Source organism: Heptranchias perlo, chromosome 29 (genome assembly GCF_035084215.1).
Source record: "Heptranchias perlo isolate sHepPer1 chromosome 29, sHepPer1.hap1, whole genome shotgun sequence".
In the NCBI taxonomy this organism is placed as follows: Eukaryota; Metazoa; Chordata; class Chondrichthyes; order Hexanchiformes; family Hexanchidae; genus Heptranchias; species Heptranchias perlo.
Window position 1 is genome coordinate 27729025 of NC_090353.1, and position 60948 is coordinate 27789972.

The 60948-nt window shown below is 43.1% G+C and overlaps 1 protein-coding gene across 1 annotated transcript; it reads left to right on the plus strand.

Moving 5' to 3' along the window:
• The first annotated feature begins 2347 nt into the window (after positions 1-2347).
• On the plus strand, positions 2348-60161 carry rnf126 (ring finger protein 126). The gene is made up of 9 exons (XM_067968356.1): positions 2348-2455; positions 20855-20916; positions 24254-24317; positions 30517-30767; positions 31218-31286; positions 37924-37993; positions 39775-39868; positions 47380-47495; positions 56081-60161. The coding sequence occupies exons 1-9, from the start codon at positions 2384-2386 to the stop codon at positions 56228-56230; spliced, it is 948 nt and encodes a 315-aa protein (XP_067824457.1). The 5' UTR covers positions 2348-2383; the 3' UTR covers positions 56231-60161.
• Positions 60162-60948: the final 787 nt, after the last annotated feature.

Below are 60948 nucleotides of genomic sequence, written 5' to 3' on the forward strand. Positions count from 1 at the left end.
AGAAATAAGCCGTTTTGACGTTCAACCTGATCAAGCAGAATACTGGAGCTCTGCATGGTTGGGTTCAGTCTGCATGAGAAACTAGGAAGGGAGATGGAATCGGATGTTAAGGTACAAGCTTTCTGGCATGTGCTGCACAAAGTGGCTCAGTCTTGCCCGTGAGCTAGAGATAATTCTAGCTCATTCGTGACTTGACGTCAAGCAGGTAGATGGACAGCACAACAGCAGTCATGGAGTTGAGCAAGGCTGGTGGTGAAGGGGTAAATAAAGCTGGGTGTTGTCTTTATCCATATAGAAGCTAACTCCATGCTTTAAGATAATGTTGCTTGGAGACAGTATGTAGATGGTGAATAGGAAAGGGTTGAGAATGCAACCTTGGGGTACAGCAGAGATGATTGAAGAAGTTATTGCAGGAGATGTGCTGGTCATCATCAAGCCACTGAGAAATGAAACCATGAAAGAGTAGTACTATGAACACAGACTATGAGAAAAGGCAGTGGAGAAGGAGGGAGTGGTTGACTCCAAACGTCACAGGAAGGTTGAGAAGGATAGGGAAGGATAACATGTTGTTGATGACTTTGACTGGGTTTTGTGCTGTGGATGGATGGAAACAAGATTGAATAGATTTAAACAGGGTGTTGCAAGAGAAGTGGGTGCCAAATTGGGTGACGATGATGTGTTCAAGTATCTTAAAGAGAAAGTAAATGTTGGAGATGGGGCAGTAGTTGGAGATGACGGATGATGGGTTGAGAATAGACATTTTAAGTAGGGAGTAGATGACAGCAATTTTGAAGGGGAGGGAAGCATTGTCTGAGGAAAATTGATTACATCACTGACCACTGGGTCAAGGAGAGTAGTTGAGGCCAAAGCCATTGTCTATAGACCCCGCCACAAACCCTGTACCCTCGCCGATTCCATCTCCCAACATGGCCACTGTCTCAGGCTGAACCAGACTGTTTGCAACCTCGGCATCCCTGAGCTCAATTTCTGACCCCATATCCTCTCCATCACAGAGACCATCTACTTCCACCTCCATAACATTGCACATCTCCACCTCTAATTCAGCCCAACTGCTGCTGAAACCCTCACCCATGCCTTTGTCACCTTCAGTCTTGACTATTCCAATTCTCTTCTGGTCGGCCTCCAACCTGCAGCAAAACTCAGCTGCCCATATCCTACCCTGCACCAAGTTCCACTCACCCATCACCCCAGTCATCGCTGACTTACACTGGCTCTAGGCTCCCCAATGTCTCAAATTTTAAAATCTCATCCTCATTTTTAAATCTCCTTTATCTCTGTAACCTCCTCCAGCCTTATAACCCCACTCCCGCTGAACTCTGACTCTGGCCTCTTGTGCATTCCTCCCCTCGCCCCACCGCTGGCATCTACGCTTTCAACTGCCTGGACCCTGCGATCTGGATTTCCCTCCCTTAAACCCTCCGCCTCGCTTTCTTTCTTTAAGACCCTCCTTAAAACCTACCTCTTTGATGAAGTTTGTTGGTCATCCTTCGTGATACCTCCTTCTTTGGCTCGATGTCCATTTTTCTTTTGGAACATGTCTCGGTGAAGCGCCTTGGAACTTTTTTTCTACATTAAAAAGATGCTGGTGTGTGAATGAAAATTTGAGGTAGTTACTGGAAAAAAAAAGTTTTTAAAAAAAAAATCAGTGCCATTAAAACTGGAAGCTTTCGGAGGCTTCCTCCTTCCTCAGGTAAATGTCATTTACCTGAGGAAGGAGGAAGCCTCCGAAAGCTTGTAGATTTCAAATAAAAATCGTTGGACTAGAGTCATAGAGTCATAGATAGAGTCATAGAGTTATACAGCACGGATAGAGGCCCTTCGGCCCATCGTGTCCGCGCCGGCCATCAAGCCCTGTCTACTCTAATCCCATATTCCAGCATTTGGTCCGTAGCCTTGTATGCTATGGCATTCCAAGTGCTCATCCAAATGCTTCTTGAATGTTGTGAGGGTTCCTGCCTCCACAACCCTTTCAGGCAGTGAGTTCCAGACTATAACTTGGTGCTGTAAAATTGTTTACAATTGTCAACCCCAGTCCATCACCGGCATCTCCACATCATTAAAACCGGAGTGAGACTTATAATCAAAAACAATGAAAGAGGAGCTCACAATAATCCATCTCTGTAACACAATGCGCCATATTTTTTTAAAAAAAACTATGAGTGACACTTTCCCTAATAATAATAAAAAAAAAAGTTAAATTATAGTGGTAGCAAAAACACACCCACCCACACAGCAGAGATGGAGAGACTCCACTATCCGGTGATTGACAGATTCAAGGCACGTCACAATTGGCGTATGAAGTAATATTTTTGACACGCCAGGGCACCCGTATTGTACGTCACTGTGGCGGATTTACGTGAATATGGCGGAGGCTCTCTCACAGTCTCGCTATTTCTGCCACCGCTGTTCGGCCGAGATTCTCCCCAGGCTGCCCGTGAGTAAACCTTTCCCGAAGCTCCGTTGAATGTCGATCGGCGTGGGAGTGACGGGCGGTGCTGGCAGAGGTGGGGTGAGGGGAGACCGAGGGTTGGGGAGGTGGGAGGGCCCGGGGACGCCGAGCCGGCGAGACTGCCTTTTTTTTTTGCCTGTGGAGCGCGGGCGCCTTCGTTCCTGGGTAACACGAGCCGGGCCCGAGTCGCTGCCCAATAGCGTCCTTCTGCCACATAGAGCGCCCTCGCCGCACTGCGCAGGCGCGGACTTCCAACCGAAGGAAGAGCATTGAGACAGAAAACTTTTTTTTTTCTGCTTCTGAAGTTTCTGAAAACTTTGTTCTTCTGCTCGGGCAGCCCTACTGCGACCAAATTAATTTTAAACCTTTTGCAGCTTTTACTTCCCCCCCCCCCCCCCCCCTCCTCCTCCTCCTCCTCCTCCCTAAATCTAGATTATTAACTTTTAAATGAGCTAGTGTTAAAGTTCATCTGGCATAATTTGGAGTGATTTGTTCAGGCACTCCAGATAAGGACACGGTTGTATTTGAATCACTACCTTATTGACAAACGTCTGTACCTAATCAACTATTTTTGTAAGATTGTGTAAGTTACGGTGGTTAAACGTGTTCAATTGTACCAAGAGCAAAATACTGCGAATGCTCATGGAAAATCTGAAACCAAAGCAGAAAATGTTGGAAACACTCAGCAGGTGAACTAGCATCGGTGGAGAGAGAAAAACAGCTAACCTGAAACGTTAACTGTTACTTTCTCCACATGTGCTGCCTGACTTAAGTGTTTCCAACATTTTCTGTTTTTATTTTTTAATTATAACTGCAGTTCAATTTAAACTGAATGCAGGTTGCCAGTCATATTTGTAACCAGGCTATATCTGTGTGCTGTTACAAGTAGAATTAAAACGGATAATTTTAGTCTAACATTTGGATTTATTTCACTGTAAATTTGTTGTATTTTATTTCCATATAACTACAATGAATTGAAATATGTAAAGAGCAGAAACAAACAGGTAAGTTAGTGTCATTTTCTGTTTCACAAAGTGGGAATCCCCAGTCGCATGATCTACTGATCTATCTTTCTAGTTGTAAAGTCATGGGTTTAATATGGAAAGATCTACGGCTTTCTCCTTTCTTGGAAACGAGTGACGCCATGTGCCAGTATTTAGTAGGAGCAGAATCTGGCAACAGTCTATACACAGCTTTTCTCGGAGCGCCACCTAGTGATCACTGGAAATAAATCAAGGAAGTAGTGACAACACTCCAGTACTTGCAGAAATAAATTCCTTTCCTATTTTGTATCTTTTTACTGTGGAGAAGCACTCGGGCTTTCGTCATTTTCGGGATTTGTGTATTAGCTTGCGGGAGGGGGTAGATTTTCACCATCGTGAAAATCAATCTAGTGAAACATAAAAATAATGAAAAGTACATCCCACAAAGTATAGCTCAGATCTTTTCTTAAGATTTCCTGTGAATGATTTGTCTCCTGTTGCTGAAGTTGACACTTTTAAAAATTGTGACCATTAACCGAGGGATTGACCATTGACCTAGAGAGTGAACAGTCGTTGCCATAAAGTTATTTTAACTTTCTGTTTCAATTTGTAGTTGCAGTTTTGTGTTTTTTTTGTATTCTAGAACATTCTGTCTTGGTGACTGACATGGGTGACGATTCCACCCGCTTCAAACAATCACATAAGAATAGGTGTGTGTCAGCCTTGCTTCATTGGTAGCATTTTTGCCCCTCACATCAACGCCCATCTTTCCCGGAACTCCATGTTTGAATCCCACCAATCAGGTTTCCGCCCCGCCACAGTACTGAAATGGCCCTTATCAAAGTCACAAATGACATCCTATGTGACTGTGATCGTGGTAAACGATCCTTCTCCTGCCTGCAACTTTTGACATGGTTGACCACACCATCCTCCTCCATCACCTTTCCTCCGTCGTCCAGCTGGGTGGGACCGTGCTCGCCCGGTTCCATTATCTATCAAGTCGTAGCCAGAGAATCACCTGTAATGGCTTCTCTTCCCGCTCCCACACCTCTGGAGTCCCCCAAGGATCTATCCTTGGCCCCCTCCTATTTCTCATCTACATGCTGCCCCTCAGCGACATCATCCAGAAACACGAAGTCGGTTTCCACTTGTACGCTGACGAGACCCAGCTCTACCTCACAACCACCTCCTTCGACCCCTCCACTGTCTCTGATTTGCCACACTGCTTGTCCGATATCCAGTACTGGATGAACAAAAATTTCCTCCAACTAAATATTGGGAATGCCAAAGCCATTGTATTTGGTCCCCACCACAAACTCTGTTCCCTAGCCACCGACTCCATCCCTCTCCCTGGCCACTGTCTGAGGCTGAACCAGACTGTTTACAACTTTGGCGTCCTACTTGACCCTGAGATGAGCTTCCAACCACATATCTGCTTCATCACCAAGACCGGCTACTTCCACCTCCGTAACATCGCCCGTCTCCGCCCCTGCCTCAGTTCATCTGCTGCTGAAATCCTCATCCATGCCGCTGTCACCGCTAGACCTGACTGTTCCAATGCTCTCCTGGCCGGCCTCCGTTCTTCCACCCTCCATAAACTTGAGCTCATCCAAAACTCTGCTGCCCGTATACTGACTCGAACCAAGTCCCGTTCACCCATCACCCCTGTGTTCGCTTTCTACAGTGGCCCCTGCTCCCGGTTAACCTCGATTTTAAAATTCTCATCCTTGTTTTCAAATCACTCGGTGGCCTCGCCCCTCCCTATCTCTGTAACCTCCTCCAGCCCTACAACCCTCCAAAATCTCTGCGCTCCTCCAATTCTTGCCTCTTGCGCATCCCCGATTTTAATCGCTCCACCATTGGAGGCAGTGCCTTCAGCTATTTAGGCCCTGAGCTCTGAAATGCCCTTCCTAAATCTTTTTGTCTCTCTTTCCTCCTTTAAGACGCTCTTTAAAACCTACCTCTTTGACCACCTGTCCTAATACCTCCTTATGTGGCTCGGTGTCAAATTTTGTTTGATAATTGCTCCTGTGAAGTGCCTTGAGATGTTTTACTACTTTAAAGGCGCTATATAAATGCAAGTTGGTGTTGTTCTGAGTCGGAAGGTAGTGGGTTGAAGTCACACTTTAGAGACTTGGGCACATCATCTAGGCTGATACTCCAGTGCTGTACTGCACTGTCAGAGACGCCGCCTATTGGAAGAGATGTTAAACTGAGGCCCTGTCTGCCCTCTCAGGTGGACATAAAAGACTTCATGGCACTATTTGAAGGGTGGTGGTGGGGGGGCTCCTGGTGTGCTGGCCAACATCTCTAAAACAGATTATCTCATTACTGTTTGTGGGACCTTGCTGTGTTTTCCCTACATTGGATTACACTTCAAAAGTACTTAATTGGCTGTAAAGTGCTTTGGAACGTCCTGAGGTTATGAAAGGCGCTATATAAATGCAAGTTCTTTCTTTATTTGTATTGTAGGTAGCACTTGTGAAAGGTTCATGGCAAGTCTCGGGAGAACTCAAATGCTATTCTCTAGAAAGTGCCAACATGTGACCAGTTACCCAGTTTTGCTTTTAGTTAATTGTGTTTTGTTCCTGGCCGTATTGTACTACATTTCATTGCATGCCCACTAATTCTGGACCATCTTGCCCTTGCCAATATGGACTGCTTCCTGTCATTTCTCTTGCTCTTGAAAATAACTTGCATTACAATCAAGGAATGTTAGTGTTCCTTTCCATTTGTCTTTAGTTTCTGCTGTAATAGTCTAATAGTGATAACTTTAAGGGGAAGCTAGATAAGTACATGATAGAGAAAGGAATAGAAGGCTATGCAGTTGGGTTAGATGAAGAAGGGTGGGAGGAGGCTCGTGTGGAGCATAAACACCGGCACAGACTAGTTGGGCCCAATGGCCTGTTTCTGTGCTGTAAATTCTGTGTAATTCTATGTAACTCCAGGATGACTTGAGACTGAGACAGAACTTGGTAGTCAACTATTTTTTTGTCACTTCACCCAAAACCAATATTGCCATACTTTTCTCTTCCCCAGGGAAGAACTAATTACTGATATGGAATCATAAGTTCATTTAATTTGTGTTTAAAATATGTTTTGAGTTTTTGAATTCATCACCATGTATAAACAGAGTATATAGAAAGTATTGTAGTAGTAGTGATATCATGAATGTGAAAGACCTCTAATTGGTAAGGGCTGCAGGTGCGCGACTGGATTGAGGTCCTTCTCTCAAGTGATTTAATCTAATAATACACTGTTGTAATATTCATGTGTTATACTTGTCAGTGTTTAGTGAAAAAAGGTCTGAAGTCATTTTTAAAAATTGCAAAATGTGGTTGTTTTTCTATACATAACCCATACACTAGTTTCCATGGCGATGAGGCTTCATGATCCATTCTGTTATTGATGTGGAGATGCCGGTGATGGACTGGGGTTGACAATTGTAAACAATTTTACAACACCAAGTTATAGTCCTCTCTCTGTGTTTTTTTTTTCTCTGTTTTTTTTTCCCTGTTTGTTTTTTTATTGAATGTGTATTCGGAGGTTCTGCAGGTAACACCTCTCTGTCTGAACACGGTGATTGCCTTGGCAACGGGCAGTTGCAGAGGCAGTCTGTAAACACCATTTATTATTGTTCAATATGTATAAATGCGTAGGCTTCAAGGAGATCTTGAAACATTTGCCTGAGGAAGGAGAAAATCTCCGAAAGCTTGTGAATTTAAAATAAAATTGCTGGACTATAACTTGGTGTTGTAAAATTGTTTACATTCTGTTATTGGTATTCCTTTGTTCTAGCGATGTCTGTTTGTGGAGGGTTACTCTGCTTTTGTGAAGTGAATAATTGCACAGTGCTTTTAACAGTGCAGCTCGTGACTGGAACAGTGAGCATTGTTTTCGCTTGTGGAATAACATTGACAGTGTGAATATAGCATTAATATGTATAATAGCAATCACATAAGGTGTGACTAAATACATTTGTGTGCCTTGGCTGCAAGTTATATGAATCCGATTAGGATTACACTTGCATTGCATTTTGATTCAGATAAACTATAAATTTGAGCTGTTGAAATTTATTTCCATTGCTAAGAAGGCAGTGAATTAGAACCTATTCACTTTGGAACCTTGATTTGAATCCAGCCCAGACTGAGGAGTCTTCTCTCCCGCTCCTCCCTGTCAGCTATCAGTATCCCACATGAAACGAGTTTGGTCTGAACCCAGCTCCTAGCGAGCCCGAGTCCATTGTACAGTCTTGTCAGAAGCAATGAGGATGGTCGTAGGGGGACACAGTACAGGTGCTCCTTTGAGATAGGAGTTAACGGCCATTGCTACGGCAGCGTAGAGGGAGCTTTACTCTGCACCCGGCCTATACAACACTTGAATTAATATTACTCTGCGCAGGACACTGTGTGCCAAAAAGTTGAAAATATATTCTTCACGCTAACGAGCATAATAAAGGCAAAAGTAAGAAATTACTATAATTTTGAAAAAGCTAGAGTACTGCAGATTTTTTTGCAGTAAAATGGTTAAAGTAATTTTATACTTCAAGCACATTTTCTGTTTTTCACTATAATTTAAAGTATTTACTGAGACTGCAACACAGGATGTTAGTCGTTTTAGATATTAGGTAGGGAATTTAACCCAAAGTCCTTGGGTTGAGGGGAAAAGCTGAATTAGTTAAGATTGCTGTATATGGGAGTTTACCCTAGTCAATTAATGAGCCCTGTGCAATGGATGCTTTGTCGCATATCCTTCTCCCTTTTGATTTTATTAAGAAGCATAATAAGGCCTTTAGTGACCTTAAGTCTTGTATCAATAGCCTTGTGTATTTACTACATAAATCCTTTTAGACTGATGTGATTAAATTAAAACCATTTACTTTATCTGGTGTTTAGGGCTATAATGGAAAACTGCTTGGTTCCCCGAGCTAATTGCATGATTTAGGTATTTTTGGTTTATTAGCTGGAGACTTCCATAACTTGTGCAAAGGATGACTCCAATGTAGCAAAACAATTTTCTTAATAATGGAAGTTCATGACCTATCTGACGCTAGCTGAAATAGCCTGTCACATCTTCCTTTGCACCTTTCATCCCTCCAGTTTGTGCCCATTTACCTAAAAAAACTGATGTAAGGGACCATAATTTTGGGTGGCACAATGATTTAGTCAAGGCCTGACAGATGGGATGAAAGTTTCCTCTCTGGCTGTGAGGGTCCAATGTGAAATGAGATAAGGCAGTCTCAACCCAGTTTTTAGTGGGTGTAGGTCCACAGTGCAAAACTGTCCATAGTTTGGCAATCTCCTCAGAACATCAGATTGATGGGTAATATGAGAGGTGAAGATGATTTCACACTGATGCAATGGAGATTAAAACGCAATAGTCGGAGTTTTCTGCTTCTGCACTCACCAGTAATGTTTCCTCCCATTTGCTTTAGTGGGTGGAAAATCCAGTGCTGGCAAGAGCAGTAGGCATTATTGCATCTGGTTGTGCTGTACCTGACCTATGAGTCCTTGATGCAGGCAATTTGATAATCACTTCAATTCATCCTGGAGAAAAAAGGATACAGCTACTATTGCAGAGCAACTAATTTTTGACAGATATGAACAAATAATTACAGTATGTAATTCTTTTGTTACAATTTTTTTTATTAATCTTTGTCAGACATTTTCTCCTTTTGAATTCTTAATTGTCCTTGCCAACGGTTATGCAAGCATATAAAGATAAATTATGAGGAAGTGTTGAAATTATTAGCAAAGTTATCAGTTGGAACTAGGCACCATTCAAATATTGAATCATGTCAAAAGGCAATGAAACCAGAGTTGTGATTAGGATTTCAGTAAAGCATAATCGAGACCATGTAAATTTTTGTGTTGTGTCCACTTCAACTGGAAAAGAAAAAAACACCTAGCAACACAGGCGTAGATTTTGTCCATTCAAATTTGGGTTATGTCTGTAGAGTATTTTCAGCTGTGTAATAATATAAGGCCAAATACTGATGGTGCTTGTAATGAGAGCAGTTTTGATAGATTAAAAGTAGCACAGATCAAAATTAAGCCGAGTGACAACACTTAACGCTATGGTCAGTATTCGTCCAGCTGAATAATATGGTTAATGTTTGATAGTTTTTTAAAATTTGACTTATTTCATTGTTAGCTGGTTCATTGGTGGATTTAGTGTACTTATTGCCCTAAAAAGGCAGTCTCTTGTTAGATTGTTTCAAAGGGCATCAAGAGTCAACCATATAGTGTGGACTGGAGTCACGTAGGTCAGAGCAGGCAGGGGTGGCATGCGCCTTTCCCTGAAAAACAGTTGGTTTCTTATTTTTTAAATTTATTTACGGGATATGGGCATCATTGGCAAGGCTGGCATTTATTCCCCATCCCTAGTTGCCCTTGAGAAATGGTGGTGGGTCGCCTTCTTGAACTGCTGCAGTTCATGTGGTAAAGGTACTCCAACAATGCTTTTTGGTAGGGAGTTTCAGGATCCAGTGACGATGAAGGAACAGTGATAAATGTTCAAATAGGAATGGTGTGGAACCTGGAGGTGATGGTGTACTTGTGCATCTGTTGCCCTGGTCCTCTCGGTCGCGGGTTTGTGAAGTGCTGCCAAAGAAGCCTTGATGAATTGCTGCATCCTGTAGATAGTGTATACTGCAGTCACTGTATGCCGGTGGTGGAGGGAGTGAATGTTTTAAGCTGATGGATGCGGTGTCGATCAAGTGGACTGCTTTGTCCTGGATGATTGTCAAGTTTCTTGAGTGTTGTTGGAGCTGCAATCATCCAGACAAGTGTAGGGTATCCCATCACACTCCTGACTTGTGCCTTTTAGGTGGTGGAGAGGCTTTCGGGAGTCTGGAGGTGAGTCACTCACTCATTGCAGAATACCCAGCCTCTGATCTGCTCCAGTAACAATAGCATTTATGTGGCTGGTCCAGTTGAATTTCTGGTCAGTGGTGACCCCCAGGATGTTGTTGGTGGGGGATTCGGCAATGGTAATGGCATTGAATGTCAAGGGCAGGTGTTTAAATTCTCTTTTGTTGGAGATGGTCATTTCCTGGCACTTGTGTGGCGTGGATCCACCCACGCCTGGATGTTGTCCAGATCTTGCTGCATGCAGGTATGGACTGTTTCATTATCTGAGAAATTGTGAATGGAACTGAACACTCTGCAATCATCAGCGAACAGCCCTAATCTGACCTTATGATGGAGGGAAGGTCATTGATGAGATAGTTGGGCCGAGGATGCTGCTCTGAGGAACTACTGCAGCGATGTCCTGGGAATGAGATGATTGGCCTCCAACAACCACAACCATCTTCCTTTGTGCCAGGAATGACTCCAGACGCTGGAGAGTTTCCCCCTGATCCACGTTGACCAGTTTTATTGGGCCTCCTTGTGATGCTCTGTTGAATGTGACCATCCAGGACAAAGCAGCCTACTTGATTGGCACCCCATCCACCACCTTAAACATTCACTCCTCCACCACCGGCGCACCATGGCTGCAGTGTGTACCATCTACAAGATGCACTGCAGCAACTCGACAAGGCTTCTTCGACAGCACCTCTCAAACCAGCGACCTCTATCACCTGGAAGGACAAGGGCAGCAGGCGCATGGGAACACCATCACCTGCATGTTCCCCTCCAAGCCACACACCATCCTGGCTTGGGAATATATCACCGTTCCTTCATCATCGCTGGGTCAAAATCCTGGAACTCCTTACCTAACAGCACTGTGGGAGAACCTTCACCACACGGAATGCAGCTCACCACCACCTTCTCGAGGGCAATTCGGGATGGGGAATAAATGCTGGCGTTGCCAGCGACGCTCACATCCCATGAAGAAATTTTTAAAAAATGTCAAGGGTAGTCACTCAACTCACCTGGAATTCGGCTCATGTCCATGTTTGGACAAAAGCTGTAATGAGGTCTGGAGCCGAGTGGTCCTGGTGAAACCCAAACTGGGCATCAGTGAGCAGGTTATTGGCGAGTAAGTGCCGCTTGATAGCACTGTTGATGACTTCTTCCATCACTTTGCTGATTTGAGGGTAGGCTGATAGGACGGTAATTGGCCGGGTTGGATTTGTCCTGCATTTTTGTGGACTGGACATACCTATTGTTGGGATTCGTAGCCTTTGCTGCGTCCAGTGCACTTAGCTGTTTCATGATATCACATGGAGTAAATCGAATTGGCTAAAAACTGGCATCTCTGATGGGGGGGACCTCAGGAGGAGGCTGAGAAGGATCATCCACTTGGCACTTCTGGCTGAAGATGGTTGCAAACTTTTAAAAAAAATATTTGTTCATGGGATGTGGGCGTCGCTGGCAAGGTGATTTATTGCCCATCCCTAATTGCCCTTGAGAACTCTTAAGCCTTGTCATTTGTGCACTCATGCTGGACTCCGTCATCATTTGAGGATGGGGATGTTCTGTTAGTTGCTTAATTGTTCACCACCATTTGCGACTGGGTGGCAGGATTGCAGAGCTTTGACCTGATCCATTGGTTGCGGGATTGCTTAGCTCTGTCTATAGCATACTGCTTCCACTGTTTAGCATGCATGTAGTTCTGTTGTAGCTTCACCAGGTTGGCACCTCATTTTCAGATACGGCTGGTGCTGCTTCTGCATGCTCGTCTGCACTCCATATTGCACCAGGGTTGGTCATCTAGCTTGATGGTGATGGAGGAGTGAGGGATATGTTGGACCATAAGGTTACAGCTTTCTTGTTTTTTTTTCCGGTACTAGCCCACAGGTACTAGATTTATTAAATTCAATTTTGCAACTTGAGCTCCTGACCTGTGGGTTGCTAGTCTATCACCATAACCACTACACTAACACATCTGTAAATGATGTTGAATTAAGATGTTTGGACACAGATTGTGACTGACATTTGAGTTACTTGGTACAATTTGGGATGTGATGACATGCATAATGTGCATGGGAATGGATAAACTTGCTCTATGGGGAATCATAGGCTCAAAGTAACATCCAATTGTTCACCTTGTAGTGCATTGGGCTTTAAGTAACTAACAGTAGTTATCATTTTTAATTTTCGTTATAATTATTCTTCTGAGTTACCAGTCATAAAATAATTGTATCTTGGTTGGTTTGTAATACAATCAAACTTACCCTCTGTATGCTGTGTTTCAGAAAAAGAGACCTTTTAAATTAGTGTTTGGGAGGAAACAGCAAACAAATTTATTGTTCATATTTGACTAAGAACACCAGTCGAAAAGATTTCACACAGTGTTGTATTAGTACATTGCCTTTTTATCCTTTTGGACCAGCAAATAGCACCGTTTAATGCTCACCATATTTTTTTGGAATTTTTTATTCGTTCATGGGATGTGGGCATTGCTGGTGAGGCCAGCATTTATTGCCCATCCCTAATTGCCCTTGAGAAGGTGGTGGTGAGCTGCCGCCTTGAACCGCTGCAGTCCGTGTAGCCACAGTATTTATGTGGCTGGTCCAGTTAAGTTTCTGGTCAATGGTAACCCCCAGGATGTTGATGGTGGGGGATTCGGCGATGGTAATGCCATTGAATGTCAAGGGGATGGTGGTTAGAATCTCTCTTGTTGGCGATGGTCATTGCCTGGCACTTATCTGGCGCGAATGTTACTTGCCACTTATCAGCCCAAGCCTGGATGTTGTCCAGGTCTTGCTGCATGTGGGCACGGACTGCTTCGTTATCTGAGGGGTTGCGAATGGAACTGAACACTGTGCAATCATCAGCAAACATCCCCACTTCTGACCTTATGATGGAGGGAAGGTCATTGATGAAACAGCTGAAGATGGTTGGGCCTAAGACACTGCCCTGAGGAACTCCTGCAGCAATGTCCTGGGGCTGAAATGATTGGTCTCCATCAACCACTACCGTCTTCCTTTGTGCTAGGTATGACTCCAGCCACTGGAGAGTTTTCCCTCTGATTCCCATTGACTTCAATTTTACTAGGGCTCCTTGATGCCACACTCGGTCAAATGCTGCCTTGATGTCAAGGGCAGTCACTCTCGGCTCACCTCTGGAATTCAGCTCTTTTGTCCATGTTTGGACCAAGGCTGTAATGAGGTCTGGAGCCGAGTGGTCCTGGCGGAACCCAAACTGAGAGTTGGTGAGTAAGTGCCACTTGATAGCACTGATGACACCTTCCATCGCTTTACTGATGATTGAGAGTAGACTGATGGGGCGGTAATTGGCTGGATTGGATTTGTCCTGCTTTTTGTGGACAGGACATACCTGGGCAATTTTCCACATTGTTGGGTAGATGCCAGTGTTGTAGTTGTACTGGAACAGCTTGGCTAGAGGTGCAGCTAGTTCTGGAGCACAAGTCTTCAGCACTACAGCCGGGATGCTGTCGGGGCCCATAGCCTTTGCTGTATCCAGTGCACTCAGCCGTTTCTTGATATCACGTGGAGTAAATTGAATTGGCTGAAGACTGGCTTCAGTGATGGTGGGGATATCAGGAGGAGGCCAAGATGGATCATCCACTCGGCACTTCTGGCTGAAGATGGTTGCAAACACTTCAGCCTTGTCTTTTGCACTCACATGCTGGACTCTGCCATCATTGAGGATGGGGATGTTTACAGAGCCGCCTCCTCCCGTTAGTTGTTTAATTGTCCACCACCATTCATGACTGGATGTGGCAGGTCTGCAGAGCTTTGATCTGATCCGTTGGTTGTGGAATCGCTTAGCTCTGTCTATAGCATGTTGCTTCCGCTGTTTAGCATGCATGTTGTAGCTTCACCAGGTCGGCACCTCATTTTTAGGTACGCCTGGTGCTGCTCCTGGCATGCTGTTCTACACTCCTCATTGAACCAGGGTTGATCCCCTGCCTTGTTGGTAATGGTGGAGTGAGGAATATGTCTGGCCATGAGGTTACAGATTGTGCTGGAATACAATTCTGCTGCTGATGGCCCACAGCGCCTCATGGATGCCCAGTTTTGGGTGCTAGATCTGTTCTGAATCTATCCCATTTAGCACGGTGATAGTGCCACACAACAGGTTGAATGGTGTCCTCAGTGCGAAGACGGGACTTCATCTCCATGAGGACAGTGCGGTGGTCACTCCTATCAATACTATCATGGACAGATGTATCTGTGAAAGGTAGATTGGTGAGGACGAGGTCAAGTAGGTTTTTCCCTCGTGTTGATTTGCTCACCACTTGCCGCAGGCCCAGTCTGGCAGCTATGTCCTTCAGGACTCAGCCAGCCCGGTCAGTAGTGGTGCGACCGAGCCACTCTTGGTGATGAACATTGAAGTCCCCCACCCAGAGTACATTCTGTGCCCGTGCTACCCTCAGTGCTTCCTCCAAGTGGTGCTCAACATGGCGGAGGACTGATTCATCAGCTGAGGGAGGACGGTAGGTGGTAATCAGCAGGAGGTTTCCTTGCCCATGTTTGACCTGATGCCATGAGATGTCATGGGGTCCGGAGTCAATGTTGAGGACTCCCAGGGCCACTCCCTCCTGACTGTCTATCACTGTACCGCCACCTCTGGTGGGTCTGTTCTGCCGGTGGGACAGGACATACCTAGGGATGGTGATGGAAGAGTCTGGGACATTGGCTGAAAGGTATGATTCTGAGAGTATGGCTACATGCAATGAAATGCAGCACAGCTGATACATATATTGCACTTTCCACAGATGTAAAATACACAAGACAGGTACTTAATGCAGGAATAGAATTGCATTGTGTTTCTACCTCAAAATAATCCAAAAAGGGTCATTTGGTTGTAAAATAATTAACTTTTTAAATGGATGGAAATAACTGTATTTGATGCTGTAAGTACAGGGCAGGAGTGTAGTGACTAGCTGTGGTGGTGAATCTACAGGGGAGCAGTGCAGTAACTGATTTGTGCTGCTATATGAACTGAGGATTGCAGTGACTAAATACAGCAGCACAAATACAGAGAAGTCCAGTGACTACTTGTTCTGCCTGCACAGGGGAGGAATGCAATGACTGTATTTGTGCTGCTGTACGTACAAGGGAGTGTAGCAATTCTTTTGCCGCATATATAGCGGAGCAGTGCAGTGACTATTTGTTCTGCCATATGTACAGGGAAGGAGTGTAGTGACTGTTCTGCATGTGCATGGGAAGGGAATGGTGGGTTTGTTCTGCCATATGTATAGGAGAGGAGTATGTCAGAGTTGGACACGGGAATAACATGTTTTCTGACTTAAGTCTGTCCATTTTGAAATGTTTCCTCGTTGCCAGATTTTAAAATGGAATGTGAAGCATTATAATTGCAACCTTCTACACAGATTAAATATTTAGAACAAATTGTATTTTTTAGTACCATTTAACAAAGTATCGTTGCACTTTCATTTCTTGGCGATTCTACCTTGTGGGTGTACAAATGACATTCTTTGTGACTGTGACTGTGGTGAACTATTCCTCCTCATCCCTGCTTGACCTGTCTGCAGCCTTTGACATGGTTGACCATACCATCCTCCTCCAATGCCTCTCCTCCGTCGTCCAGCTGGGTGGGACTGTGCTCGCCTGGTCCCATTCTTATCTATGCAGTCGTAGCCAGAGAATCACCTGTAATGGCCTCTCTTCCCGCTCCCACACTGTTACCTCCTGAAGTCCTATCCTTGGCCCCCTTCTACTTCTCATCTACATGCTGCCCCTCGGTGACATGATCCGAGAAAACAACGTCAGGTTGCACGTGTATGCTGACGACACCTAGCTCTACCTCACCACCAACTCCCTCGACCCCTCCACTGTCTCTAATTTGTCACACTGCTTGTCCTACATCCAGTACTGGATGAGCAACAATTTCCTCCAACTAAATATTGGGAAGACCGAAGCCATTTTTTTTGGTCCCCACCACAAACTCCGTTCCCTAGCCACTGACTCCATCCCTCTCCCTGGCCACTGTGAGGCCGAACCAGACCGTTCGCAACCGTGGCATCCTAATTGACCCTGAGATAAGCTTCCAACCACATTTCTGCCCCATCACCAAAACCGCTTACTTCCACCTCCGCAACATTGTGCGCCTCTGCCCCTGCCTCATCTCACCTGTTGCTGACCCCCCTCATTGATGCCTTTGTTACCTCTAGACTTGACTATTCCAGTGCTCTCCTGGCTGACCTCCCATCTTCCACCCTCCATAAACTTGAGCTCATCCAAAACTCTGTTGCCCATATCCTAACTCACACCAAGTCCCGTTCACCCATCACCCCTGTACACACTTACCTACATTGGCTCCCGGTCCGGGGACGCCTCGACTTTAAAGTTCTCATCTGTGTTTTCAAATGCTTCCATGGCCTCGTCCTTCCCTATCTCTGTAACCTCCTCCAGCCCTACAACCCTCTGAGATCTCTGCACTCCTCCAATTCTTGCCTCTTGTGCAGCCCAGATTTTAATCGCTCCACCATTGGTAGCCGTGCCTTCAGCTGCCTAGGCTCTAAGCTCTGGAATTCCCTCCCTAAACCTCTCTGCCTCGCTACCTCTTTAGACACTCCTTAAAACCTCCCTCTTTGACCAAGCTGTCCTAATATCTCCTTATGTGGCATGGTGTCACATTTTGTTTGCGCCTCTGAAGTGCCTTGGGATGTTTGACTACGTTAAAGGCGCTATATAAATGCAAGTTATATTGAAAGCACACAGGAAAGTGATCACAGGAAAACTATGTATAAGCTGCAAACCTATGTTGTTTTGATACCCTTCAGGTATTTATCCAATTCCCTTTTGAAAGTTGCTATTGAATCTGCTTCCATCACCCTTTCAGACAATGCATCCCAGATCACCATAACTCGCTGCATAAAAAAATTCTCCTCACCTTACTTCTGGCTCTTTTGCCAATTACCTTCAATCTGTGTCCTCTGGTTACTGACCCTTCTGCTGCTGGAAACAGGTTCTCCTTATTTACTCTATCAAAACCTCTCATGATTTTGAACGCCACCATTGAATCTTCCCTTAACCTTCTCTGCTCTATTGAGAACAATCCCAGGTTCTCTAGTCTCTCCACATAACTGAAGCCTCTCATCCCTGGTACCAGTAAATCTCCTATGCACCCTTTCCAAAGCCTTGACATTTTAAAGTGCGGTGTCCAAAATTGGACTCAGTACTCCAGCTGAGACCTAACCAGTTATTTATAAAGGTTTAGCATATCTTCCTTGCTTTTGTACTCTCTACCTCTATTAATAAAGCCAGGACCCCACATGCTTTTTTAACAGCTTTATCAACTTGTCCTGCCACCTTCAAAGATTTCTGTATGTAAACCCCAAGGTGTCTCTGTTCCTGCACCTCCTTCAAAATTGTACCATTTAGTTTATATTGCCTCTCCTCAGTCTAAAATGCGTCACTTCACACTTCTCTGTTAAATTTCATCTGCCACGTGTCCTCCAATTTCCTCAATGTTATCTTGAGAATAAAGTGTGACTTGTACTGAGAAGAATTTGTTTCATATGTAGTACTGAATATACATGAATTTTTCAATGAATTTGTAATGTCTATTTCATGGAATTGGGTGCAATTATGTACTTCATGCCATGATTGATGTATTATATAAATTACATTTACTATAGCTTGATTGATTAAAGAAGTGATTGAAAATTTACTACCTATTAAATCAGATATACAACTATGCTGATAAAAGGGATTATGGGCATTCTCACAATGGGGCTAGAATTTGCTGTAGCAGGACACCTAACATTAGTTAGATTTGCCTCTGCACCCTTTGGATCAAAAGATTTACAGTGCAGCGAGGGAATCAGGATATCTGGGACCTAAGTGAACAGGGCAACCAACAGGGTATCTCCTTAACTATTTAGATTTAAGGATTGGGAAATAAACATAGGAAGAACTGAGAAGGAGGGTGAATTCAATGTCAAATCAGGTACAGAAAGAGAAATTAAAAGGGAAAGAAAGATTGGATTAAGAGAGAGAGAAAAGAAGAGACAGAAAGGAAAAATAAGTAAATCAAATTTAAAATTTAAAGTTTGACATTTTTAAAATCTCCCTGAAAAATTTAAACCTGAAGGAATAGTTAATTTTCGGTGCAGAGAGGTAGTCATTAAAACTTATCATGTCGCTTAAAGGGTATTTATGCTTGTCACGACAAGACTTAACTTTCCGTGGCAGGTTTACTGGGCAAATGCAGCAAGTTCCTTTAAAAATAAACTGGGAGGCTAAGGGCGAGATGCCGTTTTCGCGAAGTTAACGGCTGAGCAGCACAACTCGAACAGCAACTTTTGGATATTCACATTTAACTGAAGTTGCTGTACCATTTACCTATAAATAATGGCGAGCACCATTAGTCTTGCTGTTATTTTCTCAGCAAATTCTAGCCCAATATGTTTTAAGATAGGCATTGCAATTGTTGCTGTGATTGGCAGTCACAACATTGTAAAATCAAATTATAGCCACACAGTGGTTTTGCAATTTTATTTTGTCTTCTGCGCATCTTTTTTAAAGCTGCCTATTTTTTTATGTCATTTGAAATAAGTAAATTCTAACTTAGCAAAACATAACTTTTTTTGTTTACTTCCACCTTTGTTAAATCTATGGAATCTAATGACTAATAAAGCGACATGTAACATGGGGATTTTACCATGCTTTTGTGTTATTTCTCAGCTTTGCCTTCTGCCAGAAAAAGAATATTTGTGTGGTTAAACCCCCCCCGCTATATGTATATTTTGCCTAATCACATACTACAAGTGTGCTGGTTATTCCCACAGTTCAGCCGTAATTGTGTGTCTGGTCATTTTTGTGTTACTAAGCTATGGAGTTACTGGAATTCATTCAACCTATAAACAGTCAGCATGCAATTGCTCATCAGCTGACTCTGAATAATCACAGTTTGTAGTGTGATTGTGGATTTTTCTTTATAGTGACATTGGCAAATAAAAGGGTCAGTGGGCTGAATGAAGATGGCTTACTCCAGGTCAGAGTCTGACAACCAGTTTTTATTGACTATAATAATAACTAAAATTGTTAATGAAACATTTTGACGAGAAATTATTTCGTAACTGAAACTAAATTACAAAAAACTAAAATTACTTTGTGTAGCTAATAATTGGATAAATACTTGAAGGGGACAAATTTGCAGAGCTAGCGGGAAAGGGCAGGGGAATGGGACTAATTGGATAGCTCTTTCAAAGAGCTGGCACAGGCACGATGGGTCGAATGGTCTCCTCCTGTGCTGTATCATTCTATGAATACCATACTGGCTACTGCACTTGAAATACTGCTGGACTGTCAAAGATCATGAGTTGAACGGAGCCAATAAAGCTGCTGGTACTGACACCAGAACGTCATGCTAATGTTGGGAATATTCAAGCTGCAGCTGCAACTCGCCATTCTATTTTAATCCAACGGTCCGAATGGAAAACCAGCAACAAAGCTTGTTCGGTCTGTGAACACTCTCCCAGACAGACATTGCCTGGAAGTTCAAATGAAGAACTAAACAATATATGAAATTGACAGGCAGGAAAAAACCAGCTGGCCCATCAAGCCTGCCCCATGACGGCTGGAGCATCATGACTAGACACTTCACACACTTTCCGCTTCCCCAGCCAGGGAGAAGCAAAAAAACCCCAGGGCCAATAAGGGAAAAAATACGCTGCCTGAGGGGGTCGGAGAGGAGTTTTCCCATCAACTAGTCCAGGAGATCACATGGACCAACCTTTTGTCTATAAAGACACTTACCTTCAATATGCTGCAATCTCTGCCCCAGTCCAGAGTCAGCCCAGCTCCCTTTTGAAGGCATACAGTGGGTCAGCACTCACCACACCTGCTGGCAACGCATTCCAGACCCATCACTTGTTGAACCTAGATTGTTGGACAATGCAAGTTTTGGGTTGCCTATTAGCATCTGAGAATAAATCTCCAGCACTGCCTGTACTCTGACAGTAAACACCACAGCCAGCTTTGTAATCTTTCTTCTATAATGTTGTTTCTATCTTGGATAACCTCTTCTATTTTTTTTAAATAAACCATTCCAACAATATGTTGGATAAGCTATGGGTTTGTGGTAATGGCTTGTTATAAAGTGAGCTTCCAATCTTGGTCAGGGCACTGGGGGTAAAAACACCGACTGGGTTCAAAACATCTTCCCTGTAGCAAGATGGGGGGAGGGGAAAAATATAAGAAAATTGCAAAGAGTACACCTGAGGACTTCAAATAGTTGCAAAGCAGGACCTGTTCCTGAATCAGGTAATGGTGTGTATGACAGGGGTGGGGGGTGACATTGTTAAACATTTGGGGGAAGAAAAGAAACTGCTTTATTGTGCATTTCCACACTCTCCTGTAGCTTTAGTTGTACTTTTGAATATTGTTACCAGGGACTAATTAACGCACTATATTTAAAATAAAGATTTTTTTTTGTTGGTTTCTTTAGCAGAATTTCAAACATTCAGCTTTACTCTGTTTTTGTTTCCTGATTATACCATTTTACTCTGTCCCCAGGAATATACATGTCCAAGATGTGACTCTGGTTTTATAGAAGAATTACTTGATCAAGCACCAAGGTAAAACAGCATCATTGTACAGCAATGTCATAACTAGCTTTTTACTTTTAAAAAAATTATAGGTTCTGCCAGAAACTTCTATGACATTTCCCCAAAATGTGTTTTGGACTGGAGAGTTAACAAATAGCTTGGCTGAAAAATTATAATTTTAAGCGCAGAACTGTAATCTTGTAGTAATTTCCTAATTTGGGTATCAGAATAGAATTTGGCAGAGTACTTTTGGTATGACTGTGATCTTCCACTTTACTGTCCCCGCCAAAAAATGAGAGTAACCTGCGTTGTGTTTGTAAGAATATTAGAAATGCTGAACTTTATCGAGATACCAGCTTAAGTACTAGCTCTGTATATGCAGGGATTTTCCCGTGGCCTTTAGACTTAACAGTATATTTAGCACACCACAATAATGTTAAGCTGTCACAGATAACTCACTTCTGAGCTGCCTCCTTCAATTCCACTGCTGCTCTTAGTTTTGTAAATTTGATCAATTTGCTTTGAGTTTCTGAATCCAAGTCGTGACTCTTCAACCATTGTTTTCTACCCCTTGGCCAATTTCTCATCCGTTACCAGTTTTTACCCTGAAACCCCACAGCTTTGAGTGTAACTAGTAGCCTTTTGTATGGAACTTTAACACATGACTTTTGGAAGTATGGTTCACTACCCTGTCGGGTTTACCACAGTACCCTTGGGATGTTCCTCAAAAAAAAAGTTAGCTGGTTATCCTAGAGCCCCATTCCACAGTGCTTTCAGATCCTGGACCCCCCCCCCCCCCCCCCCACCAATTATTGCTAGTCCATAAAACCCCATCCTAGTACCAAACCCCAGGCTTCCTTCCCCGTGCTCCCAGATCTTCATAGCAGCCCACCAATACTGTTAAATCAGTGTTTATAATAATGCTACTAGGTGTAACACCCCTGGTAAAAGCTCTCAGCAAATCATGGCACACCAACTAGTAATAAGTTTAAAATATAGGGTATAGTTCCTATATAATATATGTAAGTATGTGTGTTTGTATATGGTCAAAGTATAATGAAAAAGAAACTAACATGGCAATCATTTCACAGTATTCAATTGCAGGATATTTGCTATTAGTGAAGGAAATTGGCAGATTGACCTGGAAATTTAAAGGCATTTGTCAATCTGCAAACTTTCCTCACCCAACAGCAATTACCACTCTTAACTGACCTCAGGCTTGTGCTTATTTACAACACTTTGGAAAGACAGGTTGGATGAATGCAGTTCTAACTTAAGAGTATTGTACCATATAACCCACTATTATTCTGCTGCTTTCATTATAAAACAGCCTATTGTCTAACTTATTGTGAGCAATGTCCTGGGAGATTGCTAGTATAGGAAAAAATTAGTCCCTACAACAATAATATATCTGCTAGATTCTTGATGGATACTGATTGGCACTATTGCATTCGTAGGCTGTATTTAATGCCCATCTCCATTTTATGATGGAGCAATTTGAGGTTTCTCTACTATATTTTAATAATACTATCTTGAACTCACATACCCACTGCAAATAATGCTTGACACCAGTAAGCCTGAAAGATGATGTAAAAGAGAATTACTTACCATGCTGAATTTATTTATTACAAGATTGTGAAACAAAAAGAATATTTCCAAATTGAATGGCCTAATTTTATGAGAGTTCTTCTGTATTCTGCACAGAATGCTAATGGTAAGTTAGTACTTAGTTACTGTTTTCCATCTTGCTGCGTTTTTGAATACCATGGAATTCTCACTGTGATGCAAAAAATTCTCCACAGGAAGCTACGGTGTAAGTTATCAATAGTTGGTCAGTGCATTTTATGGTGGTAGAAATTTCTGTTCTGTTCTGTTGAAATGTACCACCATGAAAATGGGGGTTACACACAGCTTGGAAAGTATTTGATTTCTGTTTGAACTGAGTATTAATGAAACTTTAATTTTTGGGGTGCAATTAAGTCTATTTTGATAACCTTTGTGATATCATTGTCCTTGCGGACTAGAAACTGTTGTGCAAAGGGTTGATCCAGAAAGTAAGTTCATAGTCAGGAAGGGTCTGCGTGTTGAACAAAGCTGTGAAGCCTCAAAGCTTCTAATGTGTTCTTCATTCCCTACTTGATTTTCCACCTGTCTTGCCTTTTCCTAACTCCAAAAATAAAAGTTCTGCTGGAGCAAATGTCAACAAAAAAAATGTCCACTTGGGATGAGATACTGGAAAGCTGCTACTGCTAATCCATCTATAATGCAAGCATGAGTTTCTACCTTCGAGAGGAGAAAATTGATTGGGGGGGGGTGGAAAGGGAAGTACTTTCTCATGGAATTGATACAGCAGTCATGGATTAAAAACTGACTGTTCATGTATTTTTTTATTTTATTCAAGTTGTCTGGCTTTGGATCTTGAATGGCTCAAAATGGTTAGCCATTAATGCACCTTCCATTGTGTTCTTTACTTCTGTGTATGTTCAACCTGAGTATTAGCTGTCAATGGGACTTGAGCACATGACTACCTGAAGTGATTCTCATCATCATCTTCCAAGCTGACAAGAATTTTTATGTTCTGTTATTACTGATTTTCTTTTTCTCCCCCCTCTGTTCTGACCGCTCCGAGTCATCATCAAGTGTTGGATAGGAAGCTGATCCGCAGGATTTCCTGTAGAGCTTGCTTACTGAAACTTTGTAATTGCTATCCACTAAGCAGCTTCCTGATGAACGGAAGAACCTAAAATGGTAGGCCTCAAAGGAGGACATAGGGTAAACAACCACTAAAAGTACATTTAAAAAAAAAATCATGTTGCCTATGCTGGAGGGCAGAAGGAAGTACTTCACGTTGATTGAAGGTCCTCCCTATGCTTTCCTTTCCTTCAAACAGTAACCTAAGCTACAGTTGAGGATAGGCCAGTTCATTTAGTCAGTTCCTTTTTTATAGAATATGCTGATTATGTTGCTATTTAATTCTTTAAAAAAAAAATGTTTTATGACTCATTTTGTAACCGGCTGACCACGTTAATGGTTCCTGGACGCAGTAGACTGCAATCTTGCAAAGATATTTGCAACAGAACATGAAAGGAGAATCTAGAGCTGTCCATGGATCTGATGACATTTGATATACAATATGTTCAGTTCCTCTTGGAAACTGTTAGGATTTTCAAACAAAATAGAGAATTTGCTCTTAATTGAAACTGCTGTTCCTATGTTTGCCATTATTTCGCTTAGACTCTGAATTTAATCCAGCAACTGGTACAGATGAGGCAGCCTGCCTTATTGTGCATTGAGCTGCATTAGCTAGTTGCAAATTCTTAAGGAACTCATGACATTGTTAATTATGCAATATTTGGAATTCTTATAGAAATACTGAAAATGGCTCAAGTTCAACAGCTTCCACGAGTGACCAGACTCGACAGTTATTTGAGGTTGGTAGCATGATTTTACCTATCAAAGGATTTCAAGTATATTTAATCACTCTGCAATGCATAATTATGTGTTCTTATGTTCTTGTGTTGTATCGATTCCTAACTCTGTTTTTGATAGAACTACATTTTCAGTGAGTATTTGTTTGTTAGGTTTTTTAAAGGATTAAAAAAGTTATAATATCAATTCATCTTGCTTTAATCCTAGTAAGTACAAAAGTATTCATTAAAATGTGTGTAAATATTCACTTTTAGGACATCATAGTTCAGATAATAAATATCTTATTTTGAGAGGACCGGTGGCACAATTCACTGTAATAAGCTAAGCAGGTGGTAGAGTGCCACTCTTGCATAGATCTTAACTTCATTGGAACACCACCAACCACTCAGTAAAGGATGCAGCTAATGGCTTTAACTGATTATTAAACAGTATTGTAGTTATTTATATTGAGCCATCCAGGGTCCACTGCTTTAAAGGTTTCCACTTCTGCAACATCACCGATGGCTCTAAACAAAGTCGCGAGTGACATCCTTTGTGACTGACTATGGTGCACTATTCTTCCTTGTCCTTATCAATCTCTCTGCAACCTTCGACACGGTCAACCATACCAACCTTGTCCAACACCTCTTCTCCACTGTCCAGCGCAATGAGACTGCTCTCGCTTGGTTCGACTCTTACCTATCCAGTTGTAGCCAAATCGTCTCCAGCAATGGCTTCTCTTCCTGTCCTTGCAGCGCTACCTTTAGAGTCCTCTCAAGGATCTATTCTTGACCATTTCTCTTCCTCATCCACATGCTGCTCCAGGTTTCGCATGTACACCAATGACACTCAATTCTACCTCGCCATCACTTTTCTCGACCTGTCTACTGCCTCTGTGTTGTCAGACTGCTTGTCCGCCAACCATCTTGTTGGGAAGACCGAGGCCATCATCAACCCTTGCCACAAACTCCACTAAATCCATTGCATTGGCTCATGGTTCCAATCCCTCAAATTTAAAATGCTTGTTCTCTTGTTCAGATCCATTCATGTTCTTGCCCCGCATTATCTCTGTAACCTTCTCTAGCCATACAATCCTGCAACTATGGCCTCTGTGCATTCCGAAATTTCTTCGCCTTACTATTGGCAGCCATGCTTTCAGCTAACTAGGCCCTAAGCTTTGGAATTCCCTCCCTAAACCCCCCCACCTCCCTCTTTTTTTTAAGACCCACTTTAAAACCCACTTCTGACTAAACTTTTAGTCATCCCTCCTAATATCTCCTTTGGTTCGGTATCAGTTTTTGTCTGATTACGCATCTGTGCAACGCCTAGGGACATTTTTCTATGTTAAACACACTATATAAATTCAAGTTGTTAGGCCTGTTTGGTTTAACTAATGGCCAAATATTTATCTTGCGTGTACATTCACTGGCTATTGCTATGCAGCAGCAATCGACAAGATTCCCTGAGTGTTTATAGCAGCCAACCAAAAATAAATGCCCTGGCTTGCTGGTTGTTTTGTTTACCACTCAGGCAACGGCACTTAAATTCCAATGTGCAGCCTCTCATCTTATTGATGGCAGTGACTTCAGACAGTCAAAAGTTAGCTGGTCATAATTGAAATCTACCACCTCAGTGAGCATGAATGGGGCACCTAGCTAATATCTATTGAATGGCAGATCGTGTGTTGGTGGCAGTAAAAAAATGTAACATGGAGATGAAGACCAAGCAAAAGTTGTCCAGGTTTTACTGAGGAAAGAACAGAACTGTTATTTTAGTCCAAACAGCTGATTTAAATTGAAATATAGCTTATTTTTGGAATGATATTGGCACTACAAATCACAGAATGGGGAACATACCCATGGACTAAAATTCTGATTGGTGCAGTGATCATGGGAAATGGGTCAGACCAAAAAATCAGTGAGGAATAGAGCTAATGTGGCAAAACAGAACTTCCATTGGTGGACATACTTTCAATTTTTCTGAGTCATTATCTTCATTTTTGGTTATTACTTTGGGTTATAATGAAAAAGATTATGCTTTGCAATAGAAGTTGATATTTCACCTGTAATTCTCTATCGTTGAAGACTTTTTTACTTATTGTTTTAGTTCCTCCTTTTCTCCTTGTGTTCCAGCTAGTCACACCTAGTTCATGGGTAGATTGGAGCTCTTTGTATGTTGTTTGTTCACATTCCAAGGTGCAGGTGTAACAGTTTATGGAATGTTCAGTCACACATGCGCCGTTAGCCTTTGGGGACTTGCTCTCTTTGATGTATCACATAGAGGGTGTCTTGACTTGAGCCAGTTACTTCCTTCATGTAACTGTTGCATTCTTCCAGGTCTTGAAGTATGCATTCAGAATTTCACACTAACGTAATGTAATGCAAAGGCTCATTTGTGCACTTTGCAGCGTGGGTATACTACTGCTCATATGAAGGATAAATACCAACATGGACTGGTTGGGCTGTGTGGCCTGTTTCTGTATTGTAAATTAACAGTATTAGTGTATGATGCCTCCAAAATCAACATGGTGCAATTGCTTATTTTAACTGACATGTTTGGAAAGATTAGATTAAGGCCTAGTTTAGTATGATTTACAGCTGCAGAAGAATATGCTGCATATTCAGGATTTGCAGTGCAGCTAAAGTTAATTGTATCGGTCCTAAAATAATTTGTTATATTGTGTTTGTTCCATCAGTATAAAAGGTTTAGCTCTCTGCTAGTGAGTGCAGCTTAACACAACAAGCTACCATTTACCACTTGAAGGAGACATGTCTTTTGTGTGCTACTTAAAGCAAAATTGGATACCGTATGGTGAAGGGAGTACCTTCACGACACGGACTGCAGCGGTTCAAGAAGGCGGCTCGCCACTATCTTCTCAAGGGCAATTGGGGATGGTCAATAAATGCTGGCCTTGCCAGTGACTCCCACACCCATGAACGTTTTTTTAAAAAAAACTTAGAATTTCATTGCTAATAGGGAACTGAGGCAATCTCCCCCATTGGTAATAAGTCACTGCCAGTTAGGAATTTACTCCTTATGTTTCCTGTTATTATCTCCAGCATGTATAGTTTTTGTATCTTTCGAATAACACCTTTGGAGTAAAGTTTCTCGGACTGATGTTTACCATGTACAGTGATTTCTGACCACTCAGTCTCGCCCATATCTACATTATAGTATTTGTTAATAAAATTCCACGCTCTTGTTGGCTTTTTTTGTTCTTGGTCGGCTTATACTAATCCTTTTGCCTTCACCAGTGCATCTGGCTGTTCTTATTTTTTTCACTCATTTTAGCGTAAAGATAATGATGAAAACTTGTGCAGTTGCCTGTTCAGACGTTGCCGTATACACAGTTGAAAATATCAGGGAAACCAGGCACTGTTCACTGTGCACAATGAAAGTGCTGCCACTTAGGGAGCCAATAATCTGGGAAAGTTTATTTTGCTGTGCCAGTTGTGTTTGAAATGTTGAGTACAGTGATATTTATCAAAACCCTTTGCTTACTGAAGGGAAGAGGCAGAAGCAGATGAATGCTCTAGCTAAAGTGTTCAGCAACAAAAATATTGAGTGAGAGAAGAGAAGAAAAGATAACTTTCTAAAATCACCTTCCTTAATTGTCAACCCCAGTAAGTTATTGTAATAAGGGATCCGTCAAATTAAGGATGGACGAGCTACAACAAATGTCCTAAAAATCATTTCAATCCCTGTAAAAGTGATCAAATGTTATACCTCAAACACTGCAAAGTGCATACATATTTAAACCAAAAGTTAGCTGTGAAAAAACTTAATTGTGCTCCTATCTGTTTAGAAAGTTGAGGAGACTTTTAAAACCTTCGAGCTATAGCTGTGGTAGTTTAGTTCTGTGCTGTTATAGAAATTAGTAGAGTATTTACACGTGTTTGCTTCCTTCATTCTATCTTTTCAATAACATTGGAGCGTTACATTTGCCATTTTACTCTTGCCCAGCGGTTATACTGAGATCCAGACTAACTATATGAATCTACATAGCTATATTAATGGAGCTGCTGCAGTTAGACTTGTCGGTGGGGGGAGCCCCACACACACACACACACACACACACACACACACACACACACACACACACACACACACACACACACACCAGTTGAAGAGCATTTGTGGCCTACAAAACTGTAAAAGATGTAATAAATGGAGTTTGGTGGACGCAATTAGTTATTCTGCCAGAATATACCAGCATCCATCTGAATTAGTGACAATAAAACCAGCCCAAGGTGGGTTGACCTTTCATTGCTGCTGATGGAGTGTGTGAATCAGGTTGAATGTATGTGCATCTCAGAGTTCAAACATCTCTGTATTGTGGTAAATATATAATGCATCAAACAGAAAGTTTGATTCCTGGTCTATGTTGAGTAAGTTAATTTGAGCCAGGTGTTGCGGCAGGCGTACTTGAGTTAGCCTCAGTACTCTTGGTTGTCTGCTCTTGATTACTATTTAGTGACCTCTGCACAAAGTGCATGTGTGAGTACATCTGGTAAGGACAGGATTGTGTTCACCTATGAAGACCCTTCCTATCGAATAGCCTGCTGAGACTCATTATTAAGATTCACACATGAATTGTAGCAAAGGGGGACCAGAGTCTGTGACTCCATGCCCAGTATGGAGTCAATACCTTTAGGAGGAGTAAAGGTTGGCAAAGAAGAAGAGAATGTTTGCATTGTACAGCTCCAGAATGCTGTTGAAAACTGGTGCAAATTTGCCTCAGAAAAGCAATAGTGTAATTATACGCCCTTGGGTGTGTTTAGAGCTAAAGATTGCTACCGTACTGAACCTTGCCAAATTTAAACCAGAAGAAAGATTTATGCTGCCGCTAAATACAAAAAGAAAAATGTTTTGCTCCAATGTTTTCAGAATTTTTAGAAACATAGATAGTAAAGGCTTAGCTCCATGCTTCCTTCATACTCCAAAGGAGTGTATTAGGAGTAAGTACACAAAGTATGATGTATATGGCTAAGTGTTTAGTCCTTCCATTAATTACTCTTACAATTAAATTTAGAGCTTCGCAGCTAAATCTATTTTGCATGCATTGTATTTTTGTAATGCTTACTGTCTGTTATGGTTTGGCTTTGCCCAGCACTTGTTTGTCTTTTACTCATGGCAAAAAAATGGATTCATGATCAGATCAAGTCTCCTTTTGATCTAAAATCTGCACCCTTTTTATGTATCTTGTATGGGTTAGTGTGCTCAGGATTAACACTTAAGGCTTAATTCTGGTACATAATTCGCTGAAGGTAACATGGAATGCCCAACACATCCTCATGTCCTTATGTATAATCTACCAATATGTGTAGGTTAAAACTACTTGGTCAGGTTATTCATGGATAAATTAACACAGAAGCTAATGCTATCGCAAGATACTGAATCAACACCTTATTTAAAAATAAAATTGGAATTAGTCCATAAAGGGTTAAAATACCCCTTTTAAAATGAATTTCTTAATGTCTGGTAAGCACAAGATTTTTGGATAAAACTCTGATTTGCCAGATGTGATACTGTACCTGGACAATGTGAACTTCACTTCATCTGTGCAGTTAAGATTTCCTGTCAGAACTATGAACTATAGGAGAATGCTCTTGTATTTTGATACCTTTTGGACTGCACGTCATCCATGATAATCTGAATGATGGGTGTTCAATGTAATATAAACCAGGTACTCTCTTGTCTGACTTTTGAGTACTGATTGATGCCTTGACCATTTAATGAGCACCTAGAACAAATCCCCCTATATCCTGGTGATGTCTAGATTAACCACTCTGGCCTTGTCCCATATACAGCTAGTCTTCTGATCGTCATTTTGAAATTAGGCAAGGGAAAACCATTTTAACTCAAGCTATTTCAGAACTCTGAAATAAAAACAAAAATCTCTCATCACATGATCTTGCATTTTTTGAAGCAAATGCTGTAGGACATTTAGTCCTGTGATTTTGCTTCCTCTCTTTCTGCTCCTCTTCCTGCCCCTTTTGAATAGTTAATTTTTATTTGGGAGACATTGCACAGAAACCAGGCACTTATCCCACAGGAAGGGAAAATTTAAACCTATGTGGAGGCCTAGGAGTGCATTACCTAACTACTTTTGGGAAATGGATTAGGGAGGACCAAATGGGAAAATTTCAAAAATCTTTTTCTTTAAAGACAATTAGAAAATGTTTATTCTTAATCTTCCTTTTTAAATTCTGTTTATTCTAGGGTTTAGATCAGCACTTGCTTTCCTTACCACAAGGGAGCTATGGACAGTTTACATTTGGCATTTTGGATGATCCCTTTGATCCCTTTTCCTTTGGGACAAACCAGACTTCAGACGAAAACAGAGACTCTGATAATAGGAGGGAGCGGGAACACCAGTCACGGCCACGATATAGTTCCAGGCAACCCAGAGCACCCCGCTTTCCATCACGGCGTCCTACAACACGAAATGAAGGAGTGCCAACTCTAGAAGGGTAGGTGTGCCTCTGAGAGCTTCAGAATTCAACACAGGGAAGAAACTCACTTAAAATGTGAAATGTTGACTTTGAGACTAGTCTTCAGCTGTAATTTATTCATAGTAAAGTTGCTATCTTGTGTCTATTTTACTGCAGTCTCTAGTTCCAGGAAAATTATTGGTGGCATCTATATATTAAAGTTACGTAAAGTGAATGAATTGGAGAGAGGGACTCACAACAGCCAATGTATATTGAATGAATTAAAAGAATGTGCACTCCAAACACTGTGACAGCATTTTAGATTGAGATACAAGTTTAAATGGAGGTGCATTTTGATGCATGTTGACATAATACAAACTATGGTAGTAGATGTTGAATTATGCATGATTGGAGCCTACACTTGTGTGCTTGCCAACAGTGTAGTTTGAAATGATATCTCCACTCAAACTTTTTTTTTGTTTATTACAGAATTATTCAGCAATTGGTTAATGGAATCATTGCACCTACAGCAGTGCCAAACTTAGGATTGGGTCCATGGTAAGCTGTATTGCAAAGCTACGGAAAAGGTTTATATTGAAGTTTGAATGTCTAGTTATTAAAAAATCATGACCATCTGTTTTGAGATTTATTTGTCTAAAGTGAGAGGGCATAGAAGTAGTTAATTTTTCATATTTGAAACAAATGTACAGTCTTCAAAAAAGAATTCTTGAACTAACCACGTGACAATGGCCAAGACTTTCCTGAAAATAGTAACGATGCATCTATGGAGTATGCCATTATTAGTGCAGATTTTCCAGGAAAATGTATGTGTGAGTTCACAGAAATAACCAGAATTTGATTAAATTGGACACTAGCCTGAACAATGTATGTGTAATGAAATGATACCAGCAACAATCTAATGTTTTCAGTATTTTATTTGAGAAAAATAACGTGCACTGTTTTGAGGCAACGGAAGGAATTGTAGCATATAAAGCTTCAGTCACCTGAGTCAGGTTAGCCTAATAAATACCCATGACCATAACTCACCTAGTTAATGGTCAGTTAACACTTGAGATTATAGGATCTGCAAGGTGTTCATAGAGCAGACAACTCCGAGCTGAAATTTAGGGAACACAGTCAGGCAGTATAATTCAACTGATGGCAACTTTTGTCAGTTTCATCGCCTTTATTTTCTAGTTTATCGCTTCATCAAATTCGCATATGGTGATTTTAAAATTGTCCCATTTAACATGGATCTACTTTAGAGGCCAGAAGGGAGAAGTGGGGACTTCGATTTGGTTACAATTTTATATAAAAACTACAAAGAAGATTTGGTACTGTCACTGCCCTGTAACAAACATTGGCCATTGTGCTGCCATGCTCGCTATGGCGCATTGTAATAAGAAATAGAAACAGGAGTAGGCCATACGGTCCCTCGAGCCTGCTGCGCCATTCAATAAGATCATGGCTGATCTTCAACCTCAAGTCCACTTTCCTGCCTGATCCCCATATCCCTTGATTTCCTTGAAGTCCAAAAGTCTCTCTATTTCAACCCTGATTATACTCAACGACTGAGCATCCACAGCCCTCTGGGGTAGAGAATTCTAAAGATTCACAGCCCCTTGAGTGAAGAAATTTTTCCTCATCTCAGCACTAAATGGCTTACCCCTTATCTTGAGACTATGACCCCTAGATCTAGACTCTCCAGCCAGGTGAAACAGTCTCTCAGCATCTACCCTGTCAAGCCCTCTCGGAATCTTATGTTTCAATGAGATCACCTCTCATTCTTCTAAGCTCCTACCAAAGTGAATAACCTCACACTTCCCCACATTATGCTGCATCTGCCACCTTCATGCCCACTCACTTAAACTGTCTATAACTCTTTGCAGACTTTTTGTGTCGTCCTCACAGCTTACTTTCCCACCTAGCTTTGTATCGTCAGCAAACTTGGATATATTATACTCTGACCCTTCATCTAAGTCATTAACATAGATTGGGCCTCAGCTATTTACAATCACTGATCCTTGTGGCATCCCACTAGTTACAGCCTGCCAACCTGAAAATGACCCGTTTATTCCTACTCTTTTTTTTTTCTGTTAACCAATCCTCTATCCATGCTAATATATTACCCTCAACTCCATGAGCCCTTATCTTGTGTAACAGCCTTTTGTGTGGCACCTTATCGAGTGCCTTTTGAAAATCCAAATATACTACATCCACTGGTTCTCCTTTATCTACCCTGCTACTTACAATCTCAAAAAACTCTAATAGATTTGTTAAACGCTATTTCCCTTTCACTAAACCATGTTGACTCTGCCTAATTATGATTGTGATTTTCTAAGTGCCCCGTCCTTAATAATGGATTCCAGCATTTTCCCGACTATTGATGTCAGGCTAATTAGCCTGTAGATCCCTATTTTCTCTCTCCCTCCTTTCTTGAATAGTGGTGTTACATTTGCTACCTTCCATTCCACTGGGACCATTATAGAATCTAGGGAACTTTGGAAGATCATAATCGATGCATCCACTTTCTCTGCAGCCACCTCTTTTTGAACCCTAGGATGTAGGCCATCAGGCCCACGGGATTTGTCGGCTTTTAGTCCCATTAACTTCTCCAGCTCTTTTTCTTTACTAATATTAATTACTTTAAGCTCCTTACTTTCGTTAGACCTTTGGTTCCCCACTCTTTCTAGTATGTTTTTTGTGCGCTCTTCTGTGAAGACAGATACAAAATATTTGCTTTATGCCTCTGCCATTTCCTTATTCCCCATTATAATTTCTCCTGTTTCAGCCTCCAAGGGACCCACGTTTACTTTCACTACTGTCTTCCTTTTTACATACTTGTAGAAGTCTTACTGTCAGTTTTTATATTTATTGCTAGTATACTCCCATATTCTATTTTCACCCTCCTTATCAATTTTTTGGTATCCTTTGCTGGTTTCCAAAACTCTCTCAATCCTCAGGCTTACTACACTTCTTGGCAGCATTATAAGCCTCTTCTTTTAATCTGATACTATCCTTAACTTCTTTAGTTAGCCATGGATAGATCACTTTTCCTGTGGAGTTTTTATTCCTCAATAGAATGTATATTCGTTGAGAATTATGAAATATTTCTTTAAATGTTTGCCATTGCTTATCTACCGTCATATCTCTTAATCTAATTTCCCAATCAACCTTAGCCAACTCGCCCCTCGTACCTATGCGATTGTCTTGGTTTAAGTTTGAGATTCTAGTTTTGGACTTAAGTACGTCATTCTCAAACTCAATGAGAAATTCATCATAATATGATCGCTTCTCCCCAAAGGATCCCTCACTGTGATTACTAATCAACCCTGCCTCATTACACAAGACGAGATCTAAAATAGCCTGTTCCCTGGTTGGTTCTAGGAAACAGTCTCGAACGCATTCCATGATCTCATCCTCCAAATTACTTTTGTCAATTTAATTTGCCCAGTCCATATGAAGATTACAGTCCCCCACGATTATTGCAATATCTTTGTTACAAGCTCCTCTTATTTTTTGAATAATACTCTGTCCAACAGTATAATTACTGTTAGGGGGCCTATAAACTACTCCCACCAGTGTTTTCTGCCCCTTGTTATTTCTTACCTCCACCCATACTGATTCCACTTCCTGATCTTCCGAACCAAGATCCTTTCTCATTACTATCTTTATGTCATCCTTTATTATTAGGGCTACCTCCCCTCCTTTTCCATTTTCTGTATTTTCTAAAAGTCAAGTACCCTGGAATATTTAGTTCCCAACCTTGCAACCACATCTCAGTAATGGCTACAAGATCGAACCCATTTATCACTGTGCCATTAATTCGTCTGTCTTGTTACGAATGCTTCATGCATTCAGATAAAGCACCTTTAATTTTAACTTTTTTACTATTTTTTCCCTGATTTTACCTTATTCACTGATTCACTAATACCATGAAACTCTGTCCCTTCCTGACACACGCTGCTTATCTTTACCCAAATTGCTATACTGCTACATGGCCTTGACTTTTCTCTTTTAGATTTATAAACTTACCCTTACCTGAATCCTCTGCCTCCCCCCCCCCCCCCCCCCTTCTGTTTTAAAGCCCTATCTACTGCCCTAGTTATTCGATTTGCCAGGACACTGGTCCCAGCCTGGTTTACGTGGAGCCTGTCACAACGGAACAATTCCCTCTTTTGCCAGTGCCCCATGAATCGAAACCCCTGTCTCCCACACCACGCATTTAACTCTCTGATCTGTTTGACCCTATGTCAATTTGCACGTGGCTCAGGTAGTAATTCAGAGATTATTACCTGTGAGATAATTAGAGATGCAGGAAAATATGGAGGAAGTAATCGACGGTAAGGTTGGCATGCTAAAATGCAAAATTTACAGTGTATGTTGCCGATCACCTCGCAAGAAAATCTGGGTTACTGTATTTTCAGTCACACTTACCAAGTACCAATTGGATATGAGATTCAGTACATATTGGCTGTCATCTTGGTCAACATCTGGAGTCACCCAAACCTACTGCTCCCCAGTAATGGTTTTCTGCTTCTGGCCTCAGCCCCATGTAAACCTGCCCTATGCTCTTGACTTCACCGCTCCCTGTCTTCTGCCCCAGCTAATGCCAGCTAGTTTGGCACAGATATGGGACCTTCCCATAGGCAAAGGAGAATCCAAAGAGCTTCTACAAATACGTAAAGGGCAAAAGAGTAACTAGGGAGAGAGTAGGGCCTCTTAAGGATCAACAAGGTCATCTATGTGCGGAACCACAAGAGATGGGTGAGATCCTGAATGAATATTTGACATCGGTATTTACGGTTGAGAAAGGCATGGATGTTAGGGAACTTGGGGAAATAAATAGTGATGTCTTGAGGAGTGTACATATTACAGAGAGGGAGGTGCTGGAAGTCTTAACGCGCATCAAGGTAGATAAATCTCCGGGACCTGATGAAATGCATCCCAGGACGTTATGGGAGGTTAGGGAGGAAATTGCGGGTCCCCGAGCAGAGATATTTGAATCATCGACAGCTACAGGTGAGGTGCCTGAAGATTGGAGGGTAGCAAATGTTGTGCCTTTGTTTAAGAAGGGCAGCAGAGAAAAGTCTGGGAACTACAGACCGGTGAGCCTGACATCTGTAGTGGGTAAGTTGTTAGAGGGTATTCTGAGAGACAGGATCTACGGGCATTTGGAGAGGCAGGGACTGATTAGGAACAGTCAGCATGGTTTTGTGAGAGGAAAATCATGTCTCACGAATTTGATTGAGTTTTTTGAAGGGGTAACCAAGAAGATAGATGAGGGCTGTGCAGTAGACGTGGTCTACATGGACTTTAGCAAAGCCTTTCACAAGGTACCGCATGGTAGGTTGTTACATAAGGTTAAATCTCACGGGATCCAAGGTGAGGTAGCCAATTGGATACAAAATTGGCTTGACGACAGAAGACAGAGGGTGGTTGTAGAGGGTTGTTTTTCAGACTGGAGGCCTGTGACCAGCGGTGTGCCTCAGGGATCGGTGCTGGGTCCGCTGTTATTTGCTATTTATATTAATGATTTGGATGAGAATTTAGGAGGCATGGTTAGTAAGTTTGCAGATGACACCAAGATTGGTGGCATTGTGGACAGTGAAGAAGGTTATCTAGGATTGCAACGGGATGTTGATAAATTGGGTCAGTGGGCCGACGAATGGCAGATGGAGTTTAATGTAGATAAATGTGAGGTGATGCATTTTGGTAGATCGAATCGGACCAGGACCTACTCCGTTAATGGTAGGGCGTTGGGGAGAGTTATAGAACAAAGAGATCTAGGAGTACAGGTTCATAGCTCCTTGAAAGTGGAGTCACAGGTGGATAGGGTGGTGAAGAAGGCATTCGGCATGCTTGGTTTCATTGGTCAGAACATTGAATACAGGAGTTGGGATGTCTTGTTGAAGTTGTACAAGACATTAGTAAGGCCACACTTGGAATACTGTGTACAGTTCTGGTCACCCTATTATAGAAAGGATATTATTAAACTAGAAAGAGTGCAGAAAAGATTTACTAGGATGCTACCGGGACTTGATGGTTTGACTTATAGGGAGAGGTTGGATAGACTGGGACTTTTTTCCCTGGAGAGTAGGAGGTTAAGGGGTGATCTTATAGAAGTCTATAAAATAATGAGGGGCATAGATAAGGTAGATAGTCAAAATCTTTTCCCAAAGGTAGGGGAGTCTATAACGAGGGGGCATAGATTTAAGGTGAGAGGGGAGAGATACAAAAGGGTCCAGAGGGGCAATTTTTTCACTCAAAGGGTGGTGAGTGTCTGGAACGAGCTGCCAGAGGCAGTAGTAGAGGCGGGTACAATTTTGTCTTTTAAAAAGCATTTGGACAGTTACATGGGTAAGATGGGTATAGAGGGATATGGGCCAAGTGCAGGCAATTGGGACTAGCTTAGTGGTATAAACTGGGCGACATGGACATGTTGGGCCGAAGGGCCTGTTTCCATGTTGTAAACTTCTATGATTCTGATTCCTGGTAATGTGGTTCAGTGTAAAATCATGTGCATTCATTGACCTGAACCCATTTAATGTTGCTTTGATGCAAGTAGCTGGTCTTTTGAGATAAATTGTTCTTAAATATAGCTTTTTAAAATACTTTTTTAAAAAAATACTTTGTTTTAGAGAATCCTCAAATGCTTTGGTAGATAAATCTGGTGAGACATGGTATTGAGCTATATAAACCCGGAGGTTCTCAGTTTCATTCACTATGTTGAGCTGGTCGATCTGAATTGGTCTCCATGTGTATAGGCTAAGGTGGGAATTGCTATCTGGTGATCGTTTGCTGTAATGTGTATATGTGAATTTCGTGTGAGGACAGACTCGTACTCTGCTGTAATGGTCAAACAGCAATGCTCTCTGATCAGGCTTGTGCATGGAAAATGGTCGCTTGGCTGAGGTACGAAGGGCTATTAGCAATTGAGCCTGTAACCCAGCATCCGGAGAGTTGGGTAAGGGGCAAAACTTTTTGGAGTGGGGAGGAAGTTACTACTTCTTTTAAATTGAAAATGTTGCATTTTGTATTGCAATTTTAATGCACTATTGTAGAGCCTAATGCTCAGAATTTAAGTAACCATTTATTTTGCTACTTGAGCACAGGCTAACAAATTTATACAGTATAATTAAAATATCATTATTTTGTATACTGACTTTAATGTAATATTTTCTGTACTTTAAAGGGGTGTCTTGCACTCAAATCCAATGGACTACGCATGGGGAGCCAATGGCTTGGACACAATCATTACACAGGTAGTTAATCTGGTTAATGCAACACTATTCATGTTGGAATTATGGTAAGAAGATGGATACAAGGAAAATGCAATTTGGTCCTAGCTTCTGACAGAGAAGTGTAGGTACTACAACTTTGTGAATGGAAGTTTCGTTATATTGATTAAGTTGAGGTTTTGTCACAGCAGAGACCAAAACATGTTTTATATGTCTGTAAAAGTTTTTTTTCTCTTTTTTGGATTTCTCTTTTTTTTTTTCCCCCCCCTGCCCCCGATCATCACATGCAATTTATTTTCTACCAATTTTCTCATGGAAGGTTTTGATTGTTGGGGCACAGATCCACAGATGTCAGTTGACTTCCAGTAGCTCACCCAAGTAGTCAAGATTAATTTGAATGCGGGAGCAGGAAGGGAGAGATGGTGTCATAGCCCCTCTCAGTCCTGTTCTAGCATGACATCCATGCATGGTAGTTCCAGTAGAGGTTGCTGGATAACTATTTAGGAGCATGAACTCTCACTGTGATTTCCCCCTCCCTGATCTCCAATCAGCAACACTGAGGACAATTATACTGCTGCTGCTCTGGCTGAGATTAATTAACTCAACACCAACCAGAGATTGAATCTGGAATTTTCCTCACTGCGTTAAACAGCTGAACCATCAGGGGACCAATTTTATACTTTTTCTGCTTAGGTAGCATATTAGTACTGTAGCTCCCAACAATAGTAACAAGGCGTGATTTCTAAATTGCTACAGTAGGCTTATAAAATCGTGAATGGCTGTTAGCAAATTTTACGATATATATTTGAGTTCTGGAGCATTTCTACACCTTAATATTATGACAATGCAAAAGATTCCTGTTTCTGCTGTTATTGTGTGACTTAGAAGTCATCTTTTATGAAAGAACCAGATCTTGCTTAAGCCATCTGTTACAGCAAAAGTTTGTTTAAAGATTTAATTAACATGTCATCTCCCTAACAATGCCAGGATTGCTATTTTGGAATCGACGCTGCTTGGTCATTCTGGTGTAGGACAAAGTTGCGGGCAAAAATGAATCAATAAGATTTCTACTAACTTCTTTCAGTTTAAAAAGTCTTTGCTCATGTTATTTGGGTCAAGTATATTGTTGAGCTGCATTCATGTTGTTGCCTGTAAAATCGTGGTAGAACTGCAAATATTATGATTCTACTGCCAGTACTCTGACAAGTTATCACTTTTTAATTTTAAAAAAATCTGTTTCATTAGGTCAGTCAAATTGAGTGGTCAGCCTGAGCAGATTGTTATAGTTCCAGCATAATCTTGTGGAAACCTTGATTGTTAGAGTAATGATTTTGCTTTTTAAGTGGTATTGCAATTTTTTTCTTCATGCTTGGAATGTGGGTGTCGCTGGCAAGGCTGGCATTTATTGCCAATCCCTAGTTGCCCTAGAGAAGGTGGTGGGTCGCCTTCTTGAACTGCTGCACTCTGAGTGGTAAAGATACTCCCACATTGGTATTAGGAGTTCCAGGATTTTGACCCAGCGACGATGAAGGAATGTTCAAGTCAGGATGGTGTGCGACTTGGATGTGAACTTGGAGGTTATGTCCTTCTCTTACACCTGCTGCCCTTGTCCTTTTAGGTGGTGGGGGTCGTGGGTTTGGGAGGTGCCGCCAAAGATACCTTGGCGAGTTGCTGCACTGCATCCTGTAGATAGTATACACTGCAGCCACGGTATGCAGGTGATGGAGGGGATTGTATTGTGTTCAATTTGAAATGCTTTTCTATTCATTTTCCGGAAGAAAAAAATGAATTCTTTCCTTCCCCAGCTGCTGAACCAGTTTGAAAATACTGGCCCACCTCCTGCAGACAAAGAGAAAATCAAGACTCTTCCCACTGTACAAATAACAGATGGACATGTAGGTGGGTATACTTCAGACCAGTAACCAGATAGCTCGTGATTTTTTTTTTCCTCCTCCAGTCTTAACTTTGTCAGGAATACACCATTAAATCAGCTGCTGAAAGATTGATGATTTTTTTTATATGTAGCTTTTATAATTCAGTATGATTTTAAAATTATACAACTTGATCATGTTATAATGGATGATTATGTTCTTTCTGGCTTCATGGAGGAATCTTTTATTCCACATTAGGTTCTCTGGTGGTTAAGATGAATAAAATATTTGTATTGTGATAGAAGTTGGTTTGAGATATAATTGCTTTTTCTCCTCAATCCACTTTTATAGTTTTTGCACATTGTTTCTGCACTTGCATACAATTTTTACGTTGGCAGCAAGTGCTTGTATTACTCTTAAAATGCACAAAGGGAAGCATGATAGCGCACTTAGGGCACATTGTATCTTCAAACAGTTGTACTAGTGCATGAAACGGATGTGGCTAAACCAAACAATTTATTTCACTTGAGTTGACAAAATTTTTAAATAAACATGTGCCCTAGATATGTATAATTGGATGCAAAATGCAATATTTAGCCCACTATTGCAAACTGCTGCTCTATTTCTCCTAAATGTTTGAAGAATTATAAGTACATAAAATTGAAATGCTCACATAGAAACATAGAAAATAGGAGCAAGAGTAGGCCATTCGGCCCTTCGGGCCTGCTCCGCCATTCAAAATGATCATGGCTGATCGTCTAACTCAGTACCCTATTCCTGCTTTTTCCCCATATCCCTTGATCCCTTTAGCATTAAGAAATATATCTATCTCCTTCTTGAATACATCTAATGACTTGGCCTCCAATGCCTTCTGTGGTAGCAAATTCCACAGGTTCACCACCCTCTGAGTGAAGAAACTTCTCCTCATCTCGGTTCTAAATGGCATACCCGGATCCTGAGACTGTGACCCCTGGTTCTGGACTCCCCAGCTATCGGGAACATCCTCCCTGCATCTAGTCTGTCTAGTCCTGTTAGAATTTTATATGTTTCGATGAGATCACCTCTCATTCTTCTAAACTGTAGTGAATATAGGCCTAGTCGACCCAATCTCTCCTCATACGTCAGTCCTGCCATCCTAGGAATCAGTCTGGTAAACCTTTGTTGCGCTCCCTCCATGGCAAGGACATCCTTCCTCAGATAAGGAGACCAAAACTGCACACAATACTCCAGATGTGGTCTCACCAAGGCCCTGTATGGCTGCAGTAAGACATCCCTGCTCCTGTACTCACATCCTCTTGCAATGAAGGCCAACATATCATTCGCCTTCCTAACTGCTTGCTGCACCTGAATGCTCGCTTTCAGCGACTGGTGTACAAGGACACCCAGGTCTCGTTGCACCTCCCCTTTTCCCAATCTATCACCATTCAGATAATCTGCCTTTCTGTTTCTACAACCAAAGTGGATAACCTCACATTTATCCACGTTATACTGCATCTGCCATGTTGTTGCCCACTCACCCAACTTGTCTAAATCACATTGGAGTCTCTTTGCATCCTCCTCACAGCTCACATTCCACCCCAGCTTTGTGTCATCTGCAAACTTGGAAATGTTACATTTAGTTCCCTCATCCAAATCATTGATATATATTGTGATGGTTGTTCATATAAATTGCACTTAACTGCAGCCTTAGTGGTAACCTAGATGTTGCAGCACTTTTTCATGGACCTGGATGCTGCCTGATTTGAATTGGTCTGCATGGGTTGTGGTAAATTTAATTCTGGGTCAGGTCTCTATGTAGAATGTAGAACACCTTGCCATTAGTATTTTTTCTACGAGTGCCTTGGTTTGGAGAGGGGTGGAGGAGAGAATCAAGAGCTCTCCTTATTAAAATTCAAATGTACTGATTGTAATTGGCTGACAAAAAGTACTTTTGAGGTGATGAGAGTAAAGCCTGCAGCTAAATTGGTTACCCCCATTTCCCACCACCCCTGCCTTTTTCACCTGTTCAAACAAAAAAAAAGCAAAAATTAAGATAAATTCACCGGAAGCGTTTGTTTTTGTGGTAAGGACTGAGGATTCTATTTTAGCTAAATGTGCTTCGTTGCAGACTGAGATGGGACTCGAGGGGCTCAATTTTAGGGGGAAATTGCGGGTGCGATGGGGGTGGGCTCCGAAGAGCGCGGAAATCCCATTCGGGTTCGGAAGCCGGCTCCAACCCGCTGACTTCTGAGTTTCCCAGGGGCCCACCTGCATGCGCGTGGGCGACCCGAACAGAAGTCCTGTCGGCAGATTAAGTGATTTTAACAATTTTTAACTTATCTGGGCGGCTTGCCCACCGCTTCTGATTCACGTCTGGTGACGGGCTGGATTAGGGAAAAAGGAACAAAATAAATTAAATAAAAACCATAGAAGGAAGTTAAAACATAAAATGAACCTACCTTTGCACCCTGCTCCAATGTCCGATGTCTCCCTCTCCGACGTCCCCCGCTTCACCCCGCCGATGTCCTCCCGATCTTCCCCTCTTTCCCCACCCCCCCCGATCTTCCATTCTCCACCCCCCCCCCGATCTTCCATTCTCCACCCCCCCGATCTTCCATTCTCCACCCCCCCCCGATCTTCCATTCTCCACCCCCCCCCGATCTTCCATTCTCCACCCCCCCCCGATCTTCCATTCTCCACCCCCCCCCCGATCTTCCATTCTCCACCCCCCCCCGATCTTCCATTCTCCACCCCCCCCCCCGATCTTCCATTCTCCACCCCCCCCCCCGATCTTCCATTCTCCACCCCCCCCCCCGATCTTCCATTCTCCACCCCCCCCGATCTTCCATTCTCCACCCCCCCCGATCTTCCATTCTCCACCCCCCCCGATCTTCCATTCTCCACCCCCCCCGATCTTCCATTCTCCACCCCCCCCGATCTTCCATTCTCCACCCCCCCCGATCTTCCATTCTCCACCCCCCCCGATCTTCCATTCTCCACCCCCCCCGATCTTCCATTCTCCACCCCCCCCGATCTTCCATTCTCCACCCCCCCCGATCTTCCATTCTCCACCCCCCCCGATCTTCCATTCTCCACCCCCCCCGATCTTCCATTCTCCACCCCCCCCGATCTTCCATTCTCCACCCCCCCCGATCTTCCATTCTCCACCCCCCCCGATCTTCCATTCTCCACCCCCCCCGATCTTCCATTCTCCACCCCCCCCGATCTTCCATTCTCCACCCCCCCCGATCTTCCATTCTCCACCCCCCCCGATCTTCCATTCTCCACCCCCCCCGATCTTCCATTCTCCACCCCCCCCGATCTTCCATTCTCCACCCCCCCCGATCTTCCATTCTCCACCCCCCCCGATCTTCCATTCTCCACCCCCCCCGATCTTCCATTCTCCACCCCCCCCGATCTTCCATTCTCCACCCCCCCCGATCTTCCATTCTCCACCCCCCCCGATCTTCCATTCTCCACCCCCCCCGATCTTCCATTCTCCACCCCCCCCGATCTTCCATTCTCCACCCCCCCCGATCTTCCATTCTCCACCCCCCCCGATCTTCCATTCTCCACCCCCCCCGATCTTCCATTCTCCACCCCCCCCGATCTTCCATTCTCCACCCCCCCCCGATCTTCCATTCTCCACCCCCCCCCGATCTTCCATTCTCCACCCCCCCCCGATCTTCCATTCTCCACCCCCCCCCGATCTTCCATTCTCCACCCCCCCCCGATCTTCCATTCTCCACCCCCCCCGATCTTCCATTCTCCACCCCCCCCGATCTTCCATTCTCCACCCCCCCCGATCTTCCATTCTCCACCCCCCCCGATCTTCCATTCTCCACCCCCCCCGATCTTCCATTCTCCACCCCCCCCGATCTTCCATTCTCCACCCCCCCCGATCTTCCATTCTCCACCCCCCCCGATCTTCCATTCTCCACCCCCCCCGATCTTCCATTCTCCACCCCCCCCGATCTTCCATTCTCCACCCCCCCCGATCTTCCATTCTCCACCCCCCCCGATCTTCCATTCTCCACCCCCCCCGATCTTCCATTCTCCACCCCCCCCGATCTTCCATTCTCCACCCCCCCCGATCTTCCATTCTCCACCCCCCCCGATCTTCCATTCTCCACCCCCCCCGATCTTCCATTCTCCACCCCCCCCGATCTTCCATTCTCCACCCCCCCCGATCTTCCATTCTCCACCCCCCCCGATCTTCCATTCTCCACCCCCCCCGATCTTCCATTCTCCACCCCCCCCGATCTTCCATTCTCCACCCCCCCCGATCTTCCATTCTCCACCCCCCCCGATCTTCCATTCTCCACCCCCCCCGATCTTCCATTCTCCACCCCCCCCGATCTTCCATTCTCCACCCCCCCCGATCTTCCATTCTCCACCCCCCCCGATCTTCCATTCTCCACCCCCCCCGATCTTCCATTCTCCACCCCCCCCGATCTTCCATTCTCCACCCCCCCCGATCTTCCATTCTCCACCCCCCCCGATCTTCCATTCTCCACCCCCCCCGATCTTCCATTCTCCACCCCCCCCGATCTTCCATTCTCCACCCCCCCCGATCTTCCATTCTCCACCCCCCCCGATCTTCCATTCTCCACCCCCCCCGATCTTCCATTCTCCACCCCCCCCGATCTTCCATTCTCCACCCCCCCCGATCTTCCATTCTCCACCCCCCCCGATCTTCCATTCTCCACCCCCCCCGATCTTCCATTCTCCACCCCCCCCGATCTTCCATTCTCCACCCCCCCCGATCTTCCATTCTCCACCCCCCCCGATCTTCCATTCTCCACCCCCCCCGATCTTCCATTCTCCACCCCCCCCGATCTTCCATTCTCCACCCCCCCCGATCTTCCATTCTCCACCCCCCCCGATCTTCCATTCTCCACCCCCCCCGATCTTCCATTCTCCACCCCCCCCGATCTTCCATTCTCCACCCCCCCCGATCTTCCATTCTCCACCCCCCCCGATCTTCCATTCTCCACCCCCCCCGATCTTCCATTCTCCACCCCCCCCGATCTTCCATTCTCCACCCCCCCCGATCTTCCATTCTCCACCCCCCCCGATCTTCCATTCTCCACCCCCCCCGATCTTCCATTCTCCACCCCCCCCGATCTTCCATTCTCCACCCCCCCCGATCTTCCATTCTCCACCCCCCCCGATCTTCCATTCTCCACCCCCCCCGATCTTCCATTCTCCACCCCCCCCGATCTTCCATTCTCCACCCCCCCCGATCTTCCATTCTCCACCCCCCCCGATCTTCCATTCTCCACCCCCCCCGATCTTCCATTCTCCACCCCCCCCGATCTTCCATTCTCCACCCCCCCCGATCTTCCATTCTCCACCCCCCCCGATCTTCCATTCTCCACCCCCCCCGATCTTCCATTCTCCACCCCCCCCGATCTTCCATTCTCCACCCCCCCCGATCTTCCATTCTCCACCCCCCCCGATCTTCCATTCTCCACCCCCCCCGATCTTCCATTCTCCACCCCCCCCGATCTTCCATTCTCCACCCCCCCCGATCTTCCATTCTCCACCCCCCCCGATCTTCCATTCTCCACCCCCCCCGATCTTCCATTCTCCACCCCCCCCGATCTTCCATTCTCCACCCCCCCCGATCTTCCATTCTCCACCCCCCCCGATCTTCCATTCTCCACCCCCCCCGATCTTCCATTCTCCACCCCCCCCGATCTTCCATTCTCCACCCCCCCCGATCTTCCATTCTCCACCCCCCCCGATCTTCCATTCTCCACCCCCCCCGATCTTCCATTCTCCACCCCCCCCGATCTTCCATTCTCCACCCCCCCCCGATCTTCCATTCTCCACCCCCCCCGATCTTCCATTCTCCACCCCCCCCGATCTTCCATTCTCCACCCCCCCCGATCTTCCATTCTCCACCCCCCCCGATCTTCCATTCTCCACCCCCCCCGATCTTCCATTCTCCACCCCCCCCGATCTTCCATTCTCCACCCCCCCCGATCTTCCATTCTCCACCCCCCCCGATCTTCCATTCTCCACCCCCCCCGATCTTCCATTCTCCACCCCCCCCGATCTTCCATTCTCCACCCCCCCCGATCTTCCATTCTCCACCCCCCCCGATCTTCCATTCTCCACCCCCCCCGATCTTCCATTCTCCACCCCCCCCGATCTTCCATTCTCCACCCCCCCCGATCTTCCATTCTCCACCCCCCCCGATCTTCCATTCTCCACCCCCCCCGATCTTCCATTCTCCACCCCCCCCGATCTTCCATCCTCCACCCCCCCCGATCTTCCATTCTCCACCCCCCCCGATCTTCCATCCTCCACCCCCCCCCGATCTTCCATCCTCCACCCCCCCCCCCCGATCTTCCATCCTCCACCCCCCCCCCCCCGATCTTCCATCCTCCACCCCCCCCCCCCGATCTTCCATCCTCCACCCCCCCCCCCGATCTTCCATCCTCCACCCCCCCCCCCGATCTTCCATCCTCCACCCCCCCCCCCCGATCTTCCATCCTCCACCCCCCCCCCCGATCTTCCATCCTCCACCCCCCCCCCCGATCTTCCATCCTCCACCCCCCCCCCCGATCTTCCATCCTCCACCCCCCCCCCCGATCTTCCATCCTCCACCCCCCCCCCCCGATCTTCCATCCTCCACCCCCCCCCCGATCTTCCATCCTCCACCCCCCCCCCCGATCTTCCATCCTCCACCCCCCCCCCCCGATCTTCCATCCTCCACCCCCCCCCCCGATCTTCCATCCTCCACCCCCCCCCCCCGATCTTCCATCCTCCACCCCCCCCCCCGATCTTCCATCCTCCACCCCCCCCCCCCGATCTTCCATCCTCCACCCCCCCCCCCCCCAACTTCCGTTCCAGCGCCAGATGACGTCTCGCTCTCTTTCTCTCCCCACCCCCCCCCCCCCGGTCTTCCATTCTCCACCCCACCCCACCCCCCGATCTTCCATTCTCCACCCCCCCCGATCTTCCATCCTCCACCCCCCCCCCCGATCTTCCATCCTCCACCCCCCCCCCCCCCCCAACTTCCGTTCCAGCGCCAGATGACGTCTCGCTCTCTTTCTCTCCCCACCCCCCCCCCCCCCGGTCTTCCATTCTCCACCCCACCCCACCCCACCCCCCGATCTTCCATTCTCCACCCCACCCCCCCAACTTCCGTTCCAGCGCCAGATGACGTCTCGCTCACTTTCTCTTCCCCCCCCCCCCCCCACCCACAACCTCGCGTTGCAGCTCCTGACAGCAACCAGACTGTCAATCAGGCTGGCTGCTGGATACGAAACCCGGAGAGGACGTTAATCATCAGCAATCACTATGCGATCGCGTTGGAAACAGTAAATTTTGTTTATGCGGGTTTGCCACGTGCACCTTCAACCCCCGCTGCTAACCCGCCACCATTGCAAAATCGACCCCAGGGCCTGTAACAAAGAATTTGTTTTAAAAAAATTTAAAAATTCAGTTGGACAACCAGTTTGCTTCAGCTGGGTTGTTTGTTTTCAGTACAATATTTCATTGAACAGATTTAGCAAATTGAATGTGTAACATTTTCTTTCTCGACAGGTTCTGGTATAGAATGCCCTGTATGTAAAGAAGATTACGATGTTGGAGAGACCGTTAGGCAACTTCCGTGCAACCATTTATTCCACAATGATTGTATAATACCTTGGCTAGAAATGGTAAGCAGCAGCTTGTCAAACAATACTTCTTTTAGCTCCCATTAACCTGTTCCAGTGAACAGGTTAGGTACTTTACTATGACTTGCAGACAGTCAGTGCAGTTTCCTGGAAATCAAAATTCTTGTACCTGCCTATTTATGGGCTACAAGTCCAGGGAAACATTTTTTTGTCCCCTGGGTTAGCTGATTATATAAATTTTCATTTACTATGATGCCAAAAATAATATAATAAAGCTGCAGGATTAATCCTTGGTGGTCTGTCGAATTTGTAACCCATATGAGCATATTTTTAAATGAGGGAATTCAAAGAACAGATCGGTAAATTTTATTTGCTCCCTTTTGAATTGTGCTTATATACTAATCTACAGCATTGTATTTTTACAGGTTTTTTTTCGCTCTTTGTCCACTAGTTTTCTCCCTTCCCCTTTTTTCTTGATGACTTTAGCTCCTTGCTCGGGATCCAAAAGAGGTGGCAGTGCCTTGCCCAAGTAGCTTTCCTTTATGTGTGAGGCTAAAGATTATTAGCAAAAATGAAACCGCATGGAATTGGAGGTAATCTTGATTAATTGGGAAGTAGGAGACAGAGAGTAGGATTAAAGGGGACATCCTCTGATTGGCGGGAAATGGTACTTCCCTGTACTGGAGCCTCAGCTTTTCATCATATATATTAATTATGTGGATGAAGGAATAGAGTTATATATCCAAATTTTCAGATGACACTAAGTTAGGAGTCACAGTAAATTGTGTAGCTGGGAGCAGGAAGTTACAAAAGGATATAAACAGATTGAGTGGGTAAAACTATGGCAGATGGAGTTCAATGTGGAGAAGTGTGATTCACCCACTTTGGATCCGAGAAAGACGAATGGGAATAATTTTGTAATGATGAGAGACTAGGAACTATGTAGGAGCAAAGTGATTTGGATGTCCACCTGCACAAATCACAAAAAGCTAGCAGAAGTGAGGAAGTGATGTCAGTTATACAGAGTCTGGGTCAGACCTCGGGCGGTGGTATTGCATTCAGTTCTAGGCAGCACACCTCAGGAAAGATATATTGGTCTAGGAGGAGGTACAGTGTAGATTCACCAGAATGATACTGGACCACAAAGTGTTACGGTGTGTGGACAGGTTGCATAAACTTGGTTTGTATTTCTTTTGAGTTTAGAAAGGTTGAGGAGTAACTTAATCGAGGTGTTTTAAATAATAGTGATTTGATAAGGTAGATACAGAGAAACCATTTCCTCTGGTGGAGGAATCCAGAAAAAGGAACATTATTTTAAAATTAGAGCTAGGCCATTTGGGAGTGAAATGTGGAAACACTTTTCCATACAGGATGGTGGAAATCTGAAACCTGCTCCCCCACAAAAGGCTGTGGATGCTGGGTCAATTGAAATTATCAAGACTGAGATTGATAAGATTTTTGTTAGATAAGGGTTATGGAGCAAAGCCATGTAAATGGAGTTGAGGTACAGATCAGCCATGATTTAATTGAATGGCAGAATAGGCTCAAGGGCCCAAATGGCCTTCTCTTGTTCCTATGTTGCTCGACTTTGATTGCGAGGGCATTGCAGTGAACATTAATTCTGTCCTCACCTAATGTTCAAATTGCCTCTTCCAGCAGGGGTTGTTGGATAGCGATCAGGAACTGAAGGCCTTATTTTTTTTCTTCTTGCTCTCCCCCACCACCCCCCCCCCCTTCCCCCTTCTCTCCACAGAGGATGTTCTCCAGGTAAATGGGTAATGTTAAGCATGTATTCTGGTTTAGATAGAGCTGCATTTGTTATAGCACTGGTGTAAGAATGCTGGATACTGGCATTGGGATCCTGAAATCAAATGTTCTGCTTCCCAGCAGTGATATCTCTCACCTTGGTCACAAAAATTCAACAAATGTTTTCATGCTTTTTTAGAAAAAAACCAACTGGTTCTTCTGCGTTGTGAAGTGGGTGTATCATCCATAACAAATTGGGATTTTAATCCCTGACATGTTAATACAGAGAAACCAAGACCTTGCAGGGAACAACATGTTGCCTCTCGTCGTTGTAGCTTGTAATTTTTTTTAAAGTATGTTCTTGCCTGGAGGGTTTCAAATGGGAATTGGATAAATATTTGCAGTGTTATGGGGAAAGAGCAGGAGAGTGGGACTGATTGGATAGCTCTTTCAAAGAGCCGGCATGGGCAGAATGGCCTCCTTCTGTGCTGTATCATTCTATGATTCACAGCATTGCTTTTCTTAGCTCCGTAGTGACATGCTAGACCAAACTGTCAATCCTTCCTTCACTTAGCTGAAATGCCTTGTTTAGTGCAAGACATCTCACTTAGTGGTCTGATCAAGACCTAAAGAAATCCACCATGCAGATGGGTTGTCAGATCCAAGTATTAATCACCACTGGGTAACAAACTAGTTGCAAAATAAGAAGAGCCAACTGCAGCATCATATTTAATTTATGTCTGGTGGCTCGTTAGTTACTTCTCTGGGGCTCGCATGCACATTGGCCTCTTTTTCCAGGGGGGGGCGTGAAAGGTGTGCGCGATCCCGGTAGTGGGCGGTGCACCCGGAGAGTTCGGGGACGTGGCGGCCCTGCCATTAAGATCAGGTGTATGTGCGTACTCATTTAATGCACTCAACTAACCTGAAGTTCAGTTGTGCACATTACAATGCTGAGACTGTTGGTAAAAGCAGTTATATTTTATTGTTTCTTATCAAGTAGGTCAAAATGAGGGTATTATTGGGATATATTGCTAATTATCCTGCACTTGAATTTAAAACATTTAAAGCAATGCAGATTTGGCCACTAAAAATAAACTCCAATTAGTTATATGTTACTTAAAAAATCAGAAGTAATGTTTTCCCTCTTCCACTACAATATTAAAAATCAGTTCTCTTGCAAATAATTTCTGTATTGCAGTTGGTATAAAGAAGACTTCAGCTTCCATAAGTTATACTACTAAATATTTTTAAACTGGATTCTGCAGTTTGATACTCTTCACATACCTATAGACTGGCTCCTACTGTAGCTTTAACATCAGTAGTCTTTTGTACTTACTGGAAAGAGGATCAGTCTTGAAGATCTCACTGATGACTATTAATCTTGAAATGAGAGAGATGAGCCTGCTCACATATTTCACAAACCCAAACAGCCTGTCTAGGGTCAACAGACTGCAGCAGTTCACATCTCCACTTTTGTTATTTCTTCTTCAGGAGATCCATGTTCTAGTAGCTGTATCAACCGAGACTGCCCACGTACCACTGCTCAGCAGCTTGTGCAGTCAGCTTTTCCTAGTTGGTGCCATTGATATTACATATAAGGTTGCGCTTGAGTCTGTCCCTGTGCAGGATCCTTTTTGGCATTCTGGAGTCTTCTATATGGATGATGTCCTGACCAATACAGTTGTGCCCTTATCACAATAACTTTAATGTCAATGTCTTGGGACACTTGAGGATCTTGCACATGGTATTTTGTTCTGCTGTTGTGCATGATGGATCCCCATTATTGGAGGTGGAGCTTGTCAAGCTGCCAAATGTGATGGTGATAATGTGTCTATGACTAACATCCATAAAGAGAGACGATGATCACAACAGCCCTGTCCACTTTGAGTTTTGTCATGAGCTTGATCCCATATTCGTTACGTTCAAGCTTTTTCAGCCTTCTGAATGTAGCACTAGTTTTTTTTTTGATCGGAGATAGCACTTCATCGTCTCAGTGCATCATTTGATAAGATGCTACCCAAATTAATTGACCGTATTCAATTCAGCACTACTGAAGTTGATGGTTGTTTTGCTTCGTACTTTACTGGGGTTGGCTGATACATGACCTCTGTTTTCCTCAGGCTTATGATAAAGCAGTAGTTAGTTGTTTGCTGCAGTGGCAGTAGATAGCTGCAGATCTTCCTGGATATGTGCCTCTATAGCAGTCACCTACAAACAAAAGCTCATTTGTGACTTCTCTGACCTTTGTCGAGGCTTGATACAGTACTTGGTTAGAAGGGCTTTCCAGATGTGCAGAAGTGGATGCAAACACCCATGTCTAGGCCTCTTTTTGCGTCATCAAGCACAGCCATAAAGAAGAGTCCAGAAAGGCTTGTTTCAAGCATGCTTTCTCATTGACTCCATTGGCAATAATAAAAGGCTTGGTCAGTGCTCCATCTGTATCCAGTCTACCAAGCATCCTGTAACAGAACTGACTCACAATCTAGACAAATCTCTCTGGGGACCCAAACTGGGACCGAAGTTTTCACTGATCCGGTAAGCTAACTACGTGAATAGCATTGGTCAGGTCACTAAAAGCTATGTGCATGTCCTTGTGCTGCTCCATACATTTCTCCTGAATCTGCCAATCGATGGTAAAACATGTAAGTATTGATGCAATTTTTCTTTGAAGTCGCATTGCCCCTCTGAGAAGATTGAGAAACCCTCTTTGAGCATTTTCATTGTACTGAAAAATTCCATGACAGTTGCTGCACCATCTCTGCCTTTGGCCCATATCCCTTAATACCTTTGATTGCCAAAAAGCTATCTATCTCATATTTAAATTTAGCAATTGAGCTAGTATCAATTACTATTTGCGGAAGAGAGTTCCAAACTTCTACCACCCTTTGTGTGTAGAAATGTTTTCTAATCTCGCTCCTGAAAGGTCTGGCTCCAATTTTTAGACCCTGCCCCCTACTCCTAGAATCCCCAACCAGTGGAAATAGTTTCTCTCTATCCACCCTATCCGTTCCCCTTAATATCTTATAAACTTTGATCAGATCACCCCTTAACCTTCGAAACTCTAGAGAATACAACCCCAATTTGTGTAATCTCTCCTAGCAACTTAACCCTTGAAGTCCGGGTATCATTCTAGTAAACCTACGCTGCACTCCCTCCAAAGCCAGTATGTCCTTCCGACGGTACGGTGCCCAGAACTGCTCACAGTACTCCAGGTGCGGTCTAACCAGGGTTTTGTATTGCTGCAGCATAACTTCTGCCCCCTTGTACTCTAGTCCTCTAGATATAAAGGCCAGCATTCCATTACCTTCTTGATTATTTTCTGCATCTGTTCATGACACTTTTCAATGATCTATGTACCTGAACCTCTAGGTCCCTTTGGACATCCACTGTTTTTAACTTTTTACCATTTAGAAAGTACCCTGTTCTATCCTTTTTTGATCCAAAGTGGATGACCTCACATTTGTCTACATTGAATTCCATTTGCCACAGTTTTGCCCATTCACCTAATCGATCAATATCGCTTTGTAATTTTATGTTTTCATCTACACTGCTGACAATGCCACCAATCTTTGTCATCGGCAAACTTAGATATGAGACTTTCTATGTCTTCATCTAAGTCGTTAATAAATATTGTGAATAATTGAGGCCCCAGGACAGATCCCTGCGGGACTCCACTAGTCACATCCTGCCAATGTGAGTACCTACTCATTATCCCTACTCTCCGTTGTCTTTCGCTCAGCCAACTTCCTAACCAAGTCCGTACTTTTCCCTCGATTCCATGGGCTTCTATCTTAGCTAACAGTCTCTTATGTGGGACCTTATCAAATGCCTTCTGGAAGTCCATATAAATAATATCCATTGACATTCCCCTCTCCACTACTTTAGTCACCTCTTCAAAAAATTCAATCAGGTTTGTCAGGCACGACCTACCTTTCACAAATCCATGCTGGCTCTCTCTGATTAACTGAAAATTCTCGAGGTGTTCAGTCACCCTATCCTTTAATTATAGACTCCAGCATTTTCCCCACAACAGATGTTAGGCTAACTGGTCTATAATTCCCTGGTTTCCCTTTCTCTCCTCTCTTAAAAAGCGGAGTGACGTGTGCAATTTTCTAATCCAGAGGGACAGTTCCTGAATCTAGAGAACTTTGAAAGATTATAGTTAGGGCATCCGCAATGTGCTCACCTACTTCCTTTAAAACCCTGGGATGGAAACTATCTGGTCCTGGGGATTTGTCACTCTTTAGTGCTATTATTTTCTTCATTATTGTTGCTTTACTTATGTTAATTTTATCAAGTCCCTGTCCCCGATTCAATATTAGTTTTCTTGGCATTTTCTACTGTAAATACTGACGCAAAGTAATTGTTCAACGTGTCCGCCATTTTCCTATTGTCAATGACAATATCCCCACTTTCAGTTTTTAAGGGGCCAACACTGCTCCTGACCACCCTCTTTTTCCTAATGTAACTATAAAAGTTCTTCGTATTGGTTTTGATATCCCTTGCAAGGGGTGAGGGTGGCACCGTCCACACAAGTGAGGTATTTGTATGACTGGAGGCAGTGCATTACTTTAGAACATCACAGAAAAGCTCTGTCATTCTGGTCAGCATAGGATTGGATTTTGTCAGCTGTCATGTCACACCAATGATGGTGTTGATGTACAAAAAAGCAGTTTCAATATCCTTAATTTCAATAGCGAGTGGAGATCGTTCAGATTTCTATTTGCATGTGTTTCTGGCGAATTCTGCTGCAGAGTAAAAAAAAATTTAGATTTTCAGTATCAAGTTTAATGGATGCAAGTGTTCCAAATGGCTCAGTTGATGAAAGTATTGTGAAACTGAGCAAATGGACCAAAAGGCCCCAAGTTCGATCCCTAGTTTTTGCTGAGTTAGCTGATCTCAGCTAGAGCCACACTAAGGGTGCTGCAGTTGAACTCAGTATCATTGACTAGGGAGGGAGAAATCAACAGGATTTCTGCTCCCAGGTGCCTCTGCCATATACGTTTGTGTCTCTGTGATTTACCAAATTCAGGAAGTAAGCAAAGGTTCATATGTCATTAACACCTGGAAAACAACCCTAAGCTGAAATTTCAAGTGTTTAATGAATTAACCAGAACAATGTATATTTCCATTCCCTGGGAATATTTGTTTTCTGTGATACTCTCTGCAAACCTCCTTCCTCCTCTTCCAGCACCGCCGCCCCCCCGACCCCGCCCCAAAAAAAAATTATACTTGGTTTACTCTGTTTGAATGTTTCAAATAGATACGAGATTTCCAGCTAACTGGGCAGAATCTTGGATCCATTTTTGAAAACTGATCTTGGCAAACTCCAGGTTAGCACAAACCCACCTTAGACCTTCGTCTAAGACCCAACAACAATAACTTACATTTCCATGTTGCTCCTCGTGAAAGCCTTTTCATGAGTGCATTACAGGAAAGAGAAGGAAATGGCCCCAACCAGGAGAGAAAGAATAGGTAGAATGGAGTTAGTGGCAGTGTTGAAAGAGTAGTTGGAGAGATGCCTTTAGTAAGCTACTGAAAGCAGGAAGACAGAGGGAATACTCAAGGCATGATTGCAAGATGAACCACCAACGGAGCGCTGAGGATGGAGAAGTATGAGGAGAGCAATGTCAGAGGATCGAAGGGTATGGGTGCATGTGAAGGCTGTAACTTACTAAGGTAGGGTAGGAAGAGGCTTTGGAGGCATTTAAAGGTAAAGACCAGAATCTTGAAGCTGATTCATAAGGGCACAGGGAACCAGCTGAGCATGGCAAGGGCCACGGTAATGAAATGCAAGTCTTTTGATTGGGTAAGGACACTGGCAGTAACATTCTGAACAAGTTGCAGTTTGTGGAAGTGGGGAAGCTGGGTGGGAGACCAGGGGAGGGCTTTTTGAGGAGTGGAATGATGGCATTGAGAGATAGGGCTAGAGCTTAGAAAGAAAGCTGTTGACTACTTCACATTGAGTCAAGCAGGAATAGTTACACGATGAGTTGGGAGAGGGGTGAGGACAGAGGGGATAGGTCTTATAGAAGAGAGCAGCTTAGTGAGAGCCTTGAGGGGAAATCTGTGGAACGATATGGGGTATGGCCAAGGATATAGGTAGGGGAGAGAAGGCAGTCAAGTATATGGTCTGTATCTTTGAGACACAAAAATCATTGCAAACTTAGTGTTTAAGATGAGAAAGGGGGAGGGCAGAGGAAAAAGGTCAGACCTGATGGTTGGTCATTGAGAAGAGGAGCCTATGGTTGTACTTAACTCTAGGAGAATTTAGATTAAGGTTAATAGCACGGAGGATTAGAAGTTGCCATGGTAGATTTGAGGGGTGGGGGAAACACTTTGTTGCAGCATTCGGGAGCAGAGTACAGACATTAGATTTATTTGTCTTGTGTCACTGCATGAACCATCCACTCCAGACGACTTCTCACTCCTTGTTCCCTCTATTCTACAACTGAATGCTGCTTGTTCAGAAGGCAGAAGCATAGTGTCTGGGAATCTCTACCTAATTTCTTCTGCCTGGCCACCCCTCTCCCTGTTTTCAAAAACTTCCTCAAAGCTCCTTTCTTTGACAGTGTCTTTGGTTCCCTAACCTAACTTCTCCATGCTATCCATTGTATCTCCTCTGTCATCATTATAAAGCACTCTGAGATGTATTTTACAAGTGAGAAGCACAATATAAAGGTATCAGTAAAAAGGAAAAACTGCAAATGCTGGAAATTTGAAATAAAAACCAGAAAATGCTAGAAATACACAGCAAGTCAATCAGCATCTGTAAAGAGAACGGTTATAACATTTTGGGTGTGTACCCTTCATCAGAATGGGTATTCTATTCTACTAACACAGATGTGTTTCATAAAACATTTTTCTTTCTTCACTCCTAGCATGACACCTGTCCAGTGTGTCGAAAAAGCTTAAGTGGGCAAAACACAGCAACAAATCCTCCTGATTTATCAAGGATGAACTTTTCTTCATCATCATCCTCCTCTGCCTCAAGTTCACCAAGTAATGAGAATTCAACAAACAATTCCTGAATTTTAAAAAAAAACATCTAAGGTTACTGTTTTCATATGCAACAGTGTTTGATGACTACCGTGAAACATTTTATAATTTAAATTATTGTATTATGCATGGCACAAAGAAAGCCAGAGTAAATGGAGTTTCTTACAAAGAACTCTTTTCTAAAATCTCAACTCGAACGTGAATACCCACATTTTTTTTCAGACTGCAAGATTTGTTTTATAGATTTAACTTCTGGGACCGATTTAATTTTTTTCTCTTATCGACAAGCTGCTATGTTCATTTTATTTCATCTCACTGAGGGTGGAAAAGCCCTGTGTGCACATTGCTGTAATCATACTGCTGTGAATTATCTTAAGCAGTGGAAGACGTCTGCTGTTCTTTCCTTCACAAATATATTTCAATCTTTAACCATTGTAATGTGTTTTAAGATTAATGCAGCTGTTGAACTCTGGGTATTTTCATTCTATTTTCTAGTCTTGAATTTTGGTTTTCTCATACCATAAGGGATTATTTTTTCAAAATATATTTTTTCCTTGGTTTTCTTTTTTCGATTGGCCATTTTATAGATTCTGTGAAAAGCTTGAAGGCAGCCAACATCCTCCCATGTTTCTTTTAATAGAAAGTGGAAGGCTGTTTGCTTCAAATCAAAGGAGTGGGGATGGGGTAGAAAATATAATTGAAAATTTATCTTAAAACATTGAAGTAGTAATTGCCTGCTAAAACAATTTTTTTTTAACAACCAATCCTTGTGTTGAATCCGAAAATATTTGAATCATGGAAGAAGTGCTATGCCTGTGCTGACCTGACTGGAGCGGTTTAGGACGCAGTCCAGCAGCATTTCTTCAGCAGCTGGGCTGTCAGTCATCAGTCACTTCCTGTTAAAAGCTGGATTGGCTCACTGTAAAGCTTTTTGTAAACCTGGGTTTCCTGGCAAGACATGAAATCTGAAGATGTGCCCCAAGGTATGCTTGTCAGTAGGTAACAATGTATAGAAATGTGATACAAGCACATAACTAGTAAATTTGTGGCATTTACTGAGTCTGTTAATACTGTATCACCATCAATTGTATACAATTCAGTGAATAATCATTTCTTTTTTAAAAAATGTTGTCCTCCTTGACTTTTTGCATATGAACAGCATTTCTTCTAGTAAAGGGCAAACCTAAATGATCATTGATGTGAAACATTATTTCCAACTTTAATAATTATAATGATGGAAGCTTTTCTTCCTTAAGAAACTCAGATTTTTTCACTGACCTTTTTAAAAAAAAACCTGTATAACTATACTTTAGTGATTCATAACTTGCAGGTAAGAGAAATGTCTTTTAGTGTATAGTTAATGAGGCTGATTAAGTGATTTGAAGTGGCTTTGTGCTTTTAACAGAGAAGGTAAGGGTGTATAGTCATTGTAAAGTAAGGAGAGGGTAAGGGGAAAATATGTTCTTAGTTTGCATTTCCATGTTTGTCTCTTACACTTGTCAAAGCCTGCTGCTTTATTAAAATTGATACTGAGAGATTTCCTTTGATTTTGCCATGCTCCATGGAGATCTGGAATCCAGGTCTTGAAACTTACAACAGAATCACTTGGTTAACATCAGCCACAGGCTTTGTTAGTAAACGGGCTTCAGCTGGCCCACACAGATGGGTATGCTGTTCAGTTGCAGATGTCTGTCAGGAAGCATTTGAATCTGAAAGCTATAGAATCAGCTGAGTACACAAATCTGGGACCTAAAATGATGAGATTCAGTAAAGCTGGAGAAATTGCATGAAGTTTTAAATCTCCTGCTGGACAGTTTTTTAAAGATTTGATTAAATGGAGCAGTACCTTACATATAACACAAACTTCATAATGTGCTTCCAGACAATCTTAATAGAAGTGCAACATATGTACATAGATATACGTTAACAAATGTGTATATGAATATACCTGCATATTTTTGGGTTATGGTATATGTAAGAATTTGATTCCATGTCTGAATTTTAAAACAATCCCTCAAAAAATCTCTCCACTGCAGTTTTGACTGTGGTGGTGATTTGGAGCTAAAGATAAATCTGCTTTCAGTACAGGTGAGGATTTGGTTGTCGGTAACCATTGCCAGTATAAAGAGACGTTGTCCTATTAATTCAGAGGTTGGCACTGATTTAACATTTCCCCCCCCCCCTACCACCTCCAAAAAAAACTGTTAAGAGATTCTGCAAACCTTCACTGAGAAAAACGATACCAGTTACATAAAAATGGGAAAGTTGCCATCAAATTTAGATAAATGCTTTGTTTAATTTGATTTCTGAATTTTGCGTTGTCATTCAACTGTTGTATTACCCACTGACAAGTATATCAATGCATGCATTTATGCTCCAGACTAAAACATTTTCTCAATTGCTTTGGTACCCTGAATGTTGCCAAGCACCTGAAAAATGCTTTGACACCAATAAATCTTTTTGGGGGGAGTAAAGTATATTTTAAAATTTATATTCTGCATTCAGCACCTTTTTTGTTTGAACAATTTAATTGATTTAAAACATTAACTTTTTCCCTTCAGCTACTGGTGCTGAATGGTTTTGAGGCCATTTTAGAGATGCATTGCACAATGGTAATAGATTGGCTGTTTTAGGTACAGTATAATTTTAAAAAATAAAGACTTACCATCTTGTTTGTTTCTTAAAAAAAATTAAAGGATTGCCTTCTCTTTTACTAAGTCTAATGTTCACTGAAGCATCAGGGGTGATTGACATCTGGTATGTTAATTTACACACCTTCCTTTTTTCTGTTTTTCACTTTTCCTGTTCCTCGTCCCTAAATTTTACATTGGTCCTCAAGGAGCAGCATCTCAATGTTAAATGTAGTAGGATAATTTCTGTGCTTAATATTGAACCTCAAGTGTGATTACTGGTGGGATTCAGAAGACTGAAGTTGTGCAATTCATGTAAAGGAATGCAAATAGTCATTTTGACATTTTAAAGCCGGATAATGACCACTCATTAGGGTGTATATGTATTTAGATTAAGACCTAGTTAGAGGCGATGCAGCTTGGCACTGTTCCAGTATGTGATTCCCCAAAAGGATGGGCAGAATTTAAAAAGTAAGGCATAACATGGTAATGGAGATAAATTCCCTCAAAGCAATGAGTTTTTTTTCATTCAATCGTAGATCTTTACAGTAAATCATCAACCATCTATATTAATGTAATGAGCTAATTACCCCCAATCCCCAAAGAAAAACAGGCCCACCTGATAGATGGACTGTCTCAAGTAGTATTTAACATGAGTACGTTCTTTTGCCCACCTGGGTAAATAATTTTTTCCATCTTTCATAGTTTGACTAATTGGAATTGCAACCCTGATGAGCTGCAAAGACATTAATGTCCCATATGATTTAATCAGTTTACAAGATTGAATTGTTCAACTGACCAAACTTGTGTAATTATTTGAAGCATGTTCTTCAGCAAATGCAATATTTGAAATGAGACACAGTGAAATAAATGGAAACCCAGATCATTCAAATTCCTATGTTATGTTGACAACATCAGTATATTTGAAGGTTTCCTTTTTAAGCATCTCAGTAATCTTGCTTCTTTTCTTTTAATTTTCCTGTTAAATCATGAAGGGTTTCCTACTGAGATGCACTACAGTGCATTCTGTTTCATGCACATAGAAATGCAGTTTAATTGGAACAGATCTTTAGTAGGAAACAAAGGGAGACCAGTAACTCTGCACTTCTGTAACCTGATAAGTTGAATTGACTTGCTAGCATTTTTACTGTATGTAAATATTGTGTAGGGACAATATAGGAGTGTAATCAGGATAACTGGTGCATGAAAACGATCACCAAACTGGTAGCAAGTCCAGGGCATGACACTCCTATTGTGGAAAAGGTAACTGCAATACTTGTAAATGTACTATAAATATAGCAGTTTCAATTAATAAAATGGTTAAAAATTGAAATTTATGGGAAATTATTTTGTATAAATACATTTTGTTCCTGCATGACTGCTGCAGTGGGAATGCTATTGTTAGGTGTACAATGCCACAGTGAATAGCATGAAACTGTTTTGTAACACCCAACCCCCCCCCCCCCCCCTCCAAGGAATGTTGACAGGCTGTTTGACTGTTGGGCCATCCATGCCACCTTAGGCTCTGTCTGTACCCACCATTCACACATGCAGTTCCAGCAGTGGTCTTTAGGTAAGAATAAAAGGGCTGTTTTCTTCCCCTTTCCCCCCCCCCCCCCCCCCCCAACCTCTGGTCCCATCCCTACCTGAGGGATACTTGGAGCTAAGGCCAATCATGGCCTGGGCTGAGATGGGTAAATTTAGCACTGATCAGGAAACATTTGGGAACTTCCTCTCTTTGTGGCTCAGTAGCATTTACCCAGTGAACCTTTGAGGAACTAACTTTTTACTACAGTAATTTAACTCTTTTAAACTGGTCATGTGTTGCATGTCCAACAGATGATGGCAGATCCTGTAATTTTTCTTTTGTTCATTTGTCTCCTTTGTCTCTATTTCTGCATGAATCAACAAAACAAAATCCCTCATAGGGTTTGAGCGATTGTAAGATTGCATTTTTTTAAATATAAAGGCAAACTACATAGCCAGATTTCCAGAAACAGTTTATTAAATCTATTTCTTCTGTAATAAAAGTATTTGAAAAACTTACCTGAGGGACTCATGGAGATGGATATTTCTGGGGTTTTTTTTGCATGCTGTCACTCCAATGCAACAGCACCATC

Coding starts and splice junctions, on each gene's coding strand:
- rnf126 (XM_067968356.1), top strand. CDS start 2,384: ATGGCGGAGGCTCTCTCACAGTCTCGCTATTTCTGCCACCGCTGTTCG. Junction 30,768..31,217: donor GGAGTGCCAACTCTAGAAGG/GTAGGTGTGCCT, acceptor TGTTTATTACAG/AATTATTCAGCAATTGGTTA. Junction 47,496..56,080: donor TAATACCTTGGCTAGAAATG/GTAAGCAGCAGC, acceptor CTTCACTCCTAG/CATGACACCTGTCCAGTGTG.